At 48.8% G+C, this 56698-nt stretch overlaps 2 protein-coding genes across 2 annotated transcripts in view; both read left to right on the top strand.

The window, feature by feature from the left end:
• Positions 1-9499, top strand: part of LOC144110093 (piwi-like protein 1) — a 23222-nt gene extending 13723 nt beyond the window's left edge. The window contains exon 6 of the mRNA XM_077642910.1: positions 8836-9499. Within this exon, the coding sequence (XP_077499036.1) occupies positions 8836-9288 (453 nt within the window). The 3' untranslated portion in view covers positions 9289-9499. The remainder of the gene's footprint in view (positions 1-8835) is intronic.
• Positions 9500-28325: 18826 nt separating this feature from the next.
• On the top strand, positions 28326-45549 carry LOC144110051 (piwi-like protein 1). The gene is made up of 6 exons (XM_077642858.1): positions 28326-28795; positions 32196-33041; positions 33410-33550; positions 35337-35909; positions 36697-37080; positions 44824-45549. Exons 1-6 carry the CDS (start codon positions 28475-28477, stop codon positions 45274-45276), a joined length of 2718 nt encoding a protein of 905 aa, XP_077498984.1. The 5' UTR covers positions 28326-28474; the 3' UTR covers positions 45277-45549.
• The last annotated feature ends 11149 nt before the right edge of the window (positions 45550-56698 follow it).

Consider the following 56698-nt stretch of genomic DNA (forward strand, 5'->3'; position numbering starts at 1 on the left):
GTACCTATTTTCGAACAGGTCCGATCACCTCCTGCGCGAGAAGGGGCTTTTGTTTGGTGAGGCTAGCGTTCAGGCCTTAACCAGATCGAGAGTTCGGGAGCTCGCTGCAAAGGCGGTAGTTGCGGGGCCGACGTTGTCGAACAATGAGAAAGGGTCGGAGGCGCAGCAAGCTGATATTCCGAGCATGTCAGAACTGGATAAAATTGAGCCTGTAGCGTTGAAGGCACCAGGTACTGGAGAGGAAATGCCCGACAGGGGAAAGTTAGAAGAGCTTCCGGTCGAGCTTCCGGGACTAGGCTCAGTGACGAACAGGGAAGACACTGATCAGGTCATTAGTGACTTACTCAGTAAAGCACCGCTGTCGCCTGAGCAGAAAACCGAACTACACCAACTCTTACAAGAGTTTCAAGGTCAGTTCTCTGAGAGGCCTGGTAGGACTTCTGTCCTTACTCATGATATAGAACTTACCTCGCCAGAGCCAGTACGATCCAAGGCGTACCGGGTGTCACCCCGCCAGCGCGATATTATGGAGGCTGAGGTAAAGAAAATGCTACAGCTCGATGTTATTGAGGCGGGTGAGAGTGATTATACCTCCCCTTTGATTTTAGTTGAGGTACCGGGCAAGGAACCTCGTCCTTGCGTCGACTACCGCAGGCTTAATTCTATCACTAAGGATCAAATTTATCCGATCCCTAACATCGAGGAGCGCCTTGAGAAAGTTAGTAGCGCTCAGTTTATTTCCACCCTAGATCTTGTCAGGGGTTATTGGCAGGTTCCACTTACAGAGGAGGCTAGTAGGTATGCGGCGTTCATTTCACCAATGGGAACATTCCGTCCTAAAGTTTTGAGTTTTGGTTTGAAGAACGCGCCATACTGCTTTTCAAGCCTCATGGACAAAGTGTTGCGGGGACAGGAAGAATTTGCTTTACCGTATTTAGACGACGTAGCGATATTCTCCGCATCCTGGTCTGAGCATATGGCACACTTGCGGGCAGTGCTAACCCGCCTGCGCGAAGCGGGCTTGACAGTCAAGGCTCCCAAGTGCCAATTAGCACAGGCAGAGGTTGTCTACCTCGGTCACGTGATTGGACAGGGTCGTCGCCGCCCCTCTGAAATAAAGGTGGCCGCTGTGCGAGACTTCCCGCAACCGCGCACGAAGACCGATATTCGGTCGTTCTTGGGTGTCGCCGGCTACTATCAGAGGTACATCCCCAGGTACTCCGATATCGCGGCTCCCCTGACGGATGCTCTAAGAAAAACAGAGCCCCAAACAGTCGTCTGGAGCGAGACAAAGGAAAGAGCTTTTAGCGCCCTAAAGAGCGCCCTAACAAGCCAGCCTGTGCTACGATCGCCAGACTATACAAAAGGGTTCGTTGTTCAGTGCGATGCTAGTGAGCGAGGCATGGGCGTTGTACTGTGCCAAAGGGACAATGGAGAAGTGGAACACCCCGTCCTGTATGCTAGTCGTAAGCTGACCTGTCGTGAGCAGGCGTACAGCGCCACCGAGAAAGAGTGTGCGTGTCTCGTGTGGGCCGTTCAGAAATTGTCATGCTACCTAGCCGGCTCGAGGTTTATCATTGAGACGGATCACTGCCCTCTCCAATGGCTGCAGAACATCTCTCCCAAAAATGGCCGCCTCCTGCGCTGGAGCCTCGCTTTGCAACAATATTCCTTTGAGGTGCGTTACAAAAAGGGGAGTCTCAACGGTAACGCCGATGGCTTAAGTCGAAGCCCCTAACGTAGGAATCCGCCTCAAAGTTGTTGGTTACTGATGTTTTCTTCCTGAGGCAGGATTTTTAACATATTGCTTTTGTTTAGTGTTTCAAAGTGATTATGTGCTTTCTAGTGCAATTTTCCAATTTGTGGGCGCGTTCTGAGTGCTGCTTGACTACTGTAAGGAACTAGGCAGTAGTATAAAAGGGGAAAGAGCCTGGCAGAGCTTAGTGAGGGTTGTCTCGTGCTTGCTGACTGAGCGGTTGCGTTTCGGCGTAGTTCTAACGCTTGCTGGGAACGAGCACAAAAATGGCAACTCTCCCGAAGTGACTTTACAGTGTCCTATGTGATCCTGAACCCGAGAACGAGGCCTTCTCTGTGCGCTGCGCTCAAGCAACGTCGAGGGACGATCGGTTTCGATTACGAGCATCATCGAGCGACATCCCTCTGGACAGCGGATGCAGTCCCCTGACCATCGGGATCTCCTTCTCCCGGCGGGGCGGTCTGTTACGTCTCGCCTACCTACGACGCGCGGTATAGCCGGCGCGGATGCAACGGACGCCGCGGCTTCGTTCATCGCCGCCGCGACGCCTCCCGCCAAGCGCGTCCAGGCATGTTTCAGTGCCACGTGTCGTCGTGCGTGCGTGTGTGTGTGTGCTTGTTTTGCCCACGCTTGTCAAAGCGCGGCAGCCGGGGAGAGGAGCTCCTCAACTGGGAGGCGAGGAGGTCTGACCGGCGCCGGCCTGGCGGACGCGCCCGTCACGCCTGAACATGTTCAAGCGTCGCCGTATCGGATGACTCTTCCCAAGCCGTTCCCTCTTGCCCTCGACTCCGAGGGTATAAAAAAAGACAGCTGCGCCGGACGGGAGAGCCTTCGATTCCTTCCTTCGAGTAACGTGGTCGCCCTGACCGGCTGCTCTTTTTGAGATGCCAGAATAAACAAGTTGTTCTGTTGCCAGTCGAGTCATCCTTTGCCGGGACCTTCGGATGTTTCCTGCTTTGCCCCAGGCCGCCAGGCCAACGCTACCCTTGGGGCTTGCAACCCAGATGCAACAACAGGTTGTCTTGCGGTAATTCCTTCGTCAGAGTTAAATATTTAAGAGTGCCTTCGAATATCCTCAAAAGTTCTGCTACCCCACTATTGGGTCCCATGGCAGAGGCCTTGTAGACGATCAGAAAATCGTCAACATAGCAGAACACGTTGAGCGAGCTGCTGTTTTCGAGGGTTGTTTTCAGTTTTCAGTCGCAGCGGCCAAGTAGAAGATCGCTGAGAAGCGGCGCCACGCATGATCCTATATACATACTCCTTTTTTGCTGGATGTGAAGTCCATTAAGTCCATTTTTAAAGGTCATGAAGGTTGATCGCAGATAAAACCCCGGGACTTAAGGAAACTCGCACAAGTAATGTCACAGGCAGTTTGAAACCTAACGGTTCCCATTGTTTTGATGCTTTCCTTTACCGCCTCGAACAACAACTCGTGCAGAAGAGAGTAGTAGAAGTTTTTTAAGTCGACCGAAAGAATGTTTGCGCTTTGCGGGCACTGTTGTTCGAGCTACTCCCTCAGGTTCCTCAGTCAGGTTCTTTTTTTACCAGGAAAGGGTCGTGTACTGTTGGCAAGAAAAAAGAGTTTTATAAATAAATAGTAACAAGAGCCTTGATAAGGACCCTCAATAGGTCATGTCTGCATCGTAGCGAACAAAGCTTTAAGAACAAACTGCAAAGAATGCGCATCGCCGGATTCCCGGACGCTGTTCTTTGTAGTGTTGGCTACAACATTTTGAAAGATTTCCACCCGGAAGCCATGATCACTAAGGAACAAGAGGGAGGTGAAAAAACTTGCAATCCCACATGTGCACGGCGTGAGTCATCCTTTGAAAGAACGCGGGAGAATCTTGCTGCTTGGTTTTAAAGTTCTTATATTTTTATGCTGTGGGCATGACCCTTGAGTATAAATTACGTGAGTGCAGTAAAATTTTCTTCCATTTGTTAGTTAGCGAAAGTGTTTGTCTGTCTTCATTTTTGCCCCATCTGTGCGCTGTTATTTATGTGTAGTTCTTTCTAGTTCAATTTTTGTCATCCTGCCATGACCATTTGAGCTCTGCAGTATTGTGTAAATAAAATCAGATAATGTAGGTGCAGATAAAGCCGTGCAGGTGCGTAGTGCAGCATTTTGCGCTGCAACGGAAGTGGTGGCGAACATCCGAAATATCGGGAACACTTCAGCAGGGCATCCTGCATAGCCTAAATCTCTTTGAGACGTTAAACCCACACATAATTAACCATAAACATCCAAATACTATCGAATCATATTTACAAGTATGCTGCTTAGCTAAATTGTGATCGCTTGCTACAAAACTGTTGTGGTTATTCAGATAGTCTCAATGAGAGACACGTAGCTCGCTGATGCTAATGCCATCCCCTAAAAAAATTCCAATAAAGTTTCTGTTGACTTTCGGAAGAAATACATCGAAACTCTAGTCCTGTCAGCAGGAGTTATTGGCAGGGGATGCCAGTTCTTAGAGTTTTTTTTTTCATTTAGGAGTCGAGAGGCACACCCACCTTCTCATCGCGGCTATTGGAAAAATCGAATTTCGTAGACGTTTTTATGTCCTGGTATACGGCATCGCGTGGCCTCGAAAACTGAGTGGCTTGGATGGTGCAGGCGTTGCATCATCTTGTCTCTCCCGTCTCCACAGACGGGACACTGAAGGTCGCAGCAAGAATTTGTCTCAACATCTTTCTGACCTGTTTTGAAGCGTTCGTCCCCACTCGCAACAGATACGTGGGTGCGAAGAATCAATGCATCTCGGCAAGTATTTTTCGGCTGTTAAAACGTCCTGGTGAGACAGAAATAACTTACTCAATTTGGCCCCTCCAAACTTCGAGCTCTTGATAAATGTCTGCTGTAGAGTGTTTCGTAGCTGGGAAGACAAAAAAATTTACAGCGATTGATGCAGAGGAAATATGAAAACCTTCTTCTTTGCCTCACCAGTCTATTCGTTTTCCTTTTTATTTTTAATTATGATTCTATTGCAATTCTTGGTGCATTGTCATCCACTGCCCAGTCAACTTCAGTTGCTTTCTATGCAACTATGCAAAATGTGCGAGGTTGCGGCGACTCCTCTTACCACTGCCGGCGAAGTGGGGGACCGGTTATACGATATGTCTCCACACTGGACGGTGGCCGTTTGAAACACAGTCACCGGTGGGCCTTTGAGTACCAGGTGGGTATTGCTGAGCTCTGTGAGAAGGAATAGATCAAGAAACCCACAATTTCTCACACATTGTTCTTTGGGAGGCTATTGCCACAGTACCAATCCATCCAGTCGCACCTATACCGCGGCCGAACTGTTTTAGCTGGGACTTTTCATGCCTTGCGCATTCGAGGGGCTAGATGATTGTCATATCTTCGCTCGAGCGCCCTGCTGTCTTTCTCTCCCAGCATGTCTAGTTAAACCTGGTCTGTGTGCTTCGACCGTCAATCGGTGACATATTTGGTGGAGCCGCTGGGTGGTGTCCCATGTACTCTGACTACGAGGGCACTCTTGACGCCTGTTCTCCACGCGTGAACTCAACACCCGTCCACAAGGCGAGCCGCCGTCTGCGAGGCCTACAACCGGAGTTCGGCCAACTGACAGCACCTGTAAGGGTCATGACATCCTAAGCGGCTAGTCTTCACACACCTCGGTCGCCGCCACCGTTCCATGGAGACAGGTTCTAGGACGTCGAAGACTGGTTGGCCAGCTTTGACCGAGTGGCGGGTTTCAATGAGTGGGACGGCGAGCGCAAACTGCGCAACGTCTACTTTGCGCTGAAAGACTCAGCCAGAACGTGGTTTGAGAACCACGAAGCTTCTTTTGCCACCTTGGAGGCTTTTCGTCGAGAGCTGCTAGCGAAATTTACCAGCAGCGAAAGAACAGAGAAAGCTGAAATCGCCCTGCTTTAGAGATCACAGCAACCGAACGAGAGTGTCGCGATGTTCATAGAGGAAAAGACGAGCTTGTTCAATCGGGCCGACACTGCTATGTCCGAAGCCAAGGAGGTATGCCACTTATTGCGTGGCGTAAATGAGCAGCTGTTTGCCGGATTGGTCCGTGACTCGCCAAGAACAGTGCCCGACTTCACCAAGGAGGCAACGGTTATCGAGCGCTCTCTTCAGGAACGGGGTGCCCACTACGGACGTCAGGCTACTGTAGCAGCCGCTTCCCAGTACACGCATACGTCGCTGCACGCCGAGAAGCTTCGGGAGTTTTTAAAGAGCCTTGTGCGCGAGGAACTGGCGAAGCTTCGCTTTAAAGCTCCACAGGTCAGCGTCGCTGCCGTAACGGACGTGGTCCGTGAAGAAATTCAACGAGTTGTGCAGCCACCCCCCGCTCCACACCCGGCGCCCTCCGATATGACGTACAGCGACGCGCTACGAAGTCCCGGGCCAGCGATGCGAACCTTATCTCCCGTCGCTCCTGTGCCACCTCTACACAGTACCCAGTCGAAACAGTACCCTCCGTGCCGTAGGAGTCCAGTCCCCCCATGAGCAAAGCGCACGTGTGTCATACGCCAAACAATCGGCCGCTCTGTTACCACTGCGGGTAGCCCGGCCGCATCCTCCGCCACTGCCCCTACAGCAGAATGGGTTTAATCGGATTTTCACCTGACGCACTTTGACCGCGCTACGGTGAACGACCAAGGGATATCGAGCAGTACCTGGCTCACAACGTGCAGTCCTCGACCTCGCAGCGACGTCAGTCCCGATCGCCAACCCCAAGGCGGTTCTCTTCGCCCGGCCGGCCTTCGTCCTCTGCTCTGGCAACTTCAGAGGTACCTCCCCACGTCGGGAAAATTGGAGACGGCGTCTTCCGGGCGTAAGGCCACCGCGACTGGACCGAGTCAAGAGCCTCCACCCGACGATTCACCGCGACCCTCCGACCGCCGACGACCTCGACGACGAGCTGGGACCGACTGGTTTCCGCCGAAATTCCGGTACCCGCCGACAACCACGACGTTACCGAACTCGTGGATAACGGCGCTGATTTTTCTGTAATGAGTAGACGGTTAGCTACGGCCCTGAGGAAGGTTCTTACCCCTTGGTCTGGGCCGTAGATCCGGACAGCTGGTGGCCATGTGGTAACTTCGATCGGTGTGTGCACTTCGCGAATCCAGATCCGCGGTGTTACTTTCCCTGGTTGCTTTCCTGTGTTAAGCGAGTGCTCCATGGACCTCATACTCGGTTTGGATTTCCTTCAGGAGTACGGTGCCGTTATCAACTTTCAGGAGCTATTCTTGTCGTTTTCCACCCAAGGCTCTGTCGACGACGATACCGAGCCGCGCAGGGCTAAGTTATGCGTCTGTGATGACCAGATATTGATTCCGTCGAGAGCCAGCATGTTTGCTGCCTCAGAGTGCGATAACAACCCCAGTACTCGTGGCATCGCTGAAACCAACATCTTGCTGCTCCTGGGTCGGCAAGTCTGTGTAGCTTGCGGAATTATTGAATTGAACAGTGCGCGAACCGAACTTTTAGTGACCAACTTTAAGCAGCCCCAATTTTAAGCAAAAATTTTTTAAACAGCCCCAACTCCAGGTCGCCGGTTAGAACCGCTGCCCCGAGCTAGGCTCGAACTGGCTAGTCAATCTTATGCTACGCGAAACGCTGAATCGTATGACACTTTCGCGACATTCTACAAAAAACGGTTACAATGATAGGAACCTGCATGAAAGCTGCGAGATATCGTGAAGTGGAGGGCGCGGGGATAATTTCCACCACCCTTATCTAATCTATCTTTACAAGTTGTTCTTTAAGTGTCGTGTACAATGCAGACTACGCAGGTATTTTTACATTTCGTGTCCGCTGGAGCTGATGCGGCCTCCTTGTTGGAAGTGCGATTCCGCAGGAAACTGCAGTAGTGGACCACGCATAACGTTTTCCCGAAGATTTGTAGTCACTACAGAAAGCTTTTATTCCAAAGTAAACTTAAATTTTCTTCCAAGAACGGTACCTTTCCATTGCAAGGCAGGCTGAACTTCGGTCTAATAGAATAGGATTAGGAATCAAGAGACTGGAGCTCTGAGCATCTGCCATGTACGTACGCACTGATTTGATTCCCGGGAGTTCCGAATAGCATGAGAAAATGTGCGGAAATGGCAAACTTTGGAGATGGGACCTGCGTGGGAGGTAGAGTTTCCATGAGGATGACATCATAGCTAGAAATTGTCATGAGTTTCCACGAGGATGTCATCATGGCTAGAAAGTATGTGACAGGCATGCACGTTTTGCTCGGGACCAGGCTCGCGGCAATACAGTGCGGTAATCGAAAGCTTTAGCTTAATGTTTTTTTGGTGGCTTCCGCATGAGGTGACGGGGGCTGTACGATGATCTGCAACATGTAAATTCGATGTTTGAAGCCTACCTGGAGCCCTAGGTAGCGCGTGGTCAGCTGGCCCCGGATCGGCTTTATTTGAATAATGCGTAAGCAACGCATGGCATTTTTTTTGCGGTTTCATGTCATTAGGAGCTTGTCATCACGATAACGTTCTAACGAATTTAGTTATAAGAAAAAAATGTTTGCATTAAATACAGCATCAAAAAATCTCGCAGGGGAAATATTGAGGTGCTAGTGAGGTAGGAATTAATTAGAGCCAGAAATGTCCCAAAAGTGTGCGGGGCCGGAGCAGATGTGGCGCAAAAGTTTGAAACACTGGAAATGGGTGGAACTACAGCTTAGTGCCGAATCTGAAAAACTGGAAGTGTAGACGTAGCGAACCGTGGCGACAAATTTGAAAACGAAGCGTGGCGCCAACTTTTTAAACTCAAAATGGGCAATGATAGAACTTAATTTAGGCAAAGAGGGGCTAGCAGGCGTCAATGCTTACGCATGCCTCCAGTGCGGATGTCACAGTGATCTCATAAGTTTTTTATTTACTGTGTTATGAATTGCTTTTATTATTCTTCGTTTTCAGTCCTGCACTTTAACCTTATGTCACCTCCCCGCTTTTGCGCCACCAATCGCCCAATGACTTTTTCGTAACTTCCAATGCCCTGTGCTGTCAGCAGAAATGCACTGGCAGGTGGTGCTGGTGGCGGCAGCGGGCGCGATTGAAGCCTGTCTCGGGTGTGCGCGGCGCAGGTGAAGGAGTGGGAGATCAATCAGATCGTGGCCTCGCTGCAAGCGCTCTTCCCGGGCGTGCAGCACAAGCTGGCCTTCGTGGTGGTGACCAAGCGCATCTCCACGCGTTTCTTCCTGCCGAGCCGTGAGCGCGTGGCCAACCCGCCGCCGGGCACCGTGGTCGACAGCGATGTGACGCGCCCCGAGCGGTACGACTTCTTCCTGGTGTCGCAGAGCGTGCGCCAGGGCACCGTGGCCCCGACCCTTTACAACGTCATCTACGACACGACAGGCCTGAAGCCAGACCACATGCAGCGCCTGGCGTACAAGCTGACCCACCTCTACTTCAACTGGCCGGGCACCATCCGCGTGCCGGCCCCGTGCCAGTACGCCCACAAGCTGGCCTTCCTCGCCGGCCAATCGATGCACGCGGAGCACAACCCGCGCCTCTCCTCTACCCTGTATTACCTCTAAACTCTGGCATTCGGGGTTTGCCGAGGTTCGCTGGTATGAGGAAGGTGGGATGGGAGGTTTGCGCCCTCTGCCCCCTTCTGCACACCTGCGCACAGCATCTAAGGAGCACGGAAAGGGGCTAAGCAGGTGTGTGGGATCGACCTCTGCATGTTGCCATGGCAGTTCATGAACGAAGCGCCGGCGTCTAATAGAAGCAGCGAGGGGTTCAGGCTTACCACGGCTCAGTATTAAGGGTTGCTTTTTAAGGTGAGAACTCAGTCGCGATGTGTATGGCGTGACTAATGATTGTTTGTGGAAGGGTTCATGCCTGAGGCCTTCGCTGTAGGAGCTGCTGCGTGGCAGCAAAGGTCAGTGATTCAAAGTTTATCTGTGCTAGATGGCTAATTTTTTTCCGTTTACCTTAGGAGAGCAATCAATTCGATATGTTCTGTGCAATTTGATTCTTGATGAATGTTCACTTTTTTCGCGTTTTTCTTTGTTGATATATCTTTGTTTGTGCCCATGGGCAGTTTTTCTATAATGAACGGATACTGGTTCAAGAATTGCGGGTGCCATTCTTCCATAATTTTGTTGAACTAAATTACGTGCACTGGCCATGCACACGGCCATCAAGTTTTCACAGCAGGCATTTTGTATATTTATTGGAAAATTTCTGGTTGTTCGAGAGCATTCATCTGTTTTTGGAGTTATGGATCTCTGTAATGAGTTTATGGTATTCCATATCAAGTCATCTAATTTTTTCAGATGTCACAACATAAACAGGTTAGGAATGTCTGGATGTATTACAGGTAGAGCAGTGTTCTCTAACCTGTTGCTGCGAATAATATATTGAACCGATTGGTGTTCTTCCAATTGGTGTTGCGCATATTGTGTGGATGCTAACGCGATTTTCTCTCATACGTGGCGCTATAGAAGCATTCACGTTGATTTTTTCTCTTTTGTTTTGCCTGGACGAAAATTATTATTGTCTCATGTGATTATTGATGTTCAACTATGTTTCATCTTGACTTCATCGTAAGAATTTCAAAAAATGTGTGCTTTTGATATGGCAGTTAGTCACAACAGCATCTCATTCCTGTACTTTTCTCTAAAAATATTCTACAAAAATCAAATTTGTTTCCCTATTTTACTTTTCTCAAGATTCATCTTGGAACCTCTGTGAGTTATGGTGACTGAAAGCCCTCTGTTTTTTCTTTCTCTGGAAATTGTAAGGCATCGTGCTTAAAATAGATCTGCTTTATTTTTTTTTCATTTAGTTCGAAATGCCTTACTTCTAATGCCTTACTTTCTAATTTCTTGAGTTTCTTTTTTCCTTCATTGTGTGCATTTTCTTGTCAGTAGTTGGTTTGCTTTCAAAAGGTATCGAAGCAGCTTTTTTGTTTGTTGTGTGGTCTTTTCATATTGGTTTCCTTTGAATTTGTATTGAAAGTTCTTGTGTGTAAATGTTGTCATTGTGTTTGCAACTCTCTTGTTCTGTTCTCTTTGCATGTTGGTTTGCTTTAAATTTGTACCGGAAAGCTTTTGCAAAATTTGTCACATAAAATTCACTGAAACTGATTTGGTCGGAGAAGTTGTGCCGTTACGATTTGGTAAATAGAGCCCCTTGAAGCCTGCGAGGTTCCTACATGAGAAGTTGGAGACAAACCCCATTTCTCTGCTTGCTGCCTTGATTGGTCTCAAAGTTGAAGGCACCATTTGGAATACTCATGTGATCAAGAGGGGTTAACTTCATGTGTGAGAGTAAATAGGCAGAGGGCAGGGGAAGCTAGGCCTTCAAAACGGAAGAATGGTGTCACACTAAGCAATGTAGGGAACTGAAATTGCTTGGCTTGGAGTTTCTCTTCATGTAGCATCAGGGCATGGAATTATCCGGCATAGATCTATGTTGTTTTACATATTTTGATTTGAATTTCGACTGCAAGCATTTTTATGAAAAACAGTGCTGCTGGTCTGGCTAGGATAGTTGCGTAATTTCAGCATTGTATGCTCAGGAAAGGCCCCGAATGCTTCCAGGTTTCTACATGTCGAATGTAATGACATTTCCCCGATCTCTTGGCTTAACGTCTTAGTTTACGAGATGGGTTTCAACGCTCATGCCTCAAAAGGGCTAAGTATGTCAGGAGGAGCATGCAGATGGGATTGGAAGCTGTGCTATGCAACATAGGGATCTTAAAATGTTTCTTTTCTGAGCATAAAGTATCAAAATTAGAAGCTAAGCAACGAACCTCAGTCGCATGCATTTTATGCGAACTAAAATTTTCAAATTATAAAGGACTTAAAAATGCTCATTTCTTTGGAAAGAAGGGTGCTAACTGGAATAAAGATATGCCGAAAGTGCACTTATGTGATTTATACAAGGTGTGCATTAAATCATTGAAGGATGTATAGTGTAATTTTTCATATTCTTTCCGATGTTTCAACAAGCTTGGCAGTTACCGAGTTTGTGTTATATCGGGTGCAGTGTGTAGCTTTGCGGGTCAGGTGTGTAGCTTCCACTTTTTCATGTGTCAAAGCATTGAAGGGTGTTTAATGGGTATCAAAAGAAGTTGGGCTTCATGTCAGTGGAGTGTTTCTTGTATGATGTTTCTTATTTGGGATATCATACATATTTACCAGTTACCTAGCTTGAATTTACTTTTGTGCTCTTCTGGTGATTTGGACAACTTTAGTGCTCTTCTGGTGATTTGGACAGTTACTTTTGGATGTAATTTGCAGTGTGTTCAATAAAATACATACTAAGTTTCCCGCTTGAACACTTGCGCTTCATTGACGTAGCATTGGCATGGGACAAGTACTCTGGCTTCCTGGCTGCTGTCTATGCAAACATTACGTGGCTGTGTTCTTCGCTTCGTGTAGTGTAGTTTTACTGTATTGCATGATACTTGTAGCTCTGGTGCTTATTGAGATAGCAAAGTGAAGTGTTCAAAAGCTGCGTAAAACTTTACCACGCTGAAGATTTCATTTGTTGGAACCAAAATTTGGAACACCAAGAAAGAAGCTTGACCGCTTGTGTTATTAGCTGCCCTGCGTGTTTTTCAAGCCGGGTCGGTATTCTAGGTCAAAACTCTCATTCTCGATGGAGGCGAAACGCAGAAGACGCTCATGCGTTAAATATCCCCAGGTGGTCGAAATTATTCAGGAGACCTTCAGTACGGCACCTCAATCTTTCTTCTGTCCCATCATCTTTTATCCATTCCCTTACGGCGCGGTTCGGGAGCCTACCGTGATAGGTGAGACAGTTACTGCGTCATTTCCTTTCCTCAAAAAAAAATTTTTCATTTTCGATACCTAAAACCCACTTCACATAGAGCGATTGTCAACGCCGCGCAGTGTATATGAGCCATTTTGTGACATTAATTCGCGTCGCTCTCGTCGCAGACCTACTGCGACTGGCTTCCAAGAAGTTTGGCGCATTGCCGCACAGTCGGTGCGATCATTCGGAATACCCCTTCGTCAGTTTGGGTGCCTCGGCCAGCTTGGTTCCGACGGTGTGCCACCTGGCAGGAAAAGAAGCAGTGGAAGCCGGATTTTTGTGAAATAGAAGTGCGTGATAGCTGAATTTAAACAATCCTGCAAATTTGGACAACAAATTAGTTGTAGTTTGGTGGTTTGGTATTGCTAAGTACGGAACATCGTGGGAAAGCACGGTTCTTTGTAGGTGGGCCCCAGCGTCACGTACCTGAAAGCACGATTGAGGTGTCCACTGACATATGGAGCCAGTTATGAGCGTGTTGAGCTTTTTCACCGTCGTGCCAATTTACCATTTTCAAATGCCGCGTTTATGCAGCAATGTCTACGCCAACGCGCACGCTCTATGTGCCGTGTTTCTTCTACAACACTGTTCATGCCAACGCATGCCGCGCGCATCTGTCACTACCGCAATATTATATTGACAATAGTATTGATGAATAATTTCATGTGCAATGCTCAGCGCGGGTGTGTGCTGCAAGGCTCTCTGTCTGTCTGTGTGTGCGCGTGCATGCATGCATGCGTGCGTGCGTGCGTGTGTGCGTGCCTGTGCGTGCGAGCGGCAGTGCGTGTGTGCGTGCGTGCGTGCGCATGTGCGTGCGTGCGGGCGTGTGCATGTGTGTGTGGGTGCGTGTGTGCGCGCGTGTGTTTGCGTGTGCGTGTGTGTGTGTTGAACACATGTGTAGTGATCGCGCCTCAACTTTTTCTTTAGGCGTGATAGGCTGCGGTGATAGCACAGTGATTTCGTGCACCACCAGCTGCGCCGATCTTTTCGCGCCCTCGAAAGTTCGAATCGCAGTGAGGCAATGTTTATTTCATTTATTTATGGTTTGCCCAAGGTTAAGCTTCACAAAAAACCGGTCAGCCAGTTTGACGTCGTGAAATAGTGATTTCGCACTGAAATTCCGTGATCTGACGAGGGGCTTCAAGAGCAAAATCTTCGTTGTCTTACCGGCCGTAGCACACGAGATCTTTTCGATGGCACAGCCGCCGCAGTTTTTGTCCTTGTCGTACTTTATTCGTAAAGATGTGCAGCAGGCGCTCACGCAACCCGAACGTCTCCAACCGACACCGCCACAGGCCGTTGTATACCCGATGCGGCGTCTGAGTGAATAGGGCGCTCGTCTATAGAGCCGGTGTACCCGGGTTCGGAACACTACGACCGCTGCGTTTCGATGGAGGCGAATCGCAAAAGGTGCTCGTGTGCTGTGCGATGCCACTGCTCGCTAAAGATCCCCAACTGCTCGAAATTATTCCTGAGCCCTCCACTACGGCACCTCTTTATTCCTTTCTTCTCTTAGTTCCTCATCCATCCTTTCTTTTAAGGCGCGGTTTGGGTGTCCACCAAAATATGACAGCGTTGCTGCGTCGTTTTCATTCTTGAAAACCAATTTTAAATTTTGAATGGCATACGCCGCAGCCGTTCGTCGTGCCGGCCCACGCAAAAGCGACGTCTGGCACACTGCCGATCATCGCCCTCTGTGCTGACATTGCTGAGAGGCTGGTCACGAGTACTACAACGTTCTTTACCGAAAATGGCTCCGCTAGGATTTAGCCCCAACGCGCCACGGGCGCTGAGCAGTCAGCGGCCGCGCCCGTTACCATATAACTATTCCTGGTAGCCTTTCACGCCTCCTTTCTTTTCAACCGGCGGTCTGAACCGGAGACGGTGGCCTAGACCCCGTTGTGAAAACCAAATGCGGCAATATTTGGGGATTTGCTGTTCCACTGCAACCAGCAAAATAATAACGCAGATTACCAGGATATACAAAGCGAAAAATGTCAGCTTTCCCTATGTTCATTGGCGTTGACAATGTTCTAGACGGCGATATTTTCTAGCAAGGGAAGGGCGCATAACTGGCTCCCAGTATATGTGGACGCCTCATTAGTGCTATGATACATGTGGCGGTGGTGAGAGAGATTTGTTCTGAATGCATTAGCGCTGACAGCGTTGTGGCTGACATGCGGCACTGCAGCAATAGCTGGGCCGCAGTGTTCATTTGGTGATCAATCTCTCGCGATCAACAATTAACTGCATGCCACCTTTCAGGGTGGCAGGGAGGGCGCGCTGCCTATCCAGTGTGCGGAACGCAATCAAAGCAGGCTTTTACAGTTGGACACCAACGCCACGTGCATGAAATCGAGATTAAGGTCTCCACTGGCCCACGGAGCCGGTTGTGCCCCTCTCCTTTCGTGAAAATGAACGGCCTTTGCAAAGTTGTCAACGCCAATGAACTCGACCAACGCCGCCGGCTTACTTATTTGTTTGGTTTCTGAGGAAAGGAAATGGCACAGTAACCGTCTCACATATCTCGGTGGACACACGAACCGCGCCGTAAAGGAAGGCATAAAGGGGGGAGGGAAAGAAGAAAGAGAGCGGAGCAACACCTGTGGCTAAGGGCTACTAGTGGCGCATGCGCAGTAGTGTCTCTGGAGCGAGAGGGAAATATCCGCGGCGAGGCGCGCGTTGTGACGCCACGTGCCTCCTCGGAGCACCGCCACGGTGAAATCCCAAGTTTGCGGACAGTAAAGCTTTCGCTTTAAACGTTATTTGGGGAAAGAAAATGCGCAGTATCCGTCACAGCTTGACGGACACATGAATCGCGCCGTGAGGGAATAGATAAAGGAGGAACAGAGGGAATGAAGGAAGAAAGAGGTGCCATAGTTGAGGGCTCCGGAATAATTTCGAATAATAAACCGGCTTGGCAATCGCCAAGTTGCTGTCGTACGAGTAGCACATGGGCCTGTTCTGCCCGACCAACTCAGCCATGACCGTTGTAACGGCTACAGACACCGGCGCTGAATACTCTGTTCTAAGTGGGACTTTCGCCACAACTCGAAAATGGAAACTACGTCTTGTACAGACCCGCAGCTTTCTGCTGACGGAGGTCACTTGATCACTCCGACTTGCACAAGCAGGTCCAAGGTAACGGTTCGACAAGAAACGTCCCTGGCAACATTCGCAGCACTCGACCAGTGTTCCCGTGACGTCAACGTTGACATGGATTTCTTAACAGAAAATGTCGCAGTTATTGATCTTCAGTCCTAGTCAGTAACCGTGCACCCCGCGAGACGAGGAAGCCGACGCTATACCGTTCACCTCATCCAGCCTGTCACTTTGTGGCCTTGCATCCTATGTGGTCTTTCTCCATAATCATTTAACAGTGACTATACGCGTCTTGGAAACCTGTATTATAAAGGATTGCACAGGTAGAATATTTCGCAATATCACGCGAAATTTTGACTCCGAGGTGACATCCGTACGATGGATCAGCAATGTACGTTCCAGATGGCAAAGATATCATCGCTGACATGACATCTCTTTTTCCTGCTCCAAGTTATTCCGTATCGTTAGAATTCAACAATTTCTTGTCAGGTAATAACCGAATTCTATTATGGAATCCACTTATCAGTAAAATCATAGACATACAATGGTTTAATAATAATAATTGGTTTTTGGGGAAAGGAAATGGCGCAGTATCTGTCTTGCTCCCAGTTTGAAGACACCTTAAACTTAAAATAAGTTACACAGTGCTGATAAAACACGCGCACATAGACAGGATGGGCGCTGTTCTCCAGTAGACCGAGATTAGTTGCTGAAAGACAATATTTACGAGTTATCGTCGCTGAATAATAGCACCAACCGTAGCATTTGCAACTAACTTGAAGAAATCGCCGTATTTTATCCAGTTGATCACTCGCCATTGCAGGCGCATTTTATGAATCCGTCGACAGTCCCGTATTCGTTAAACAAAGCACGAGAATTCAAGCACGTAGACAGAAAACAAAAGGATGAGCGTTCGCAAACTCGGCTATAAGCCAAGCTGTTCTGAGTTTACTTTTCTCCGTGCTTGACGAAAACCTATGAACTGCGGGGCCGCTGGTTCATATTTCACCACAAAGCCTTGGTCACATTGGCGACGGACGGTGCAGCAAATAGCACTGGACGCCCACAGAACCAGTTTGTACAGGTTTTTGAATATAACATTTCACGCTAACAATATTGTTATTTAGATGTTAGTGGGCATGTACCCCAGGTATACATTTTACACGGTACGCTTTCAACTAAAAATGGCCGCTTCTTTCCACATAACTTCTCAAAACGAATCTAGCCGGCACGCGTGCGGAGGAATATGTTACTAAAAACTAAAATAACGTGCAGATGCCGTTCCGGCTCATATTGTGGACGATCCTGCACTGGAACGCGGCGAAGAATTCGGGCATGCTCCTGACGGCGACGTTGCAGGCCTGTCTGGAGCTGACGCGTCCGTAGCTGCCCCCGTGTGCTCGGTGTCCCGGAGGCGACTCTGAGCAGACCGTGGGGCAGGCCCTTCGGAAGAACATCCGGAGCATGGAGGTCTTCTTCCCCGAATTTAGCGTCGATGTCGGCCAAGTTCTGTACGCTTCTAGGGTGGCGCGGAGCCCCAAGGCAAAGCTAAGGGCGTCCACCACGCCCGACGCATGCTTGGCGTCACCCGCCTGCTTGCGGCACTCGGTCGCAGTCTCCAATAGCGAGGTGACGGCGCGCGCTTCCTCTTCGGTCCTCGTTTTGGGCGAGAGGAAGGCGTGCGCTATTCTGGTGGCCATTAAGAAGCCCAGAGAGGCGTGGTTGAAGAACTTGTCCGCCTCCCCGTACACCATGGGCGGGAGCAGTACGTAGGGGGAAAGGCACATCTCCTGGCTCACGTCGGCGAGCATCTTCCGATCCACGAAAGTGTCGAGCAGTTCTTCGGGCACCAGGAAGTGCGCGTGCCACATACTCACCTGGTACAGGTTAGGCATGGCTGGAAACGCTTTGTAGGCGCTCTCCAGACGACTCATGTTGAGGTACGGTCCCGAGAAGACGCTCTTGTAAAAATACGAGCGCAGGCTCTGGCTGAGCAGAATGCGCGCCGAGGTCTCGACGCGCCAGTTGAGAGACACCCGCTTGACGAGCTGAAGCGTGACCAGGGTCATCATCTACTTGATGGCGATCGCAGTGCGCTGCGGAGCTAACGTAGAGATTGCGATGGAGCGCCGAGCAGCGGACAGTTCCTTGGCGTTGAGCCTCAGCCGACACGTCTGGCTGGCGACGTCCGGCCGGCCATCTACTTTCACGTTGAGGTCGTAGACGGCTGAGACGGCATTCACGACGTGCGCGAACAGGTACACCGAGCGGGCCGTGTCGTCAGCAAGGGCGAACAGCTGCAGGCTTGTCTTCAGCAGCTTGGGAGCGTCCAAGGCCGCCGTCGAGTCATTGGCGTCGTTCAAGCGAGTGCGTCTTTCCACGGCTTGCAGCCAGCTTGCAATGTCGCCGAGTCCGAGGAGGGGCAGGGCAGTCTTAGCGTCGCCGAGGACCCTAGACGCGTTGCGGTCGCGGCTGCTGTATGCTTCCAGGACTTTCCGGTGGAGTTCCTGCGTTCGGTTCCTGATTCCTTGTGGGTCTCCTTCCTGACAGCGGTTTACCAGGACGACCACCTTCTCAAGCAGCGTGCTCAGCCTCGACGGACTGATCAGCTTGTCTTCGAGCGGAGACACGACGAAGGTGTACTTCAGCTCGAGCGTGACCACCCTGATGACCCCTGAGACGTCCAATTGTGTGCTCATGGCTACCAACACGTCGACCGGTTCGTGGGGGCTTCTCTAGGCGATGAGCGTTGCCCAGCAGAGGCCGGTGGTCTCCGAGAAGCGCTCGACGAAATACGCAATGTCGTGGCGACTCTCCATGTCCTGCGAGGGAGACAGTTTCAGAGAGTGAGGAGTTGCACTGCCAATGCGTTCGGTCTGCAACTGTCGTGAGTGTGGCATGAAACCAGTAGCCTCGGAACAACACGTATTGGGGCAGTGCTGCCTTACAGTTTGTAAAAATAGTAACTGCTGTGTGGACCAGAAGAATGTTCTGCATAGTATTAGTGCGAAAGGAATCAAACGCTCACCAATATAAGCCAAGAATCTTGATAGCGTACGTACGTATAGGTGCCCGCAAAATTTTTCGGAACGAAAATTATAATAGAGCATAATTACTAGGTAGCCTAAGCATGTGCAGCCATCAACTTAAGGATGTGCGTTGATCTTCTCAGTGTGACCTGCACAAGCATCCCTTAGTGCCTGGCTGCGCTTCTAGTGACCGAGGAAATTGACGTTATTCTTAACTTTTGCGTTCCGAAAACTTTTGTGGGTATCTGCATGTTCGTTTTATCTTCTGCAGTTGCCTAGAAAGACGAGTTACTATACTACCCAAGCTCGGGTAAGGTCGGAGGAGCGTCACGCCAGCAGCGCGAGAAGTTGTTAGGGAAAAGCAACATTGGTCGCACAATCACTAGGGTGGCTGTGCCAGGAACAGCCATCTGCCAGTGGAGTGGCGCATCGCTGAACCGCTGTGGCAAAGCGCTGGTAGTGGCAGGAGGACTCGCCCCATTTATGAACGTCATGTAGATAATTGCCAATTCTGTATTTACGCAGTAGATATCGCATCGTACCGTCCAGGCAGAGGTTAAGTGTCCCCTCCTATTCAAGAATGAATACCTGGTTTCACACGTCTACACGGTTTAACTACGTTAATTCACTATTAAAATCGGATTGTGTTAGTCCTGTTGAATCTTGAATGTTCCGTGGAGTAGAGCTCGGTGTTTAAATAGTTTTTAAAGGTCATAAAAATGCGAGCCCCCTATGTTGCTCAACAAGCGCTCCGTCATCTAGACACAAGGAAAACTCGGCGAAACTAGTTCGAGAATTGTGCGTGGAGCAACGAGCGGCACCCTAGGCGTTACATTGCGTCCGCGAAGAGAGCTTCAGTGGAACACTCGGAAATATAGAAGGCGCTGTTCAGAGCAAACCCACTCCAATCACGCTGAGTGCCGTGTAGCCATACGTCTCATGTGTACCATGCATCTTTTGAACTTTATTCTCAGGGAAAAGGGCTTCGTTCGGAGGAGCAAGGGTGGGGTATGGGGATTGTTCCCGTTTGTGACGACTTTGCGCCAAATAATTGGCTATTTACAACCCTGTCTTCCAATGAAAGGTCTCATTTGGCTCCCTGGCTACTTTCTGGCTGCTCTGAACTTCTATTTTGGCACATTTAATGGCCAAAATTTACTGACATATGCTAAGGCGCCCGTGTGCTGTGCGATGTCAGTGCACGTTAAAGATTCGCAGGTGGTCGAAATTAATCCGGAGCCCTCCACTACAGCACCTCTCTCTTCCTTTCTTCTTTCACTTTCTCCTTTATCTCTTCTCTTACAGCGTGGTTCAGGTGTCCAACGATATATGAGACAGATATTGCGCCATTCCCTTTCCAAAAAACCAATTATTATTATTATTATTATTACTGGTTACATTTTTAATCGCACCATCACCGAAGGCGAGAATGGCCCCATTAGGGAGCCTAGGGAGTTAGGGAGCTTACACGTCTGCGAAGCGCGACAACATAGAAGGTGAGATCTTCAGAGACATGATTTCACTACACCAAGAAGCCGTGAGAGAGTGCTGCGTCCAGTTCTTGAGGCAAATTTCGATACAACTGCTGCACCTGCTTCTAAATGCCCCGTGTGCGCTTCAGAGGCAGCATGCCATCAATCATGATGATATACAAAGCGCGAAGAGCCGTTAAGGCATAATGAAGCTGCAGCTTCATATTTTGGATGCTACTCCATCGAGATAGAGTCAGAAGGCAGCAGCAAACAATTAGCCTGCACTTTATCACGCATCATGTTCGATTTTATCATGCATCAGCGGCATCGTTCAAAGAGGCTTCCGGCGAACGCCCTTTTCCACACGTTGCGCAACACACGTTCCGAACTGCCAGATAGTTTCTAAAGTTGATGCTGAGTGCGTGTTCTGTTAATCTGAAAAAAAAGATGCGCTACAAAAAGAAACCAGACTGGCTAATGGCGATTGCACGAGTAGGGTTTGGACAACAGCTTCAATGCAAAACAGCTTCAACCTCCAACTGAACTGCTGTCGAAAATGTGACAAAACTATTCTCGCAAGATCACCATCTACAAGCACTTATCAATTAATACTTAATTTACAAAGTACACATGGCTTGAAGGCCAACCAAATTGGCGAAAACTTTTTGCTCTTTGCTTTGTTTCTTGATTTTATTCAGGAACTTTTCTGTCTTGTTGTTTAATAAGAACTGTATTGATAATATCGCTTCTGTACTGTTGGGCTACAAATTTGGCGCCAAGATTATGATATATATGGCGTGGTTACATTTAGCAAATTCTAGCTTGACTTCTGGCTCTTTTTAATTATTGGTTCCTCGCTTGCCTTAAATCCATGCTTGAACTTTGCGCGCTCATCTTATTCGTATAGTGGCATCTGTTTAGGTGTCAACTGTGGAACCTAAGCATGTGGAACTGTGGAACCACCGCGGATCCACTTAACTATAAACCACCGTCATGGCAGCCATGGCACCAACCTCTATCAATCACGCTTGCTTCGAATTTCCCGTCGCTTTCAATAAAAAGTCTCAATGGAACAGCCACTAATTCAAGCCAGTAGGTGTGCCTCGAGCGTTACGCCGGTTACAGTGGCATCACCGCAAGGCTCAATGGCGCTCAATGGCGCAGTGTCTGTCTCATATATCGTTGGACACCTCAACCGCGCCGTAAGGGAAGGGATAAAGGAACGAGTGAAAGAAGAAAGGAAGGAAGGGGTGCCGTAGAGGAGGGCTCCGGAATAATTTCGACCACCTGGTGATCTTTAACGTGCACTGACATCGCACAGCACACGGGCGCCATAGCGTTTTGCCTCCATAAAAGCGAAGCCGCCGCGTTTTTTACGGAGGCAAAACATTCTGCAAATGTTTTTTGAGCGTTATAAAAGCTGAATGGCATGACCCCGCTTTCTTTTCTTCTATAGCCACGTTCGTAAGGTGCAAAATTTATTCGTACTTCTCAGGGGTTGTCCGTTGAATTCCAATTTTATAATCTTTAACACGCACTGACAGATTGCCTTTCCTCAACAAACGATTTCATCGGAAAGGCGTATAAGAAAGCAATTCGCGTCATGAACAGTGCCTCGAACGAGAAGCTGATGAATTCGGGGGGAGGGGGGGGGGGGGGGGGGCTACGGCACCTATGAGGTGCGCGTAAAGCGAAACCATCATCAGGTTTCAACTGGAAAGACGTAAAAGATCGGCCACTGGTAGACCGCAAATGACAAAGCTGAGATACCTGGTAGAAGACGAGGGCGAAGATAAGACCAACATTGACAGCAAAACGAGGAGGAATTTCTGGATTAAACCGGGGCCCAGAAAGATGGACACGAAGAACCACAAAGGAAGGGCGGCGAGATCATCGGAGTTGGGCAGGCTCCAAGAGAATAAACAGATGGTTTTGTATGTGGACGCGTCCAGGTACAGAACAGAGGGAAAAAGATGCCGCCATCGTCTGGAAGACGAAGTAACGAGCATTAGCTGCTTGGTTTACTACAATTAATTTTGTTACAATTAGATTAAAAGTGAGGTACACGATGGGAATTGCGAATTTGACACCTTTTGATTTATAAGTGACGTCAGCTATCAGTCATTCATTGGATATATCAGTGACGCCACCAATCAATCACCAGTTTAATATAATAATGACGTCACTGAGCAATCACCAAATGGGTTGTTATATCGATTTAGTATGGGGCCGTCATCTTAGAATTCTTAGGAAATTTCACCCCGAAAGGAGGTGGTAGCTGACCCGAAGAAATCAATAAGGCGTTAAGAGCTAACACACTTCAAAAAATATGCAGTGGTTTAACTTGCGCAACCCTGGAATTTAGCAAAAAGCAGCGACTTAATAAGCGCTTGAGGCTCATGTATCGCAGCTCCTTTACACGCTCGCCACAGCTGTTCTATATATACCCACACGATCACGTGGCTATTACGTGAGATTACATTGTCTTACGACACACCCATCGGATGTCATCACGTGGCTTCACAACACCCTATCGGACGTTCTAAATGTCAAAGGTCAACCCGAAGGTCACCCAATGCCAAAGGTCAACTAAAGGTCAGGGCTCAAGGATTCGACACCATAACTATGCCACATATGGTAATAGACGGCTATCCTTAGTTGGGCGGAAGTTCGTTCAAGGTCGTTGTGCTGCCTACCCGAAGACTGCTTTACTTATAACGTAGTGAAGCTTTTCCCTCCAACATTACCTGCGGTTTAACTACTGCTGGACCTCAGTGGTTAGCGTGCTCGGCTACTGACCCGGAGTACCCGGGTTCGAACCCGACCGCGATGGCAGCGTTTCTATGGAGGCGAAACGCATAGTCGCCCGTGTGCTGTGCGATGTCAGTGCATGTTTAAGATCTCCACGTGGTCAAAAATTTTCCGAAGCCCCCCACTACGGCACCTCTTTCTTCCTTTACCCTTTCACTCTCTCCTTTATTCTTTTTGTACGGAGCGGTTCAGGTATCTGCCGATATATGAGACAGATACTGCACCATTTTCTTTCCCCAAAAACCAATCATCAATTATCATTATTTTCATTTTCTGGTAGACCTTCCCTACGGCACCTCTTTCTCGCTTTCTTCTTTCTCTCCCTCCTTTATCGGGTGTCCACCTACTTATGTGAGACCATAACTGCACAATTTCCTTTCCTCAAAACCAATTTTTAATTTCCATTTTTCTGCAGTGCATCGGGCAAGTAGACGCGTCTCGGGTGTTTGTAACGTTGAGTGCGTTCCGCACAATAAAGAGGTAGCGCGCCCACCCAGCCACCCTGGAAGGTGTCAGATAATGTTCGATCGCCAGAGGTTGGTCCCCTAATGAACGCTGCGGCCTATTGCTGTAGTGCGCGTATCTGCAATAGCGTGTTCGGCGCTAATGCATGCAGCCCACATCACACTCATCACCGCCACCTACCTCAACGCACGATTGTGGTGTCCACTGAACAAGGGAGCCAGTTATGCACCCTTCCTTCCCACAAATTCATCGGAACCTAGAACGCTGTCCACGCCAACGTCAATGAGCACAATGAACGCCGACGGCCTATAGAGACAGAAAGCAGCGCTCGGTTTCAGCGGCGGCTGATTGTCGTCATGTGGTTTCTCAGGTGGTTTCTCCTCGGTTCAAGTTCAAACTCTCGCACATGGCGAAGGAGCTACGGGAGGGGGATGGGGAAGTTTTTGCTTAAAAAAATGATGCCACCACCGAGTGGCGGCATCGATGGACCCGCCGGTCATGAAACACAGTAATTTCCGTATAAATATCATTTTTCGAGCAAACCAAACCCAGCGTCCCGGCGAGCGTCCGTGTGAAAACAGGACGCATTTCAGACGCGTTTCTTTTTCTTGTTTTATGCGCGCCAATAGCACGCGAGCATGATCACGTGACACTCGTCCACGTATTAGGCCAGTCCGCGAAGGGAGCAGAGAGCGAGAAGACGCAGCTGTAGTTGGATGCTGGTTGTTCGTCAGCTCAGGTCCCGGAGAGACAATGCTCCGTGAGTATTGTTATTTGCTGCTTCGCAATATTTTCCCGTGCATTTTGTCATACCTCTCTGAACGAGATCTCTAAGTTCGTGGTGTGTTGAGGATTTTGGCAACCAGTTTTTTTCTCTAATGATTTGAGGTCGAAATCTGTCGCTAGGCCTGACGGCGCGCTTCACGAGTGGTGTACCAAGTATTTATCATCCTGCTTCGCAATTTCGGTCACGATTTTTCCTCGGTCGCGATGTATTACCTCGGTATTAGTAAATACAGACAGCTTCAGCGCGTTGGAAGCTTTTTCGAATGATTGATACGGGTGATACGGGCTTGCAATTTTCCGGGCGCGTTGTAGCATGCGTTTAGGCCCTACCTCGCAAAAGCAATTGCACGAGGAAGTGGGTCCTTAGTGGACGTTTTAGAAGTGGGGGATGGCGTCTAATTATTGCGAAAATGCATTTTGCAGTTTATGATCATAATCTCTCCCAAGAGTCAGAAGTTTTGTTGATCTTGATGGAGAATGCTTTCAGACCTGCTAAGACTGAGCGTTCGAAGTGAGCACGGATGACGGAGGCTGCTTTAGGCTTGTTTGCTTAAACGTCGCATTTCTTCTCTGCGTTATCGAGTTATTTTTGAACCTCGCTGTCTGCTTATCGTCACGATGCAGTAACCGAGACGTTCATCTTGCCGCTTACGTATAATGGCTATCTGGGTCTATCAGCTGGGAGAAGTGACAAGGACGGACGCTTGTCATAAAAAAAAGGTCAGTGTGGGCAGTTCGTAAAAAGATAGTAGTAACGCGGGGACCTAAGCTAAGCAAGTTAAAGCGGAATTAAGTGAGCGTTGTGCTTAGAGTTAGGTGATCTTAAGACTAGAATTCCAGCGACGCGCCGGCATTCTCCAGCGTTGAGAAAAGAAAAGCCGTGAACAGCTGTGAATAGAAACGCGCTGGTAGCTGGCGTTTGGCGAAAATTGCGATTTTCATTTTGGAATAAGTTGCTTAATTTCGTGCCCATTTCGGACGACGAGCTCCTCCGAAAACCAGGAGTGAAGGGAATTGCGAGTCAGTTTAGCGTTTCCTGAAATTTAAAAGGTTTTCGTCACTTTTTTGCTATGTGTGATCTTGGTTGTTTCATGGCCGAAAGCTTCGCTGTGCGTTGCCTAAACCCCTGGATCCAGATGCCGTTTGGTTTTGTTGCGTTCGAGTACTGCGCGCGCTATATCCCCCTCGACCGCTGCATGCCCGTGGCTGGTTGTGCCGTTCCGTTCAGAGTTTAACGCGATGGCTTTAAGGAGCTCGTTTCGCAGGAAAGTCGCCGTTGTGGGCCGTTGGCGTTGTTACACGAAACACGAGAATCTCCAAATGAAAATTTCTGAGAGCACCTAAGTCTGCTTACGCGGAGATAATACCAAAGCATGCAACTTTCTAGAACGCGGGTTTTTTTCTACGATGGCAGTAGCCGTTGTATTTAAAAAAATATTTCAATTTCTGTTTTTTATTTCTTTCTCATTACATATATGTTTGTCAGTTTCCTTGTATTTCTTATTGTTTTTATTTGTGTTTAATTTTTAAGGTTTTTTGCTTTTTATTCGGTTCTTGTATGCTGACGTCATTAGTTCTATTGACAGCTATAGTGTGACACGTTTCTGCGAACATCCCCGCTGTCGAGTCATGGGCCTGTAAAGGCTTTCGCCATAAAAAATCGCTTAGACACAGGAATGGACACAAGGTCTCTCAGATTGCGATGTGAGTAAGCGCAAACTCGTCGAGAAGGCTCGTTGGTTCGAAATGAATAGAAGGTGGACTTAGTGAATGCGTTGTGGTCTCTGACTTCGTGAAGTGTCTTTGTGTACTGATGCGCTCATGAATAATTATGAGGGTGCAAATTTTGAAATGCGACCCCATAAAAATCGTGTTCTGCTTTATAATGCATTTTAATTTACTGTCGTAATCTGTTTGAACGTAGCGCCACCTATGTTATAGAGATGAAGTAAATGCGAATACCTTCCACTGAGGCATGATAGGTGGTATAATGACCGTGTTCGCTTTGGGTTGATATAGTTCGGCGTTCCAAAGCGATTCAGGCTATGAGAGGCTCCGTAGTAGAGGGCTTCGGTAATTTCGCCGATTTGGAGTTAATAACGTGGACTGACATCGCATAGGCGTTGTGGATTTCAATTTAGGGAACCAGCAAACGAAATCATTGGACGTTCAATGGTCCAAACGCTCAGCCCGGTGATAACATGACGGTTCCACCCCTGCGCGCGGCAGCGTGGGTACAACACATCGCGACCTCTTCGGGCTTTGCAGACGGGCAGGCAGCAGTGGCCGGCCCTGCGTGCGTCCTGTTTTGTGCGGGTGCCAACCATTGCGATGTCGTGGTGCTCGCACTGCCCGAGCGCATGTGATGTAGATCGCGCCCGTGTGCTCTTGTGTTCAATGAATGCGACGCCAGAGAGGACGCACACTTCCATTACATCATTTGTCTTTCACTGCAAACTTCCTCCCTTCCCTGACGGCGTGGGTGAGGTGTCCACTGATATGTGAGGCAGTTACTGCGTCTTTCCTTTCCTCTAAAATCGCAACGGAGACGCACAACGGCCAATTCAGGCAGCAGCGTCTCCGCGACTTTTTCGCGACCTCTTTCGGCGGCGGATGGGCTTTCTTCAGAGGCCTGCTGGGGACTCCAGGCCGTTTGTTTCATGGGCACGGCGTTGCGCCGAACGGGCGAAGGCGTTCCGTGGAGACCCTGGCAGCTCTGCAAACACACTGTCGGTTTCCGCTCTTAAAGGCGAAGCTTAAGCGTCCTCCAATTTATTTGCGCCGCCTTGTTGAATTTGTTTGGCCAATGCTTTTATCTTGTATGCTATGTTAACTTATTTGTCTACCTCGTTAAAACAGACGAATTCGACCGAGTTACCCGCTACTCCGTTACGCGGTCACGTGGTCACCGACTGCATGCACCCCGAGCCTTGTTGTTCGTGCAGCTTTGAAGACAGACGCTGCAACACGCTTCAAACGCGTCTTGGACGCTGTACGTATTTGCGAGCTACCTGCAGCGCTCGTGGATACCGGGTGTTTCATGTGAGGCGAAAAGGAATATCTGCACAGCAACGCCCTCGCGTACTTGAGCTATCGGTGCGCTGTTCAGAGCCACATCTCTTGGTGGAAATGAGGAGGAGCCGTCGAACTAGACACGTGTAAATGCGCAGTCTGCTCCATCCTGTCGTAATTAATTGGCAGGAAGGATATCCACCGAAACGATCAGCCTCGCAGTGCATTTCAGTGATTGCCTGGATATCTATATGTTATGGCTGGTGGAACAAGAATCTTTAGTATAGAGCGACGGCCGACTGTCAGATCCCTTATGCGTAGCGTTCCAGTAGTACCAAGCCGTTTTGGATCTTAGTGTGTGACTTAGCTGTTGAGGTATACACGTTAGGGAAGGAATTAAACGCCCCAGCCAATGCCTTGGTTGCGTTGTACCTCTACCCAACCTATCCGGAAGGCAACGTCGCAGGTACTGCCTAAATAATATTCTTTTCAATTCAAAATCAGCTAAGGCGCACACGGAAAGCCATATTTCGGTCGGGCCTTATAGCGAACCAGTTGGACACCCAGGTAGCTCTCTTGAGTCGTGAATCTCACCATTTGAAGCACGATACCACGTGAGTAAGCTTCGTTGCTGTTGTCTTTGCACTGTGTCCTGTCTCACTGCATCGAACGGAATATCATGCCTTTTGAGGTACAAGTTGCTTTGGTTTGGTTTGATATATGGGGTGTAATGGCCCAAAGCGACTCCGGCTATTAGGAACGCTGTAGTGGAGGGCTCCGTAAATTTCGACCACCTGGGGTTCTTTAAAGTGCGATGACATCGCACAGTACACGGGCCTCTAGAGTTTCGCCTCCATGAAAATTCGACCACCTTGGCTGGGATCGAACCCGCGTCATTCGCGTCATTAGCCGAGTGCCATAACCACAGAGACACCTCAGCGGCTGAGGTGCAGGTTTTGTTATCCCTTGAAGGAAAAAAAAACGCCTGTTCTGAACGTCAGCGCTCGGGTACGGGTGCCATGCAGTTGCCTCCCCATATATGTTCCTTTTGTCCTGCTCGCATTTTAAGAGTGACGATCATGTCTTTGTTCGTCGCTGCAGGGCTTCTGCTGCGCCCCATTGCCGCTATTCGAGTCATCGAAGCGAGCACATAGACCTAAGTCGTCTCGCCCTTGACGGGTCTTTTCTTCAACACCACCGCAACGAGTGGGCATCGCAGTTCGTTGTAGAGCCAGAGCGGCTCGTTGTAGAGCCAGATGGACAAAAACAGCGGCGGTCAAGCACCTCCGCCCCTCGGCCGCGCTCGCGGCCGTTCGCGCGGCAGGGCACGGGCCGTGGTCGTATTGCCCGGAGCACAGGCGGCACCTACGGTGCCTCAAATTCCTGCTGCCATGGCGCCACCAGCGGCATTGCCAAGGACGCCTGGTGTTTTGAGGCCTGCGACGGTGTCCTTGCCGTCGATGCCCGCCGTCGACAGCGTGGCGGGCCTGTCGTTCTCCATCGACAACATGGCCATCGGCGACGGGGCGCACCTCCACCAGATGGCGGCGATGGCCCCTTCAGCTGTGGTGCCGCAGGTGAGTTATCTCTTGTTTACAGCGGCAGCTCTTGAAGGGTGGTTGGCTATGTTTTAGGTCTAGGTCTATGGGGTTAACGTCCCAGAGCAACTGAGGCTATGAGCGCAGTGAAGGGCTCCGGAAAGTTTGGCCACCTCGGGTTCTTTAACGTGCACTAACATCGGACAGTACACGAGCATCTAGAATTTCGCCTCCATGGAAATTCGAGAACGCCGGACGGGATCCAACCCGCGTCTTTCGGGACAGTAGCCGAGCTCCATAACCACTGAGCCACCGCGGCGGCACCCTTGGGTTTTGCGTCGTAGTAGTGGTAATTCGCAACTCAAAAATGGCTGCCACGGAAACCGTCCGAAGAGTTGCTACCGTAGACAGGGGAGGGTGAACGCGGAATGTGCAAAGAATGGAGAGAGCGGAAGAATATGCAATCGGAGGCATTTCAATTTTATAACAACACATATTAAAGGCCCGTTACCTGGGATTCGCGTCGTAGTGCTACTCGAGAACTTAAAAGTGTTGCTCTGTAACTATACGCATATGCATGCGCTCTCAAATTCTTAAATTCTATTTAATGAAATGAAGGTAACCCCTCAGGTGGCCCTCAATCTGGCATTTCACAGTGGGGACACAGAAGACAACTTGCCGAAGTTCGCCCGTATACATTAAACGTCTTAGCGCATTAATCTAATGACGAGAAGCTGCTTCAACGGGAAACGGAGCTTTTCTACGCTAAGATGGTGCCGTGGAGCGCAGGCGTCGACGTTGCCGTCAGTTTTCGCGGGCAAAATGAGGAGACTTCGATACTGTTCATAGCATCACCTCATTACCTGTGGTCCCAGCATGGCCGGAAATCTACCTACGTGTGACCGTGCAGGGGGTACGCAAGGCCTCACTGAGGTAGCCGTAGAGGTCCACCGGGATTGTGCTCTTTTGAAGGCAACGGGTAGCATATCCACGTTTCCCGTGTATATTGTGTATACTGATGCGGGGGTAACTGAGTGAAGGAGCTGATGGTGTGCACAGCTGGGATAGGGATAGTTTCCAGGGTGGAAGCATTAGGAGATTGACCGTATGGGGTGGAGGTGTATGTGTGAGACGAGAGCGTGTGGGGCTGTACACATCACGTACGTTGCAGCGCCCAGCCCGTGTGAATATGAGACCACCGCGTCATTGTAGGCCACCGTCCGGTTACGGCACGGAGTTGTGTGATGTGTCGCGTGTACAAGCAGCCTGTCTTCATCTACCCTTGATGTCATGCTATGGCGGAGGGGCCAAAGACTAGGTTAGATGAGACGGGGGTATTGATAACGTGTAGAGGGAGATTGAATGGGGAAAGGCTGAAATGATGAAGTAACCAGGGGTCCCTTGGAAGGCGCAGGATAATCATGCAATCTGTCGTTTCCGGTGAATGCCAGGAAGGCAGGTAAGAGGTAGGAAGAGACCGGTGTCATATAGTCTGATGTTGACTGGGGAGGTAGAGAGAAGCTTCGTGTAAATTGTTTAGGCAGAAGCGAGCCATGTGAGTTGTTATTGGGTAAGGAAGATCTAATTCACTGATAGCATGAAGATAGCTAAAGTCATAGTTATACATAAAGGAGGCCGGCGTGACTACATAAACAATTGCCGCCCTATCTTAGTCTTGCCTGTGTCCTCAAACATTATAGATCGTCTGCTGAAAATACGGGAGACGATACAATTAACGATTGACGACCTTGAGAATGTCCGCGACCATTGATTTCATGCTGGTTATGACGCGTTATGCAGGCGATTTGTTGTTCGCATGATGCCAAACACTCCTTAAAGGCGGCACATTGCTGTTCGAGGCAAGTACTTGATGAAGGGTGGTTGGATGAAGTTATCTTGTGTGGTACAAGGCCAGGGAGGGGGCCAGGATGGTGCCTGGCTGAGGATAATACCTGGCTGAGCAGGTTTTACTTGGGCAGCCCACACTAGAACAAGGTTACCTTTCCAATCAATGAATGTTGGATTGGATGGTGATACCTCAGCTGCTGTCCACTTGTTCCGTCGCGCAGGTGTCCCGTGTGATCGGGAAGAGGGTTGCGTTGAGGTAATTTGCACTGTAAATCGTTCTAGTCTGGCCCAAGTTGCCGTATGAGACAGGACGAGTGTCGGTGCTCCTTTCGATCTGTGTCCAGGGGCGGATGGGACAGGCGATCACTAGAGGTGTGGTCCGACCGGAGTGCTATGGAGGGGGTTAGGATGAGCTTGTGGGTTTTTGAGCGTCAGAATGGGTGTCACTTGCAAGGATACGGTCTAGCGTTCAGCGAAGTTGAATTCGGTGACAATAGGCCGCCTGTATACAAACTCGGTCTCTTCGCTGTCGCACAAAGCACCTTGTATTGAAAGGGCGTGGTCTTCACCGCAGTGGTAACACCACGGGGTGCAGGGATGCGGCTGTTGTTCATGACGTGTTGTTGCACAAGGGCAGCAGCGCTAGAAAGTTGTTCTGAGGTTTTCATTACGCGATGCCCACACTGTAGGCAGTTATTGTGTTTTAGAGCCTTAGTTCGATGTGGTTGGCAGCCAGATTGCTCGGACCTCTTTCCGGCAGTCAAAAAGAGCTGGAGATTTTACATCAGCGCGTATCTGATGTAACAGTTGTACGGGTTGTTGCAGTATTCAAGATCATCTCTTTGATCAACTCAAGAGGAGTATGAGTTAAGGCGTAAGCCTATCTTCGCTCATGAGTGCCGTGGACGGAAGTTGTGGACGGAGATTTTTAGGACGAACTCTCAATCATAAGGTGTGTAGTAAATAAATGTAAAAAAGCTAAGCAACAGTTCACAAGCAAAACACATATATGCAATGGAATAAAAATTAGAACAAAAAAAACGTTAAAATAAAAACAGAAATAAAAACAAAATTACAAATTACAAAAATGAAATAGTAAAAGTTAACAAAAGTCACTACAAATAATGAAATACTGAAAAATAGAGGGAAAGCTGTTTTTGAGTAAAGGAAATGAAGTAACTGTCTCACATACCTCTGCGGACACAGGAATAGGCTTTGTAAGGGAAGTGGTAGAGGGAGTGACAGAAGAAACCAAGTAAGAGGGGCCATGTGGTGATCTACGGAATAATTTCTACCACGTGGGGATCTTCAACGAGCACCCACATCTCGCAGCACACGGGCGCCTTTTGCGTTACGCGACCTGCATGTCGAATCGAACCCTGGAACTTCGGCTCAATAATCGAGCGTCCTAACAACTCAGCCAACGCGGCGGCTGAAAAATGGAGGGAAGAAACATAGGACAAAAAAGGCTTCCGTAATTGCGCTCTTAAGCAGGCTTAGTGCATTCGTGAAATTTTAAGTATATGCGTTGTGTGAGCTGCGGCTTTGTGTGCAAAGCTCTCTCTCTCTCTTTCTTCATCTCTGCTTGCAGCAGTTACAGTTCGCACCGGCCGTCGCACCTGGCGACAGGGGCGACGGCGGCCGCCTAGAGACCCGGCGTTGCCGCGACGAGTTCGCCGTCATCGAGACGCGGCCTGCGCACATCGACAACAAGAGGGGCACTTCGGGCAGCCCCATCAAGGTTGTGGCCAACTACTTCCGGCTCATCTCCATGCCCCAGTGCTGCATACACCAGTACCACGTGCAGTTCACGCCGACGGTTGAGTCTAGTCGCATGAGGCGCGCCCTGCTCGCGGACTACATGCACATCTTCGACAAGTGCCTCGTGTTCGACGGCATGTCTGACTTGAAGTCGCCCAAGCGGCTGAACCAGGACATCACCGAGGTGTTCCCGCAGCGGCGCACCGACGGCAAGATTATCTGCGTCCGCTTCAAGTGGGTCCAGGAACTGGCCCCGTTCAACCCGGAGCTGCTGCGCCTCTTCAACACGCAGATGCGCCGCAACCTGGAGCGCCTGGACTTTGTGCAGATCAACCGGTACTTCTTCGACAAGCGCGCCGTGGCGAGCATTCCGCAGCACGCGCTCGAGCTGTGGCAGGGGCTCCTCACGGCCATTGGTCAGCACGATGCGGGCGTCCTGTTGGTGACGGACACGCTGCACAAGGTGCTGCGTCGCGACAGCGTCTTCGACCTCATGTCTCAGATCCAGCATGTCCCGAACTACAAGGACGAGTGCGTGAAACGGGTGGCCGGCTGCATTGTCCTGACGCCCTACAACAACAAGACATACAGGGTGGACGACATTGACTGGGAGCAGAACCCGGCCTGCACCTTTGAAACCAAGGAGGGGTCCAAGACCTACGCTGACTACTACCGGGTGCGTGTTGCTACTAGTGGCATGTTATAGGTTCTGTTCAAAGTGGTGAATTAACTGGTGGCGTCGTCACCGTCACATGACAAACTTCCAATATATTATGCCAAGAGGGTCCATTCCGAAGTGGTACCCGAATTTTTCCAAGTTTCTCTCTCTATCTGGCTCAGCCGCCTTTCACTGAATCGCGTTTTCCTTCCATTGCTGTCATCTTTCTGTGGCAAACCACTAGCTATCTGGCATACAGCCCATTTAGTTTCCTCAAAAATTTATTCATGTGTTGCAAAGCCCAGTGTATGTGAGAGTGCGTATGCTTAGCAGTATAGATGCAAGTACGACCGACCCCATCTGACTTTGGGCGATGCCATGTGCAGGAGCAGTACGAGAGGCGCATCCGCGACATGCGCCAGCCGCTGCTGGTGGTCCGTCCCAAGGAAAAGGACCTGCGCGCCGGCCGCACGCAGAACATCTACCTGGTGCCGGAGCTGTGTGTCCTGACGGGACTCACTGACGAGGTGGGCAGTCGGTTTGAATGTAGTCCTGTTTGACCTTTTCTACGGCGGCCACTGTTTATAATGGGTATAACTCCTGTGTTCGCGACTTGGCCGTAGACGTCCGCACAACCAGGGGCGTTTAAGAAGGAGGCGGGGAGAGATCAGGCCATCCTAGCTCCACCGCTTGGCCAGTACTCTCGCCCATAACGCATCGCCAGCGTGCTGCAGCCATCAGGCTCGGAGTCACGTGAGCAACAGCTCATGCCGTGCCGTGGCCTTTCATGCAGTAGCATTTGAGTAGCTAGGGTTTATGCACCTCTGCTTTCCCACATTTATAGAATTTAGGCGAAAATTCTCTCTCCTTTTTATTCGCGCACTACCACATAAATTCGTTATTCTATTATATGCATAGAGGCTATGCCAGCGTAGCTTCAGGGGCGTTTGAATCAACTCTAAATTTCCCCACTAGGCGCCGGCAGATTTCTCCGCTAGACCTCGGCCGTATTGGTTGAACAGGCGAAGCCCGTCTTAAGTTTCCTCGATTGCGTTTCGACAGAAGCAACAGGGTCCCTATCGGACAACGCTATAGTGACGCCTCAAATGGACTGTCTGTCTCTAAGCATACAAAAGGCGACATTTTATAGAGTACCTTTCCGGTGTAAACTATTACGAGCACTTCGCAGGCGTTATCTTCGGCGGTGGTAAGTATTCCGAGCTTCGCTCCCTTTCCTCCCACCCAGTGGGCGAAGGAGAGGTGCTTTGTTAGGTCACATAAGTGCTCGCTCTCCGAGCGTGTCAGCAGCTTTAAGCGTGCTTCGCTGTATCCGTATCGGCGTATTTCCCGAGAAGCTTGCTTTATTGCGATGCGCGGCGTACTCGTGGGTTTGCTACGAGATATGCCTTCAGCCTTTTCCGTGATTAGTACGCGGTAACAGGAACATTCGCGATAAGCCGCTACGCTTTAAGCGGGCATCAAGATATGTGGCTGAATGGACGCGGAGGCGGGGGATTTCATGCTGCAACTTCCTAAGCGCATGTATTGCTCATACGAGTACTGCTGGAGCTGGCTTTACGTGGTTTTACTGCATTACAAAACTGGCACTGCAATGCATAGAACTTAGTATGTACTAAAAACCTGAATATAATATTGAAAGATTGGAAAGCAGAAATAGGGGAGTTGTGCTTCTTCTACATAAGGTTCTTGTTCGAATTAATTTGAAGGTGCTACAAACGTTTTCCAGCAACTGACTTGGGGAAGGGAAGGCGTCAGCATCTTTTACCGTTCCTTGTAGAACCATAAAGCGCGCCAAGTTTAAGCCACGGCCACATGAATGAATGCATTTGGTGGGAACTAGAAGATTGCGGACCCCGAGCTTTGTCGTGGTCGCTAAGGGCACATGTGCTCCTACAAAGTCTAGTCTGGGCAATTTTTAAAACTGGATTAGCGTATAATGGGTATACGGGCCTTCTGGGACCCGACCCTAAAATCTTTGGCGGACTCTGAACCGTTGGAGGTACCCAGATAAGTGCGGCTGTCCGCCACCACCGTGGCTGAGTGGTTATGGTGCTCGCCCTCTGACCTCAACGACACGGGCTCGATCCCTGCCGCAGCGGTCGCATTTCGATGGAGGCGAATTTGCGGAGGCCCGCGTACCGTGCATTTTCAGTGCAGGTTAAAGAAGTCCACGTGGTTGAAATTATCCGAAGACCCTCCACTGCGGCGTCCCTACATAACCTGAGTTGCTCTGGGCCGGCCATAGACCCCAAACCACAGTTGCCGTCTAACGGGCCCTTATTTCCCTCGCAGATGCGGGCCAATGTGTCCGTGATGCGGGACCTGGCTCAGCACATGCGCGTGGAGCCTTCCAAACGGGTGCGGAACCTGCTCGAGTTCATGGACCGCATCAACAACAACGATGCTATCCGCAACGACATGGACAGCTGGGGTCTCCGGTTCGACGACTCGCTCGTCAGAATCGACGCCCGCGTGCTGCCGCCCGAGAAGGTGATGCAAGGCAGCAACGCGTACCGCTACAGCGCGGCCACGGCCGACTTCTCGCGCGAGACGCGCGACCGGCCGCTGCACGTGGCCGTCGCCGTCGAGTCGTGGATCGTCCTTTGCCACCGGCGCGAGGAGGCCAACGTGACGGAATTCGTGCGCACCCTGATGTCCGTGTGCCCGCCCATGGGCGTCAAGATCGGGCAACCGCGTCTGGTGCTGCTGGACGACGACCGGCCCTCAGGCTTCGTGGAAGCCCTGCGCCAGCTTGGTAGAGGCGGCAATATTCAGCTGGCTTTGATCGTGCTTCCCAACAACCGCAAGGACCGCTACGACCTCATCAAGAAGGAGGCCTGCGTCGACCTCGGCCTCCACACACAGGTGGGCCGAGGCTTTTGTTCTTTGTCGCCCGAAGCGGGTAGCGAGATCCGGTAAAAACTCTGGATTTACTTTTCAAGACTTCTCCGGAGCCTGTTTTTGCGATACTGTAAGATGACCATTGTACAGGGGGCCTGCAGCTTCGTCAAGTGGTCTTCATGGCAGCTTTTTCTGCATACCGTTAGCATCCTGTATATTGTATTTGATGCAAACAAGCATTATTATTATCGTTATTATGAAGCGCTTAGTTCGGCTTCCTTGAAACACAATTAGAATCAGTTGTAATGAGTGTCCCTTTTTGCGTTTTACTGCAAAAATTGGGAAATGGTGTGGTAAAGTGTGATGTGGTGTGCTTTTCGGGACTCAAATAATTTTGAGTTACCTCATTTCAGTCGTTATTCGGTTGGTTCTTTAGTATAATTGGAGGCTCCAGTTGGCCATAACTGGCCAGAACACTGTGCGCAAAAAGAATAATCGCGTCATTTGAGATGCTGAGCACCGAGCAAGTCTCTGGCCATCGCATCCATGACTGGTTGGTCGTGCTGTAATGTATATTACTGTCAATATTAGCTGTTGCCTCTTTTCCCTGCGCTGTGAACGCTTACGTCAAGAGCGATGTGGTGGCTGTCTAGGTGTGAAAATTTGTCGACTTGTATGTAAGTGTTTATATAGCAAGGAGCTGTAGGGTAAGATGATGCAAGTAGACTGAGGAAAGCAAAGTCATTTCTAACGCAGTACAGTGCATAATGGTGACGATGGCTACTAGTTTTTTTTTTGGTACACTTTCCAGGTGATGCTCGCCCGCACCATCGGCAACCGCAAGACCATTCGCTCTGTGGCCACCAAGGTAGCAGTGCAGCTGAACTGCAAGCTGGGCGGCGAGGCCTGGTGCCTGGACATCCCTCTGGCCAGCACCATGGTGATCGGCTACGACACCTACCGCGACTCGAGCTCACCCCATGGCTCGGCGGGCGCCTTCGTGGCCAGCATAAACAGGAGCCTGACGCGGTGGTACTCGCGCGTCTCCTTTTATGACACCCACCAGGAGCTGGGCCACTCGCTCGCCTCACTCCTGCGCGACGCGCTGCGCAAGTACTCGCAGTGCAACGACGGCGCCTCGCCCGACCGCATCATATTCTTCCGCGACGGGGTGTCCGACGGACAGATCCCCCAGGTGGGCAAGGCAACTTTTTACCCAGAAAACCCGGCGTTCTTGGCGTTGTGAGCGAAAAGTCTCGTGCATGGATAGGACAGCTGGTTGTGCACAGAGACCAACCCACTCTCCAAACACGAAAACGCTTGCATGGTAGTAGAATGAGACTAAGCTTTCCTCTAGCGCAGCGCCTTTCATGAAAGCGGGTGTGCGCTTGAAGACAGCTTACTCCCCTTTTTATTCCTTTCTGTTTATAGTGTAGGAGGCAGGTGGGCAGCATACGTCACATGACATTGCGACGTCGTCATAACCTGTCCTGAGGATAGGGAGCAAACTGCCCTCCGCGGCAGTTTAAATTATTGATTGGTTACCTGAAAAGAGAAACCTCTGCCGCAGAAGGCCCACCGCCGGGAGAACCTGCCATCGCAGGGCAGTAGCGCATCCCTTAACTGCTGCACCACTGTACCACTACGCTAGGAAAGTATGAGGACTCTCATGGTTCTATGATTGTAGCGAATGACCTTCTGCATATCCGGGAATCAAGCTATTATGCTGTCACGTCATACCTTTAGGGTGGAGCTTCAGTGTTCTCTCCAATTTTAGTTCTGTGGCCATTGAACTGTTACCATTTATTGGATTTGCGAATACTGGTTCTTTCTACAAGAGTGGAATTAGCCGGGCCCGTTGGATTATGGCACATAAATAACAGCGTGACAGACCGGACAATAAGGATGAGACACAAACACGAGCGCTGACTATCAACTGAAAAAATAAAATTTATTGCACTGATGAAATTTATACTCCAGTGTCACACCCACAGTATAAAAACATAAAAAATTTAAAACCAAGCACCAAGATTCTCCCGCGTTCGTAGCAATCAAGGAAACTAATCTGTTTCCTCTTCAAAGTGATAGAAGGTGTATTCACGCAATTCACTCCTTGTTTATGAATGGCATGCACTTCGAATAATGCGTGCACAAACTGTAGTATCTCCGGAGTACTTTGCTTTTGTCAAGAATTGCAGTGCACTTGCAGGTGGCCACGTGTTCAGGCAGATTCTTCCTCGTGCTGTCTTTGATATCTCTGCTATGTTCTCGCAGCCTATCATTTAAACAACGTCCAGTCTGTCCTATGTAGGATGATCCGCAGGACAAAAACGCAACATCGTAGACCACTTCTTTTTTTTACATTCGGTGAAAGGCCTTTCGTATTTCCTTTCGCACTGTTTTGGGCACTTCTCTTTTCGATTGAGGATTTTGTGAAGTTTGTTGAGTTTGTCAAGGTGCAGTATAAAAGCACCCTTACGCAGTACTGCCCCAAAGCTTTCTTCAAAGGATGACTCACGCCGTGCACATGTGGGATAACAACAGTTCTTTCACGTTCCTCTTGTTCCTGTGTCGTCGTGGCTGTCCGTTATAAATCTTTGAAAATATTGTAGCCAACACTTCAAAGAAGAACGTCCCTGAATCCGTCGATGTGCAACCTTTGTAGTTGGATCTTTAAGCTTTCTTCGCTACGATGCAGACATGACCTATTGAGGGTGCTTTTCAAAGCGCTTGTTAATACTGCTCTCTTTAGTAGTTTCGGGTGAGGCGAACTGTAAGGCGTGAAACCTTTCTTTGAGCGCGGGGTGTAGCACCAACACATGTGCTTTGGGTGCACGAACTCGCGCAAATCCAGGAACAGGTGTTGGACAGGTTGTCATGCGGTAATTCCTTCGTCAGAGTGAAATATTTAAGAGTGTCTTCGAATATCGTGAAAAATTCTGCTACACCACTATGGGGTCCCTTGGCAGAGGCCTTGTAGACGATCAGAAAGTCGTCAACATAGCGGAAAACGTTGAGCGAGCTGCTGTTTTCGAGGGTTGTTTTCAGTTTTCTGTCGCAGCGGCCAAGTAGAAGATCGGTGAGAAGCGGCGCCACGGATGATCCTATATACATACTCCTTTTTTGCTGGATGTGAAGTCCATTAAGTCCATTTTTAAAGGTCATGAAGGTTGATCGCAGATAAAACCCCGGGACTTAAGGAAACTCGCACAAGTAATGTCACAGGCAGTTTGAAACCTAACGGTTCCCATTGTTTTGATGCTTTGCTTTACTGCCTCGAACTCGTGCGGAAGAGAGTAGTAGAAGTTTTTCAAGTCGACCGAGAGAATGTTTGCGCTTTGCGGGCACTGTTGTTCGAGCTACTCCCTCAGGTTCCTCAGTCAGGTTTTTTTTTTTTACCAGGAAAGGGTCGTGCACTGTTGTCAAGGAAAAAGAGTTTTATAAATAAATAGTAACAAGAGCCTTGATAAGGACCCTCAATAGGTCATGTCTGCATCGTAGCGAACAAAGCTTTAAGAACAAACTGCAAAGAATGCGCATCGCCGGATTCCCGGACGCTGTTCTTTGTAGTGTTGGCTACAAAATTTTGAAAGATTTCCACCCGGAAGCCATGATCACTAAGGAACAAGAGGGAGGTGAAAAAACTTGCAGTCCCACATGTGCACGGCGTGAGTCATCCTTTGAAAGAACGCGGGAGAATCTGGCTGCTTGGTTTTAAAGTTCTTATATTTTTATGCTGTGGGCATGACCTTTGAGTATAAATTACGTGAGTGCAGTCAAATTTTCTTCAATTTGTTAGTTAGCGAAAGTGTTTGTCTGTCTTCATTTTTGCACCATCTGTGCGCTGTTATTTATGTGTAGTTCTTTCTAGTTCAATTTTCGTCATCCTGCCATGACCATTTGAGCTCTGCAGTATTGTGTAAATAAAATCAGATAATGTAGGTGCAGATAATGCCGTGCAGGTGCGTAGTGCAGCATTTTGCGCTGCAACGGAAGTGGTGGCGAACATCCGAAATATCGGGAACACTTCAGCAGGGCATCCTGCATAGCCTAAATCTCTTTGAGACGTTAAACCCACACATAATTAACCATAAACATCCAAATACTATCGAATCATATTTACAAGTATGCTGCTTAGCTAAATTGTGATCGCTTGCTACAAAACTGTTGTGGTTATTCAGATAGTCTCAATGAGAGACACGTAGCTCGCTGATGCTAATGCCATCCCCTAAAAAAATTCCAATAAAGTTTCTGTTGACTTTCGGAAGAAATACATCGAAACTCTAGGTCCTGTCAGCAGGAGTTATTGGCAGGGGATGCCAGTTCTTAGAGTTTTTTTTTTCATTTAGGAGTCGAGAGGCACACCCACCTTCTCATCGCGGCTATTGGAAAAATCGAATTTCGTAGACGTTTTTATGTCCTGGTATACGGCATCGCGTGGCCTCGAAAACTGAGTGGCTTGGATGGTGCAGGCGTTGCATCATCTTGTCTCTCCCGTCTCCACAGACGGGACACTGAAGGTCGCAGCAAGAATTTGTCTCAACATCTTTCTGACCTGTTTTGAAGCGTTCGTCCCCACTCGCAACAGATACGTGGGTGCGAAGAATCAATGCATCTCGGCAAGTATTTTTCGGCTGTTAAAACGTCCTGGTGAGACAGAAATAACTTACTCAATTTGGCCCCTCCAAACTTCGAGCTCTTGATAAATGTCTGCTGTAGAGTGTTTCGTAGCTGGGAAGACAAAAAATTTACAGCGATCAGTTCGATTAATGCAGAGGAAATATGAAAGCCTTCTTCTTTACCTCACCAGTCTATTCGTTTTCCTTTTTATTTTTAATTATGATTCTATTGCAATTCTTGGTGCATTGTCATCCACTGCCCAGTCAACTTCACTTGTTTTCTATGCAACTATGCAAAATGTGCGAGGTTGCGGCGACTCCTCTTACCACACTGCCGGCGAAGTGGGAAACCGGTTATACGATATGTCTCCACACTGGACAGTGGCCGTTTGAAACACAGTCACCGTTGGGCCTTTGAGTACCAGGTGGATATTGCTGAGCTCTGTGAGAAGGAATAGATCAAGAAACCCACAATTTCTCACACATTGTTCTTTGGGAGGCTATTGCCACAGTATCAATCCATCCAGTCGCACCATACCGCGGCCGAACTGTTTTAGCTGGGACTTTCATGCCTTGCGCATTCGAGGGGCTAGATGATTGTCATATCTTCGCTCGAGCGCCCTGCTGTCTTTCTCTCCCAGCACGTCTAGTTAAACCTGGTCTGTGTGCTTCGACCGTCAATCGGTGACATATTTGGTGGAGCCGCTGGGTGGTGTCCCATGTACTCTGACTACGAGGGCACTCTTGACGCCTGTTCTCCACGCGTGAACTCAACACCCGTCCACAAGGCGAGCCGCCGTCTGCGAGGCCTACAACCGGAGTTCGGCCAACTGACAGCACCTGTAAGGGTCATGACATCCTAAGCGGCTAGTCTTCACACACCTCGGTCGCCGCCACCGTTCCATGGAGACAGGTTCTAGGACGTCGAAGACTGGTTGGCCAGCTTTGACCGAGTGGCGGGTTTCAATGAGTGGGACGGCGAGCGCAAGCTGCGCAACGTCTACTTTGCGCTGCAAGACTCAGAACGTGGTTTGAGAACCACGAAGCTTCTTTTGCCACCTTGGAGGCTTTTCGTCGAGAGCTGCTAGCGAAATTTACCAGCAGCGAAAGAACAGAGAAAGCTGAAATCGCCCTGCACTAGAGATCACAGCAACCGAACGAGAGTGTCGCGATGTTCATAGAGGAAATGACGAGCCTGTTCAATCGGGCCGACGCTGCTATGTCCGAAGCCAAGGAGGTACGCCACTTAATGCGTGGCGTAAATGAGCAGCTGTTTGCCGGATTGGTCCGTGACCCGCCAAGAACAGTGCCCGACTTCACCAAGCAGGCAACGGTTATCGAGCGCTCTCTTCAGGAACGGGGTGCCCACTACGGACGTCAGGCTACTGTAGCAGCCGCTTCCCAGTACACGCATACGTCGCTGCACGCCGAGAAGCTTCGGGAGTTTTTAAAGAGCCTTGTGCGCGAGGAACTGGCGAAGCTTCGCTTTAAAGCTCCACAGGTCAGCGTCGCTGCCGTAACGGACGTGGTCCGTGAAGAAATTCAACGAGTTGTGCAGCCACCCCCCGCTCCACACCCGGCGCCCTCCGATATGACGTACAGCGACGCGCTACGAAGTCCCGGGCCAGCGATGCGAACCTTATCCCCCGTCGCTCCTGTGCCACCTCTACACAGTACCCAGTCTAAACAGTGCCCTCCGTGCCGTAGGAGTCCAGTCCCCCCATGAGCAAAGCGCACGTGCGTCATACGCCAAACAATCGGCCGCTCTGTTACCACTGCGGGTAGCCCGGCCGCATCCTCCGCCACTGCCCCTACAGCAGAATGGGTTTAATCGGATTTTCACCTGACGCACCTTGACCGCGCTACGGTGAACGACCAAGGGATATCGAGCAGTACCTGGCTGACAACGTGCAGTCCTCGACCTCGCAGCGACGTCAGTCCCGATCGCCAACCCCAAGGCGGTTCTCTTCGCCCGGCCGGCCGTCCTCCTCTGCTCTGGCAACTTCAGAGGTACCTCCCCACGTCGGGAAAACAGAGGACGGCGTCTTCCGGGCGTAAGGCCACCGCGACTGGACCGAGTCAAGAGCCTCCACCCGACGATTCACCGCGACCCTCTGACCGCCGACGACCTCGACGACGAGCTGGGACCGACTGGTTTCCGCCGAAATTCCGGTACCCGCCGACAACCACGACGTTACCGCACTCGTGGATAACGGCGCTGATTTTTCTGTAATGAGTAGACGGTTAGCTACGGCCCTGAGGAAGGTTCTTACCCCTTGGTCTGGCCGTAGATCCGGACAGCTGGTGGCCATGTGGTAACTTCGAACGGTGTGTGCACTTCGCGAATCCAGATCCGCGGTGTTACTTTCACTGGTTGCTTTCCTGTGTTAAGCGAGTTCTCCAAGGACCTCATACTCGGTTTGGATTTCCTTCAGGAGTACGGTGCCGTTATCAACTTTCAGGAGCTATTCTTGTCGTTTTCCACCCAAGGCTCTGTCGACGACGATACCGAGCCGCGCAGGGCTAAGTTATGCGTTTGTGATGACCAGATATTGATTCCGTCGAGAGCCAGCATGTTTGCTGCCTCAGAGTGCGATAACAGCCCCAGTACTCGTGGCATCGCTGAAACCAACATCTTGCTGCTCCTGGGTCGGCAAGTCTGTGTAGCTTGCGGAATTATTGAATTGAACAGTGCGCGAACCGAACTTTTAGTGACCAACTTTAAGCAGCCCCAACTTTAAGCAAAAATTTTTTAAACAGCCCCAACTCTAGGTCGCCGGTTAGAACCGCTGCCCCGAGCTAGGCTCGAACTGGCTGGTTAATCTTATGCTACGCGAAACGCTGAATCGTATGACACTTCCGCGACATTCTACAAAAAACGGTTCCAATGATAGGAACCTGCATGAAAGCTGCGAGATATCGTGAAGTGGAGGGCGCGGGGATAATTTCCACCACCCTTATCAAATCTATCTTTACAAGTTTTTCTTTAAGTGTCGTTTACAATGCAGACTACGCAGGTATTTTTACATTTCGTGTCCGCTGGAGCTGATGCGGCCTCCGTGTTGGAAGTGCGATTCCGCAGGAAACTGCAGTAGTGGACCACGCATAACGTTTTCCCGAAGCATTGTAGTGACTACAGAAAGCTTTTATTCCAAAGTAAACTTAAATTTTCTTCCAAGAACGGTACCTTTTCATCGCAAGGCAGGCTGAACTTCGGACTAATAGAATAGGATTAGGAATCAAGAGACTGGAGCTCTGAGCATCTGCCATGTACGTACGCACTGATTTGATTCCCGGGAGTTCCGAATAGCATGAGAAAATGTGCGGAAATGGGAAACTTTGGAGATGGGACCTGCGTGGGAGGTAGAGTTTCCATGAGGATGACATCATAGCTAGAAATTGTCATGAGTTTCCATGAGGATGTCGTCATGGCTAGAAAGTATGTGACAGGCATGCACGTTTTGCTCGGGACCAGGCTCGCGGCAATACAGTGCGGTAATCGAAAGCTTTAGCTTAATGTTTTTTTTTGGTGGCTTCCGCATGAGGTGACGGGGGCTGTACGATGATCTGCAACATGTAAATTCGATGTTTGAAGCCTACCTGGAGCCCTAGGTAGCGCGTGGTCAGTTGGCCCCGGATCGGCTTTATTTGATTAATGCGTAAGCAACGCATGGCATTTTTTTTTGCGGTTTCATGTCATTAGGAGCTTGTCATCAAGATAACGTTCTAACGAATTGAGTTATAAGAAAAAAATGTTTGCATTAAATACAGCATCAAAAAATCTCGCAGGGGAAATATTGAGGTGCTAGTGAGGTAAGAATTAATTAGAGCCAGAAATGTCCCAAAAGTGTGCGGGGCCGGAGCAGAAGTGGCGCGAAAGTTTGAAACACTGGAAATGGGTGGAGCTACAGCTTAGTGCCGAATCTGAAAAACTGGAAGTGTAGACGTAGCGAACCGTGGCGACAAATATAAAAACGAAGCGTGGCGCCAACTTTTTAAACTCAAAATGGGCAATGATAGAACTTAATTTAGGCAAAGAGGGGCAAGCAGGCGTCAATGCTTACACATGCCTCCAGTGCGGGTGTCGCAGTGATCTCATAAGTTTTTTATTTAACTGTGTTATAAATTGCTTTTACTATTCTTCGTTTTCAGTCCTGCGCTTTAACTTTATGTCACCTCCCCGCTTTTGCGCCACCAATCGTCCAATGCCTTTTTGGTAACTTCCAATGCCCGGTGCTGTCAGCAGAGATGCACTGGCAGGTGATGCTGGTGGCGGCAGCGGGCGCGATTGAAGCGTGTCTCTTGTGTGCGCGGCGCAGGTGAAGGAGTGGGAGATCAATCAGATCGTGGCCTCGCTGCAAGCGCTCTTCCCGGGCGTGCAGCACAAGCTGGCATTCGTGGTGGTGACCAAGCGCATCTCCACGCGTTTCTTCCTGCCGAGCCGTGAGCGCGTGACCAACCCGCCGCCGGGCACCGTGGTCGACAGCGATGTGACGCGCCCCGAGCGGTACGACTTCTTCCTGGTGTCGCAGAGCGTGCGCCAGGGCACCGTGGCCCCGACCCTTTACAACGTCATCTACGACACGACAGGCCTGAAGCCAGACCACATGCAGCGCCTGGCGTACAAGCTGACCCACCTCTACTTCAACTGGCCGGGCACCATCCGCGTGCCGGCCCCGTGCCAGTACGCCCACAAGCTGGCCTTCCTCGCCGGCCAATCGATGCACGCGGAGCACAACCCGCGCCTCTCCTCTACCCTGTATTACCTCTAAACTGTGGCATTCGGGGTTTGCCGAGGTTCGCTGGTATGAGGAAGGTGGGATGGGAGGTTTGCGCCCTCTGCCCCCTTCTGCACACCTGCGCACAGCATCTAAGGAGCACGGAAAGGGGCTAAGCAGGAGTGTGGGATCGACCTCTGCATGCTGCCATGGCAGTTCATGAACGAAGCGCCGGCGTCTAATAGAAGCAGCGAGGGGTTCAGGCTTACCATGGCTCAGTAGTAAGGGTTGCTTTTTCAGGTGAGAACTCAGTGGCGATGTGTATGGCGTGACTAATGATTGTTTGTGAAAGGGTTCATGCCTGAGGCCTTCGCTGTAGGAGCTGCTGCGTGGCAGCAAAGGTCAGTGATTCAAAGTTTATCTGTGCTAGATGGCTAATTTTTTTCCGCTTTACCTTAGGAGAGCAATCAATTCGATATGTTCTGTGCAATTTGATTCTTGATGAATGCTTCACTTTTTTCGCGTTTTCTTTGTTCATATATCTTTGTTTGTGCCCATGGGCAGTTTTTCTATAATGAACAGATACTGGTTCAAAAATTGTGGGTGCCATTCTTACATAATTTTGTTGAACTAAATTACGTGCACTGGCCATGCACACGGCCATCAAGTTCTCACAGCAGGCATTTTGTATATTTATTGGAAAATTTCTGGTTGTTCGAGAGCATTCATCTGTTTTTGGAGTTGTGGATCTCTGTAATGAGTTTATGGTATTCCTTATCAAGTCATCTAATTTTTCAGATGTCACAAGTGATTGACCGATTGAGATAGCGCATTTTTTCAGACTTTAACCTGGAGAGTGGGTGAATGAATGATTTGGTTTATGATGTACATATTTTTCATTATAATTGAAAAATGTAAGTAGATTTTTAATTTTTTCATTAGCTGTGTAGGCATGTTGTCATCAGACATATAGTCAAAGTATGTTTTCTGTATCGTATTTCAGTGAAGTATGTTGACTTGGTTTTCTTTATTTAGGCAGTGAAGCACATGTCTTGATTTGGCCACTTGTGGCCAGTGGCTCATTTTCTCTGCATGATTCTATTCAATGAATTGTAATTATGAGTTAGCATAACAAATACGTATTGTTGCAGCAAACAACATAAACAGGTTAGGAATGTCTGGATGTAATACAGGTAGAGCGGTGTTCTCTAACCTGTTGCAGCGAATAATATATTGAACCAATTGGTGTTCTTCCAATTGGTGTTGCGCATATTGTGTGGATGCTAATGCGATTTTCTCTCATACGTGGCGCTAGAGAAGCATTCACGTTGATTTTTTTTCTTTTGTTTTCCCTGGATGAAAATTATTTTTGAGCGTCTCATGTGTTTATTGATGTGCAATTATGTTTCATCTTGACTTCATTGTAAGATTTTCAAAAAATGTGTGCTTTTGATGCATCAGTTAGTCACAACAGCATCTTACTCCTGTACTTTTCTCTAAAAATATTCTACAAAAATCAAATTTGTTTCCCTATTTTACATTTTTCAAGATTCATCTTGGAACCTCTGTGATTTATTATGTTGACTGAAAGCCCTCTGTTTTTTCTTTCTCTGGAAATTGAGAGTAAGGCATAATGCTTAAAATAGATCTGCTTTATTTTTTTCATTTAATTAGTTCAAAATTTTTTATGTCAAAATTGGGGAACATTTTTGTTACTACCAATGCCTTATTTTCTAAATTCTTGGTTTCTTTTTTCCTTCATTGTGTCCATTTTCTTGTCAGTAGTTGGGTTGCTTTCAAAAGGTATTAAAGCAGCTTTTTTGTTTGTTGTGTTGTCTTTACATATTGGTTTGCTTTGAATTTGTATTCAAAGTTTTTGTGTGTAAATGTTGACAGTGGGTTTGCTTTCAAAAGTTGTATAAGCACCTTTTTTGTTTTTGTGTTGTCTTTACATGTTGGTTTGCTTTGAATTTGTACTGAAACTTTTTGTGCGTTAATGTTGTCATGTGGTTTGCTTTCAAAAGTTGTTGAAGCACTTTTCATGTTCTGTTCTCTTTGCATGTTGGTATGTTGGTTTGCTTTAAATTTGTATTGGAACTTTTTTTGCAAAATTTTTCACAAGAAATTCACTGAAACTGTTTTGGTCGGAGAAGTTGTGCCGTTACCATTTAGTAAAAAAAGCCCCTTGAAGCCTGCGATGTCCCTACATGAGAAGTTGGTGACAAACACCATTTCTCTGCTTGCTGCCTTGATTGGTCTCAAAGTTGAAGGGACCATTTGGAATACTGATGTGATCAAGAGGGGTTAACTTCATGTGTGAGAGTAAATAGGCAGAGGGCAGGGGAAGCTAGGCCTTCAAAACGGAAGAATGGTGTCACACTAAGCAATGTAGGGAACTGAAATTGCTTGGCTTGGAGTTTCTCTTCATGTAGCATCAGGGCATGGAATTATCCGGCATAGATCTATGTTGTTTTACATATTTTGATTTGAATTTCGACTGCAAGGATTTTTATGAAAAACAGTGCTGCTGGTCTGGCTAGGATAGTTGCGTAATTTCAGCATGGTATGCTCAGGAAAGGCCCCGAATGCTTCCAGGTTTCTACATGTCGAATGTAATGACATTTCCCCGATCTCTTGGCTTAACGTCTTAGTTTACGAGATGGGTTTCAACGCTCATGCCTCAAAAGGGCTAAGTATGTCAGGAGGAGCAGGCAGATGGCAATGGAAGCTCTGCTATGCAACATAGGGATCTTAACATTTTTCTTTTGTGAGCATAAAAAATCAAAATTAGAAGCTAAGCAACGAACCTCAGTCGCATGCATTTTGTGCGAACTAAAATTCTCAAATTATAAAGGACTTAAAAATGCTCATTTCTTTGGAAAGAAGGGTGCTAACTGGAATTAAGATATGCCAAAAGTGCAGTTATGTGATTTATACAAGGTGTGCATTAAATCATTGAAGGATGTGTAGCGTAATTCTTCGTATTCTTTCCGATGTTTCAACAAGCTTGGCAGTTACCGAGTTTGTGTTATATCGGGTTCAGTGTGTAGCTTGGGGAGTCAGGTGTGTAGCTTCTACTTTTTAATGTGTCAAAGCATTGAAGGGTGTTTAATGGGTATCAAAAGAAGTTGGGCTTCATGTCAGTGAAGTGTTTCTTGTATGATGTTTCTTATTTGGGATATCATACATATCTTCCAGTTGCCTAGCTTGAATTTATTTTTCTGCTACTTACAGAGTTACTTTTGGATGTAATTTGCAGTGTGTTCAATAAAATTCATACTAAGTTTCCTGCTTGAACACTTGCGCTTCATTGACGTAGCATTGGCATGGGACAAGTACTCTGGCTTCCTGGCTGCTGTCTATGCAAACATTACGTTACTGTATTGCATGATACTTGTAGCTCTGGTGCTTGTAGCTCTGCGCAAAACTTTCCCACGCTGAAGTTTTCGTTTGTTGGTACCAAAATTTGGAACACCAAGACACATGCTTGACCGCTTGTGTTATTAGCTGCCCTGCGTGTTTTTCATGCAGGGTCGCTATTGTAGGTCAAAACTCCCCTTCTCGACGGAGGCGAAACGCAGAAGACGCTCATGCGTTAAGTATCCCCACGTGGTCGAAATTATTCAGGAGACCTTCAGTACGGCACCTCTACCTTTCTTCTATCCCATCTTTTATCCCTTCCCTTACGGCGCGGTTCGGGTGCCCACCGTGATAGGTGAGACAGTTACTGCGTCATTTCCTTTCCTCAAAAACAAATTTTAATTTTCGATACCTAGAACTTGCTTGATATAGAGCGATTGTCAACGCAGCGCAGTGTATATGAGCCGTTTTGCGACACCAATTCGCGTCGCTGTAGTCGCAGACCTACTGCGACTGGCTTCTATGAAGTTTGGCGCATTGCCGCACAGTCGGTGCGATCATTCTGAATACCCCAGTCGTCAGTTTGGGTGCCTTGAGGCACCCTACGGCCAGCTTGGTTCCGACGGTGTGCCACCTGGCAGGAAAACAAGCAGTGGAACCCGGATTTTTGTGAAATAAAAGTGCGCGATAGCTGAATTTATACAACTCTGCAAATTTAGACAATAAATTACAGCTAGTTTGGTGGTTTTGTATTGCTAAGTACGAAACATTGCGGGAAAGCACGGTTCTTTGCAGGTGGGCCCCAGAGTCGCGTACCTGAAAGCACGATTGAGGTGTCCAGTGACCTATGGAGCCAGTTATGCGCGTCTTGAGCTTTTTCACCGTCGTGCCAATTCACCATTTATAAAATGCCGGTTTATGCAGCAATGTCTACGCCAACACGCATGCTCTATGTGCCGTGTTTCTCCTACAACACTGTCCATGCCAACGCACGCCGCGCACATCTGTCACTACTGCAATATTCGTTTGACAATAGTATTGACGAGTAATTTGATGTGCAATGCTCAGCGCGAGTGTGTGCTGCAAGGCTCTCAGTCGCTCTGTCTGTCTGTGTGTGTGTGCGCGCGCGCGCGCGCGTGCGTGCGTGTGTGTGTGTGTGTGTGTGTGTGTGTGTGTGTGTGTGTGTGTGTGTGTGTGTGTGTGTGTGTGTGTGTGTGTGTGTGTGTGTGTGTGTGTGTGTGTGTGTGTGTGTGTGTGTGTGTGTGTGTGTGTGTGTGTGTGTGTGTGTGTGTGTGTGTGTGTGTGTGTGTGTGTGTGTGTGTGTGTGTGTGTGTGTGTGTGTGTGTGTGTGTGTGTGTGTGTGTGTGTGTGTGTGTGTGTGTGTGTGTGTGTGTGTGTGTGTGTGTGTGTGTGTGTGTGTGTGTGTGTGTGTGTGTGTGTGTGTGTGTGTGTGTGTGTGTGTGTGTGTGTGTGTGTGTGTGTGTGTGTGTGTTGAACACATGCCCTCAACTTTTTCTTTAGGCGTGATCGGCTGCGGTGAGGGCACAGTGATTTCGTGCACTGCACCAGCTGCGCCGATCTTTTCGCGCCCTCGAGAGTTCGAATCGCAGTGGGGCAATGTTTATTTCATTTATTTATGGTGTGCCCAAGGTCAAGCTTCACAGAAAAGAACCGGTCAGCCAGTTTACCGTCGTGAGGTGGTCATTTCGCACTGAAATTCCGTTATTTGACGAGGGGCATTTTTTTCATTTGGTTTTTTGGGAAAGGAAATGGCGCAGTATCTGAGCAAAGTCTTCGTTGTCTTACGGGGCGTAGCACGCGAGGAGCTCTTTTCGATGGCACAGCCGCCGCACTTTTCATCCTTGTCGTACTTTATTCGTAAAGATGTGCCGCAGGGGCTCACGCAACCCGAACTTCTCCAACCGAAACCGGCACAGGCCATGCTATACCAGAAGCGGCGGCTGAGTGGATAGGGCGCTCGTCTATAGAGCCGGAGTACCCGGGTTCGAACCACGAAGGCCACCGCGTTTCGATGGAGTAATAATGATTGGTTTTTGGGGAAAAGGAAATGGCACAGTATCTGTCTCTCATATCCTTGGACACTTGAACTGCGCCGTAAGGGAAGGGATAAAGGAGGGAGTGAAAGAAGAAAGGTGGTGCCGTAGTGGAGGGCTCCGGAATAATTTCGACCACCTGGGGATCCTTAAAGTGCACTGACATCGCACAGCACACAAGCGCCTTAGCGTTTTTTCTCCACAAAAACCCAGCCACCGCGGTCACATTCGAGCCCGGGAACTTCGGATCAGTAGTCGAGCGCCCAAACCACTGCGCCACCCCGGCGGGGCTTTCGATGGAGGCGAAACTCAAAAGGCGCCCGTGTGCTGTGCGATTCCAGAGCTCGTTAAAGATCCCCAGGTGCTCGAAATTAATCCGGAGCCCTCCACTACGGCACATCTTTATTTCTTCTCTTAGTCCCTCCTTTATCCCTTCCCTTAAGGTGTAGTTTGGGTGTCCTCCTAAATATGACAGCGTTGCTGCGTCGTTTCCATTCTTCAAAATAATAATAATTGGTTTTGGGGGGAATGGAAATGGCGCAGTATCTGTCTCATATATCGTTGGACACCTGAACCGCGCTGTAAGGGAAGGGATAAAGGAGGGAGTGAAAGAAGGAAGAGAGAGGTGCCGTAGTGGAGGGCTCCGGAATAATTTCGACCACCTGGGGATCTTTACCGTTCGCTGACATGATTAAGAAAAAGCATGCGCATAATCCGGTTCTAACAAGAGATTGGCAGCACTGTTTTATATTTTCTTTAAAGTACACAGAAAAGGCGTCAACAACCTAGTGTCACGAGGAATGCGCAATAACTTCGTCCCCGGCTTCCTTTGTCTTCGCCCGTTGTTCCCGCACCATGAAACGCAGCAGTAGCTCCCGTAATTCAACCCGCTCCGTGGCATATTAATGTTGGCTTGTGTACAGACTGTAAAGATTGTTGCAGTCATCAAATGGCAAAGAGAAATATATCGCAGCAAAAAAACATAGAAAATAAAAAGAAACTAGCTGATGACAGTTATTTATAATATGCTTGCAGGCAAGCATGTTAACATAAAGTTCATGAAAAATTTTATTCAGCATCAATCTCTCGCGGAAGCGAGCTGTCGTAAACTGATTTTGTGTCTATAAAGCAGTGACTGTTGTCAATGTTCTCTCTATGGTTTTCTTCAAGACCGTAACTATACACGATACGGGGCAGTAATAAGCTTTCATTTTACAGTGATCACACACTGTCGTAATGATTGCGTACATAGTAGTATCCGCAACGATTTTCTTATACCCGTTCACGTGCGCACTTTTGATTGTGATCGAGCCCTCGACTGGGATCCGACTTTCAATCGCGATGGAAAATGATCACTGATATAGCGGTCAAAGGATCGGGAGTAAGAGCAGCCCTAGCGCAACAGATGTCACCAAGTAGGTCCGAAACAACCAACAAAATTTGCCAAGTTGGCAGAAAAAAGTCCTTGTTATTACTTTTTCCAGAAAAAAAAACATTTCAATTTGGTATTATGGCTTAAAAAACCTACCTATCAATGCCGATCACCTGAAATTTTCTGAAATACATCATGTTGGCGGTATTGACACAGATATGAAAAACGTATTAGAATTTGTTGTACTGCAGCATAAAACAACCTATATTGTTTATATTTAAGGCTTCTCTCTTTTGCTTTTCGTTTCCTTGCACTCTATGACACCTAAAAAGCACACAGTAGGTTTTGAACGCGTTCGGGCAGCTCGAATAGGATGCTCCGATGGCGCTCAGCTATTCCTAAACGCGGCTCATACAATATCTGGGCCAATTGAGGCCCGATTAGGATCTGACCGATCACGATCATGCCCGCTTCCCGTGTGAGGAAGGTATTTTCACGTGGTCGATATCAAACGTGCATTACACTGCTCGACCCAAGCCATTTAAAAGGTTTGCGTTACGATACGGGTGGGCCATCGATAAATCGTTTTTTTAAACTGAACGTGTTGCGAGTGGCTTTTAAAAATTACGCTTTCGAAGTAATGCACTTGCTCTTCCGGAAAATACAACAAACGATGACTCACGGCTCATATTATATGCTACTCGTGCAAAATACGCTCACGCAGCATAACAAACGACTTCCTGATATCTTCTTAGCTCAAGCAACATCTAAATTAATCCAGCAGGCAAAAGGAAGCAACTTACCGGAAAGACGAGGCGATGCGTTGAAAAGCGCGGTGAGGTGAGCGTACCCGCGGCACATGACAGGTGCAGGAGCAGCTTCTATAGGGAAATGGAGAGCTTGGACGCAACCCGATGGACGTGTGATAAGCTTTCGACCTTTGAAGTAGAGTAGAAGCAAACATAGGCCGCCTGGCGGGTCGTCAAACCCTTGTTTGCTCGGCCGCGAAACGCCCGGAGTTCCGCTCTTTACGAAGTATGTTTCTCTATGACTTACTGCATTAGACAACGGCAGCAAAGTTGGCTGCACCGCGAGACACATTTAAGGCAAAGTTGTAGCAAACTTCATATTCTTGGGAAAGTAGAGCCATCTATTGGGGTTCCCAGGTACAAGTATTAAGAACACGGCTTGCCACCAAGAGGGGGCGGTGTGGTAGCTTCTTCAGCGCATGTTTTAGAATTCGGATCAAGTAGACGTTGACGCGACCCGGTAACATTTTCCTGCTGAGTGGCATTCTAACCAGAGCACTCCAGTCACGGCTAATCAAAGAATTCTGCTCTTTTTTTTGCCTTTCCCAGATATAAAATCTGCAGAGAACAAGACCGCGGCGGCTGCGTTTTTGTGGAGGCAAAACGCTAAGGCGGCCGTGTGCTGTGCGATGTCAGTGCACGTTAAAGATCCCCAGGTAGTCGAAATTATTCCGCAGCCCTCCACTACGGCACTTCTTTCTTCCTTTCTTCTTTCATTCCCTCCTTTATCCCTTCCCTTACGGCGCGCTTGAGGTGTCCAACGATATATGAGACAGATAGTGCGCCATTGAGCGCCATTGAGCCTTGCGGTGATGCTACTGTAACCGGCGTAACGCTCGAGGCACACCTACTGGCTTGAATTAGTGGCTGTTCCATTGGGACTTTTTATTGAAAGCGACGGGAAATTCGTAGCAAGCGTGATTGATTGAGCGTGGTGCCACGGCTGCTATGACGGGGGTTTATAGTTAAGTGGATCCGCGGTGGTTCCACAGTTCCACATGCTTAGGTTCCACAGTTGACACCTAAACAGATGGCACTATACGAATAAGATTAGCGCGAAAAGTTCAAGCATGGATTTAAGGGAGGCGAGGAACCAATACTTAAAAAGAGCCAGAACTCAAGCTAGAATTTGCTAAATGTAACCACACCATATATATCATTATCTTGGCGCCAAATTTGTAGCCAAACAGAACAGAAGCGATATTATCAATACAGTTCTTATTAAACAACAAGACAGAAAAGTTCCTGAATAAAGTCAAGAAACAAAGCAAAGAGCAAGAAATTTTCGCCAATTTGCTTGGTCTTCAAGCCACGTGTACTTTGTAAATTAAGTATTAATTGATCAGTGCACGTAGATGGTGATCTTGCGAGAATAGATTTGTCACATTTTCGACAGCAGTTCAGTTCGAGGTTGAAGCTGTTTTGCATTGAAGCCGTTGACCAAACCCTACTCGAGCAATCGCCATTAGCCAGTCTAGTTTCTATTTGTAGCGCATCTTTTTTTTCAGATTAACAGAACACGCACTCAGCATCAACTTAAGAAACTATCTGGCAGTTCGGAATGTGTATTGCGTAACGTGTGGAAAAGGGCATTCGCCGGAAGCCTCTTTGAACGATGCTGCAGATGCATGATAAAATCGAACATGATGCGTGATAAAGTGCACGCTAATTGTTTGCAGCTGCCTTCTGACCCCATCTCGATGGAGGAGCATCCAAAATATGACGCTGCAGCTTCAGTATGCCTTTACGGCTCTTCGCGCTTTGTATGTCACCAGGATTGATGGCATGCTGCCTCTGAAGCGCACACGAGGCATTTAGAAGCAGCTGCAGCAGTTGTAACGCCATTTGCCCCAAGAACTGGACGCAGCACTCTCTCACGGCTTCTTAGTCTAGTGAAACCATCTCTCTGAAGATCTCACCTTCTATAGAGTCGCGCTTCGCAGGCGTGTAAGCTTCCTAACTCCCTAGGCTCCCTTATGGCCCCATTCTCGCCTCCGGTGATGGTGCGATTAAAAAATGTGACCAGTAATAATAATAATAATAATAATTGGTTTTTCTGGAAAGGCAGTATCTGTCTCATATATCGTTGGACACCTGAACCACGCTGTAAGGGAAGAGATAAAGGAGAAAGTGAAAGAAGAAAGGAAGAGAGAGGTGCCGTAGTGGAGGGCTCCGGATTAATTTCGACCACCTGCGAATCTTTAACGTGCACTGACATCGCACAGCACACGGGCGCCTTAGCATATGTCAGTAAATTTTGGCAATTAAATGTGCCAAAATAGAAGATCAGAGCAGCCAGAAAGTAGCCAGGGAGCCAAATGAGACCTTTCATTGGAAGACAGGGTTGTAAATAGCCAATTATTTGGCGCAAAGTCGTCAGAAACGGGAACAATCCCCATACCCCACCCTTGCTCCTCCGAACGAAGCCCTTTTCCCTGAGAATAAAGTTCAAAAGGTGCATGGTACACATGAGACGTATGGGTACAGGGCACTCAGCGTGATTGGAGTGGGTTTGCTCTGAACAGCGCCTTCTATATTTCCTAGTGTTCCACTGAAGCTCTCTTCGCGGACGCAATGTAACGCCTAGGGTGCCGCTCGTTGCTCCACGCACAATTCTCGAACAAGTTTCGCCGAGTTTTCCTTGTGTCTAGATGACGGAGCGCTTGTTGATCAACATAGGGGGCTCGCATTTTTATGACCTTTAAAAACTATTTAAACACCGAGCTCTACTCCACGGAACATTCAAGATTCAACAGGACTAACACTATCCGATTTTAGTAGGCGATTAACGTAGTCAAACCGTGATGACGTGTGAAACAAGGTATTCATTCTTTAATAGGAGGGGACACTTAACCTCTGCCTTGAGGGTACGATGCGATATCTATTGCGTAAATACAGAATTGGCAATTATCTACCCGACGTTCATTAATGGGGCGAGTCCTCCTGCCACTACCAGCGCTTTGCCACAGCGGTTCAGCGATGCGCCACTCCACTGGCAAGTGGCCGTTCCTGGCACAGCCACCCTAGTGATTGTGCGACCAATGTTGCTTTTCCGGAACAACTTCTCGCGCTGCTGACGTGACGCTCCTCCGACCTTACCCGAGCTTGGGTAGTAACTCTCCTTTCTAGGCAACTGCAGAAGATCAAACGAACGTGCAGATGCCCACAGAAGTTTTCGGAACGCGAAAGTTAAGAATAACGTCAATTTCCTCGGTCACTAGAATCGCATCCAGGCACTGAGGTATCCGTTGTGCAGGTCACACTGGGAACATCAGTGCACACCTCTTTAAATTGATGGTTGCATATGCTTAGACTGCCTTGTAATTATGCTCTCTTGCAATTTTCGTGTTCCGAAAAATTTTGCGGGCACCTATACGTGCGTACGGTAACAAGATTCTTGGTTTATGCTGGTGAGCGTTTGAGTCATTTCTCACTAATTCTATGCAGAACATTCTTCTGGTCCACACAGCACTTACTATTTTTACAAACTGTAAGGCAGCACTGCGCCCAATACGTGTTGTTCCGAGCCTAAGGGTTTCATGCCACACTCACGACAGTTGCAGACCGAACGCATTGGCAGTGCAACTCCTCACTCTGTGAAACTCTCGCTCGCAGGACATGGAGAGTCGCCACGACATTGCCTATTTCGTCGAGCGCTTCTCGGAGACCACCGGCCTCCGCTGGGACACGCTCATCGCCAAGAGGAGCCCCCACGAACTGGTCGACGTGCTGGTCGCCATGAGCGCACGATTCGCCGTCTCAGTGGTCATCGAGGTGGTCACGCTCGAGCTCAAGTACAGCTTCGTCGTTGTCTCCGCTCGAAGACGACAAGCTGATCAGTCCGTCGAGGCTGACCATGCTTCTTGAGACGGTGGCCGTCC

This window comes from Amblyomma americanum, chromosome 11 (genome assembly GCF_052857255.1).
Source record: "Amblyomma americanum isolate KBUSLIRL-KWMA chromosome 11, ASM5285725v1, whole genome shotgun sequence".
Lineage (NCBI taxonomy): Eukaryota > Metazoa > Arthropoda > Arachnida > Ixodida > Ixodidae > Amblyomma > Amblyomma americanum.

What these genes read in the sequence shown, in the direction of transcription:
- LOC144110051 (XM_077642858.1), top strand. Translation starts at nt 28,475, where the DNA reads ATGGACAAAAACAGCGGCGGTCAAGCACCTCCGCCCCTCGGCCGCGCT. An exon ending in CTTCAGCTGTGGTGCCGCAG is followed by an intron (nt 28,796 to 32,195) that starts GTGAGTTATCTC and finishes CTCTGCTTGCAG; the next exon opens with CAGTTACAGTTCGCACCGGC. An exon ending in ACCTCGGCCTCCACACACAG is followed by an intron (nt 35,910 to 36,696) that starts GTGGGCCGAGGC and finishes TACACTTTCCAG; the next exon opens with GTGATGCTCGCCCGCACCAT.